Source organism: Melospiza georgiana, chromosome 8, assembly GCF_028018845.1.
Source record: "Melospiza georgiana isolate bMelGeo1 chromosome 8, bMelGeo1.pri, whole genome shotgun sequence".
NCBI classification, from domain to species: domain Eukaryota; kingdom Metazoa; phylum Chordata; class Aves; order Passeriformes; family Passerellidae; genus Melospiza; species Melospiza georgiana.
This window is the reverse complement of record NC_080437.1, coordinates 24,406,298-24,476,387: the sequence shown is the minus strand read 5'-3', so window position 1 is coordinate 24,476,387 and position 70,090 is coordinate 24,406,298. Positions and strand designations below refer to the sequence as shown.

Sequence of the window (70,090 nt, the reverse complement as noted above, 5' to 3'; positions counted from 1 at the left end):
GAGATAATCCTTGGCGCTCCCTATCCCCGGGCATCGCTCTCGGGGCGGAACTCGCTCAGCGTTTTACCCGCTGGGAGCAGGTGGTGCCACGAGGGGAGACTTGGGGTTCGGAAACCCCCATGATTTCCTATTTCTAGATCACTTCCCCGATTTTGTGCCGCGGCTAATACCTGCGCTGCAAATGACAAGCGCTGCGGCAAGTTTTTAAGTGCCCTGACAGAATTTGAATTTGTTCTTAAACGTCAGCAATGAGTACGGGTGCAAAAATTAGTTAAATGGTGAGCAGGGTAGTCCTTTGCTAGGAGACTTTCCTCTGTCAACTGTTAATTCCAAAAATCACGTTTCAAAATGTCATAAAATAAAAGCTATAAAAACTTCACAAATGCTAACTTCGATTACATACACTATGTACATGTCAAGAAAAAATTCTTAGGTCAAAAATAACTATAAATCATAATTGATGGTGTTGGAGTTTGTCGGTACTTTCCTTAGGTACAATAATATTTTCTATTTATTTACAGACTAGATATTTCAGCCCATATACGAATCACTTGTAAAAAGGCGAGTGTAAATAAGGAAAAGCGCCTGAACCCATCGGAGTCTCTTGACTTCGGGGACAGAAGGGACTCGCGGGCAGGGCAAGGACTCGCCCCGCAGCCACCCACCTGTACTGAGCTGCCTGCGGGAATGGGGCAGCCCCCTGCCCGGCCCTCCTCTCCGAAGGCTAATGCAAACAGCAGCAAATTAGATTTAAGTTTACCCATTGGTTCTATCATAATTTGTATTTGCTTTTTGCGTACTAATTGACCTCGGGGAGGGGAAAAGAGGGAGGAAATAAACAAACAAACGCGAGGATTTACCGAGGAAGGTTTGGAGGTTTTTAGAGCTAAGCCCGTAACAATGTTTGCAATAATTAAGACCATTATTATCGGATCTTCTCATTCATTAGTGAAAGCTGCTCTGTTAGCGGAGCCGGCAGGGCGGGCCGCTTCCCGCCCGCCCGGCGTTGGGAGCTGCCTGCGCCCCTGCCCCCGAGGGCGGCTTTTAGGATGGGGGGGCGGGGAGGGGAGAGACACAAATCTGTTGGCAAAACAGGACTTTGTCTGATGGGGAAAAGGCCTAAGGCTCGGGGCGGGGGGAGACAAAGAGGCCGCCGCTTCCCCGGCGGGCGAGCAAACGGGGCAGCTGCCGGCAGCCGGGGCCGGGGGCGGTGAGCAGCCCCCGGGGGTGAGGGGCAACCGCAGGACCGGGCCGTGTCCCCATTGCCCTCCTCCGTGTCGCGAAGGGCCTGGCTGTCGCCGGGTCAGAGCTCCTCGGAGTGGGGGAGACCCAGGGGGAGGCGGCGGAGGGATGCGGGTGACCAGCCCGTATCTGCTCCCTTGCTGCCGCCGAGAGTGTAATTAAACTGTGAGTTAATAACGGGGCAGAGCCCCCGGTGTCCCCCACTGCCGTCGATGCCCTCGGGGGTGGCGGCCAGACGCCGTTCATTACGGAGGGACTGGTGCGGGGCGGGTGGCCAAGGGGACGGGGCTAATGGGATTACACGCATTTCTGCACGGTGGAGAGAGGGGCTGGTGCCGCAGGACCAATAATTTATTGGCAGATGCTCCTCCGGCAACCGGCGGCACTGAATATTCATGGGGCGCCGCCGGGCACGGCGGGTCCCACCGGCCACCACCCCATTTCCATTACCCCCGTCTGGGGAGGATCCGCAAGGACGAGAGACCCCGGCCTGTTGCGTGGAGCTGGTCAGTGCCAGGGCAGCGAGAGGCGGGAGGCAGAGGGACGGTGCGGGTCCCTTCCGCTTGCGCCCGCAGGCGCGATGAGTCGTGACCCTGCACATCCCCTGCTGAACCCGTTCTCTCCAAGAAGCCAGGGGCTACAGGAGGGTGAAGGAGCAGTTTGCGGACTGCTCTGAGTACTTATTTTTGGTAGATAACTGCTGCCTCGGGAGATGCCGTTGACTGAGCGGGGAGCCGGCCCCGCCGCTCCTTCCCCGCCGTGTTAACTCGCAGCCCCTCGGTCGTTTGTAACCATAAAGGGGAGAAATATCGTTGCGGGCGAAGTTCGTGCGATGCTGCGGCTCCCGCTGCGCCGGGCACTTTGTACTCATTAAGTGCAGCGGCGCTAAGTCATTACTGTAATAAGGAGTTATGCTGAATGCACGGGACCACGTTTCCAAAGCCATAAATTACAACTGTCAGTGCGTATTCGGGGGATCAACAGAGCTGGGAGTAATTATTTACAGCGTGCTTTATAGAGCAATTAAAAATTCCCCAAATGGTGTTAATTGCTTTTAACGCTCAGGAAGCGCAGGCCGCCCTTCCTGCGGACCGTGAGCCCGGGAAAAGGCGCCGCCGTCCGTGCGGGCTCGGGCTCGGTGGGAGCTGCGGAAAACGAGATTTCCCGTTGGGATGCCCACGGCCCTGCGGGAACCCGGCCGGTCGGTGCGGGAGCCGTCCTGCTTCGCTATCGGCTTTTGTCGAGGCACCTGCGGTATAACTTAGTGCGGGGGCAGTGCTGAGGGACAGAGCCCCGACGGCAGCGGACACCGCGCCTTCCGCTCCAGGGAGAGGCGAGGGAACCCCGATGGGACAGTCTCGGTCCCGGAGCTCTCCCGCCAGCCCCCGTGCGCTGCCCGAGCCCGCAGCGGCGCCTCCGCCGCAATGGATTTCACGGGGGCCGCGGCGGGAGAGAGAAAGGGCTGCGGGCGGTGATGGACGTGCCGAAAGCTGGATAATACCCGAGCTGGGGTGCCCCGGAGCAGGAAAGCAAGGCAGGGATGGAGTCGGGGTGCACCCTTCTGCTGAGGGGTGTCTCTCGCCACACACCTGCCCGCGGCCGGGCTGCTCACTCTCCTTTCGGCGATATAGAGGGTATTACAGGTTCTGGAAAGCACTGCTCGAAATGCAGTTTTCGGACCGAGCCAGATGGGCTTTGCTGGGATCTTGCCAAGGTCCCAGACACGTCACTTTTATCCCCGGTCCCCTCAGGAGGGCTTGTATTTCGCAGCGGTGTCCCGGCCAGCAGCTGAGAGGCAGAGAGGCAGCTTGCGATGCCAAACCCCCGGGAGCCCCGAGCTGCAAAGGAGCTCAGGGGCCAAGAGGAGCCCCGGCAAGCCAGCAAAGCCGGAGAAAAGGGGAGTGGAGAGTGGAGGTCAGGCCCTGGCAGGGCTGCTCCTCTCCGCTAGCAGGAGGCAGATGCACACGATCAATGACAGAACCTGAGAAAGGATCCCTGGGCACTTCGTGGGGAGGGAGAGCCTTATGCGTTAGGAAGAACCCTCATCTTCATTGTTATTTCCTAGCATGGATAAACTGGGCCCTCAACCCTCATCTGGGGCAGGATTAAAACACCATTTTAGAAATTAAATTGTCCCAGCAGCTGTTTGGGGTAGGTGAAGGGGGACAAAAGTTTCAAGGCTTGCAGGAATATATATAGTGGCTGTGGATACCTGAAGGAGGTGAGATACTCTGGAGAAGTGGAGGCCAAGGACACTGGGCTTCCTTAATGTATGAATTTTGCAGTAACTTAGTGCACGTGTCAGCTCCTGCATTGGAGGCTTTTGTCTGCCTCCAAGGAGGTCTGACCCGCCTTGTTGGTGTTTCCCACAAAACAGGATTTCTCTGTGCAGGAGAACTAAGAACTAAAGCAGCACTTTGGGGAATCATCGGGGAATGTCTGTCTCCCTGGGCTCTGCCTGGAGTGTGATATCTGAATTATTTTTTGCAGGGCCTGGCATTTAGAGTCCTAGCAAAGTGTGACAAATCCAGCCCTCAGCAAATAGAAGCATGCTGAATGCACATCCAGGCAGAGGCAGCTGGGCTGGGGTGCCTCGGGCTCCCACCCCAGGGATCCATTTGTAGGCTCACTGGATTCATCTCCAAGTGGGTGCTGGTCCTTGTAGGCTCTCCCGTTGGGATGGGAACCTGAAAGCACCAAGACTGACCCTGACATATCTCAGTGTGTGAGCTTGCAGCACTGCCTCTTTAGCCTCAGAATTAGGGAGGCAAAACCCGTATATCAATTGACAGGACATTTCCAGAGCCTTGTGCTCTACAGTACTGCTCAAGCCACAGCCCTGGAGAGCCTAAGGGGAAACTGGGGCCAGGAGCAATTTGAACTGGAACATCTCAACTGGGTGTTGTCTTGGAGCTTAGATGGTGCAGTGTCCAAACTTCCATTGCCAGGAGCTGTATGGCTTTCTCAAGGATGCAAGTGAAGTCTGGCTTGTGCAGGGAATAAATCCTAGGGCTCTGCATCATCCCCAAACTCGTCAATAATTCTCATTGATTTCCAGAAATTTTGAATCCCTGTCAGGACCTAGTCCCGCCTGCTCTTCTCCTTTGTCCTTCCTGGGTGCTGGCCAGAAGGAATTCAGACTTACCTGTAATCTGTCTCCTGACAAGTTTTACTGCCCCAAAGCCTCTACCTTGGGCTCAGCGCCTGGGGGCTGTGACCCTCACCAACCAGACTGGATCACTGGTGATGACCTTCTGATTTCTGGAGGCCAGTCCCTCTGGGCCTTCAGCATCTGCTCAGCCTGGAGGATCCCTGGCACAGGGGAGGCCAAGGCTTTTCCTGGCATCAGCTGGGGCCTTTGGGATGTGCAAGGGGCACCAGGCAGCTGTGTTATTTACTGGAGAGAGGCATCTCCTGGGTCTCAGGACTTGGCAGCAGATCTGCCTCCCTCAGGGTGTCAGAGCTCACTGGCAGGGGACTTTGTGGCACTGTGCAGGACTGGCATGGCATTTTTATTGCTTCCTTGTGGAGACAACCTGACATGCTCAGGGCAGGTAAACAGACTGCCCCACATCTCCTGTGTGACAAGGGGCAGGAGAAGAAGCTCAGGCATATCCTGAGGAAGGGCAAAGGCAGCTGCAGTCCTGTGGGACAAGAAGGGCCCCTGCCCGAGGGCAGCCCCCCGGCCCCGGCTGGCCCCAGCCGTCACTCCCTCCCTCCTCTCCCAGCTCCTCCTAACCACAAGGACTTTGGTTGATGGAGCTGGCGCCAGCGAGTTCCCTGAAGAGTTCAGAAGTCAAGAACTGAGGCAGGTACTGGGAGGGGGGAAATCCGACCCCAGCGGGCAGGCAGGGCTGGGTGGTGGCGGGGGCAGGCTGCTGGGCACCACCGGCCGGGCACGGGGCCGAGGGGCGCCCGTGGTTGCTGCTGCCGCCCACTGTCTCCACAGCCTTCCCGTGAGGGGCTGCGGTGGTGGCTGTGGTGACAGCGACGGGTCCTGGGTATCACAGCGGGGCTGTGGCTTGGGTGAGGGTGGCAGGAACCCACAAGCATTGATGTGTCAGTGTGTGAGAGTCTGGGGGTGTCCGAATGCACGGGAACTGGGGTGTGTTACTGGGGTGTGTTGTGGGAGTGACTGTGGGTGTGAATACAAACAGCTGTGAAGGCGTGAATGGGAACGTGTGTCAGAACTCGTGTGTGCAGGGGGTTGTAACTGTCTGTGAGTGCGTGGGGTGTTTGAATAACTGCACAAATGTATGTGTGTGTGCAAGAAAATGTGTGGGACTGTGAGCATGGGTGTTTGTGAGCTCATGAGTGTGCAACACTGGGAGTGTGAGGATGAGGATGGGATGATGTAGCTGGTGATGAGTGTTGAGGTGTACCTGAGTGCACAGGCATGACTTTCCATGCCAGTGGAGTTTGTTTTGTGTGGGGGATGCCCCAGAGCAGGCTGTCCTGTGGGGTCCCCACGGTCTCTTGTGGGCACTAAACCCCGGGCACGCTGAAGACGTGAATGGCAGCCTTGGCCCCAGCCAGGGAGGAGCAGGCCTGGAGGGCCGGTCCCAGCCCGTAGCGGGGAGGATGAGGCGGGCAGAGCACAAACTCCCTGGCAGATCCCTGCTGCCGCGGCCGGGAGCGCTGGGTCGCACCGGGCAGCGCCGTCGGCAGCAGCGGGAGGCCGGATCCAAGGGAACGGCAGTGCCCGGTCCCATCGGCGGCGCTGCCCCCGGCCCGGCTGTGCAGAGCAGCCACCGACGGGCCAGGGCCGCAGCAAGTTTTATAGAAATTGCAATAGCCGCTTTCATTTTCACGTTGTTTTAAACTTTAAAAATAATTTTGTATTTTTTTTTTTAACGGGAGCACTCATCTCCCCGCGGGCAGGAGCGGGAGGGGACGGCGGCAGCAGGCGGTAGGGACAGCAGGCCGTGGGTGCCCTGTCAGCGGGGTCCGCTGCCCCGCGGGGCGCAGCTGGGGCCTGCCATCGTCCTCATCAGGGACATGAGCCCCGCCCCGGCTCCCCGGGGAAAGTGCGCTCCAGGAGCCCCTCGTCTCCTCCCATCCCACCCCTTCCATGGGTCCGGGCACTTGTGGGTGCCCTTCTCAACGTCCCCCCTTCCCTGCTCTGGGGTCTGGTGGTGGGAGAGCCGCCTCCTCCGCGGCTTTTTGGAAGGCGCTGACTTTTGAAATTCAGAGCACCCTTCCGGAACAAAGGGGCACGGCCGGTCTGGGACCCCACCAGAAGGGGATCCTCCGGCTTCAGCCCTCGCTCGGGATCAGCGGCAGCCCTTGGGGATCGCAGCCTGGGCTTGATTCTCCTGCGGGGCCTGGCAGCCAAGATCCCCCTTCCCAGCAGTCCGCAGCCACAAACTCCGGGACCAAACGACCCCGCTCTGCCGTCCGGTATCAGCCACTGTTTCAACCCCCAGTGCCTTGCACTCACCCAGCGCTCACTTTATAAGGCCGAGAAGGGCGGTGATTTTTTTTTCCTTTTTTTTTTTTTATTTTTTTTTTTAATTTTTTTATTTTGAGAGGGGGTGTGCAAGAGGGGGCTGGGGAAGAAGAAACTCCTCTTGTGTGCTCTTCTCTGCTGTCATTCACTGGGCTGCTCTCAGCATCCAACCAATGGAGAGTGAGGGCCTGCAGCAGTAGGCCCTGGGTAGGGTGATTGATGGGCAAGCGGGGCGGCGGGCGATCGCACTCACAATCCGCCGCGCTCCGCTCCGCGGGGCTCCCGGCTCCCCACCGCCCGCCGCGGCAAGGGGTCCCCGGGGCACCCCTGTGTGTGTGTGTGTCCGTGCGTACGTCTGTCTGTCCTGGGTGAGAGGCTCCTGGCGTGTCTTGGTACCTGGGGGTGCTGGGTCTCGTCGGAGCGGGGCCGGTGTGCGTGGCTGGGGTGTCGGTCTCCGCTCCTGGAAGCTGTCGGGTGTGCGTGGCGCGGTTGTGTCTCCAGTGTCTGTGTCCTGAGCCGCGCTGGGCACGGCTGTGGCGTCCCGGGCTGCGGGGCTGTTTCACTCTTGTACCTGGGCTGCGCATGGCTGTGCTGCTGTGTCTTCGTGCTGAGCGTGTGGCTGCCGTGTCCCGGCCTTGCGTGGCTCTGCTGGCGTTTCTTGGGGTGCTCTGCCGTCGTGCTATGGGACTGAGCGCGTAGCCGGCGTTCCTGGGCTCTGTGCGGCCCCGTTGCCGGTTTCGGGGCGGTGCGGGGCTGCGCTGCCCTGCCCGGGGCGGAGGTCCGGCCCCGGTGCCCGAGCGGCGGCATGGAGCACCTCGGGGCTCACCACCTGCACCAAGGGCAAGCCGAGCCCATCAGCTTCGGCATCGACCAGATCCTCAACACGTCGGAGCCGGGCAGCTGCATGGTGTCGCACCCGCGGCTGCAGGACTCGGCGGACTACGGGCTGGGCTGCATCGTGGGCAGCGCCTATAACACGGTCACGGGTGGCTACGGGGCGAGCGGCGGCGCGGCCGGCGCCTACACCGGCACCTCCTGCAGCATGGGCGGCCTGCCCGGCTCCTACAACGTGAACATGGCGGTGAGCATGAACGGCAACACCTTGAGCTCGGCCGGCGGCGTGATCCGCGTCCCGGCCCATCGCCCCGTGGCCGGCGGAGTCCACCAGCCCCTCTCCGCCGCCGTGCCGGCGGTGAACGGCATGAACAGCCTCACGGGGCTCACCTTCCCCTGGATGGAGAGCAACAGGCGGTACACAAAAGACAGGTTCACAGGTGAGTTGCGCCACCGGGACCCCCTTTCTCTCTCTGCTCCCGCCGCCCCGCTTCGCCCCCGCCGCCCGGCCTCGGCGCGACAACCGGTGCCCACACGGATCCAGCCGGGGATCTCTCCGGCCGGGTGGAGAAAGCAGCCGGGATGGTCCTGGGAAGCTGGTCCCGAAGGAGGCCAAAAGCAAGACGGGGTGGGAAATGAGGCGTATCCAGTCCCCTCTAAATGAGTTGTGTTTCCTTTTGTTTGTTTGTTTTGATATTTTGGTTGGTCTGATTGTTTGTATATGTGGGGTTTTATGTTGTTGTTGTTTTAGTTCCTTTTAATTTATTTATTTATTAGTTTGGTGTAGGATTTTACATTTTTTTTTTCCCGCGATACGGGTCGGTAAAGGCGGGCAAGGAGGAAAAGGGATGGTAAACTCCGTACACGACCTCCCGCGAGTCCCGGGCACGGCTGCCCAATCCCTGCCGCCCGAGCCAGACCCGGCGAAACTTTCCTTCAAAACCGAGAGTTGTTTGGGAAGCACGGCCCGGCCGGCGGGAAGGCAGACCCGCGGCCCCGGCCCTGGCCTGCCCGGGAAGGCCGTCCCGTTGCCTTCCTTAACCGGGCTGGCTTTCCCCGGTTGCGGGTTTCGGCTCAGCCTTTTTCCCCACCAAAAGGGACCTTTTGCAGGCCCGAGCAGAGCGGGGCTCGGGCTAGAGCCTCTTCTCGGCCTCGCCACGGTTTCCAGGTGGAGCTGGGCTCGTCTTTCGGCACTAACAAAGCAAAAACTCGAACGAAAAGAAATAAATAAAAAAGACGCAAACAAACGAACAAAAGGAACGAAATTACAACGGGGAAAAATCAGCGCGGCTTCCCGAGGGCGGAAACCGAGGCCTGATTTTTGAAAGTTCCCGTTTAATTTCGACCCGATGGCGCTGGGCTCGGGCACGGCCGCGGGTGGACGAACGCCCTGTTGCCTTGGCAAGCACCTGACTGAATTTCACTCAATTTGTTCCTGGCTTAGACACAATGTCACTTTTCACTAATTTCTTTTTTTTTTTTTTTTTTTTTTTGGTGGGGTTGGGAAAAAAAAAATCAAATCAACAAATCCAAACAAAACCATATATATTTAAAACAAAACAAAAAAAGGAACAAACAAACAGAACAACAAATTTCAACTCCAGTTTCCAGTCCGGGACTGTACTTTTCTGTACGAGGCACTGGGGCCGGGGACGATGGGGTTACCGCCGCGCCTGAACGAAATTATCCCGAACCCGCTTGGCACGGGGCGCGGAGCCCGGCCCGGCGCCAGGACCGGCTGCCGCTGCTGAGCCCCCGTTCCCCGGCGGGCGCTTGGCCGGGCAAGCGGCCACCTTCCCCTCCGCCGGAGCCGAGCGGTGCCCGGCGGGCGCCCGCAGCGCCCAGGAAAGGCGGCCGGGCCTTCCCGGTCCGCGGGGCCGCCGCCGCCGCCGAGTTCCTGCAGCTCGTGCGCGGGTGCAGGCGGGGAAGCCGCGGCTTCGGAGCGGTGGGGGGGGGTCCCCAGCCCAGCGGCCGGGAGCCGGAGCCCCTCTGCTGATGTGTCGCTGCTTGCTTCTTTGCCTCTCATCCCCCCTCCTCCCGTGTCCCCCCCAGTGGCCCTCTCACCCTTCACTGTAACACGCCGTATAGGTCACCCCTACCAGAACCGCACGCCCCCCAAGAAGAAGAAGCCGCGCACCTCCTTCACCCGGCTGCAGATTTGCGAGCTGGAGAAGCGCTTCCACCGGCAGAAATACCTGGCCTCGGCCGAGCGCGCTGCCCTGGCCAAGGCCCTCAAGATGACGGACGCCCAGGTGAAGACCTGGTTCCAAAACCGGCGCACCAAGTGGAGGTGAGGGACCGGGGTCTCGGTGGACCGGGGTGGGGCAGTCCGGGGGCACAGACCTTGCTGCCAGCAGCTCTGCCGGGAGCCCTGATGGCAGCGCAGAGGCGTGCAAGCCCCGTGTGTGTGTGTGAATGTGACTGTGTGTGTACACGTGCGTGTGCATGCACAGCGGTGTGTGTGTGTGCGTGTGGTGTGTGCACACCTGCGGGCGTGTGTGCAAGCGAGTGTAACTGCACGGTCAGTGCGAGGTGTGTGTGTGTGTGTGTGTGTGTGAGCGTGCACAGGGGTGTGAGTGCACAGCACAGCCCGGCGAGTGCGAGGTGCTGCGGGCCGTGTGGGCACACCGGGTCTGCGTGCAAAAACGCGTGCGGGTATGCCACGGGGATGAGCGTGTGTGAGCACACACGTGTGCAGTGGGTGCAGTCAGGGGCACCAGAGGGTGCAGGGGCTCCCCCGCCTCTGTCCGCGGCAGCGGCGAGTGGCAGCCCCCGGCCCGGGGCTGTCCGGGTACCGCGCTTTGCACAGCGCGGAGATTTTCGTCCCCGCGGGGTTCGCGGCGCCTCCTTGCCCAAACGCTTTCTTTTTGTTCTGCTGCCGGGCGTGCCGGTAAAGCCGGAGAGGAAGAGAAGGCTGGGCTCACACGGAGCCTCCAGGGCTCCGTCGCAGTGACCCTGCCCCTCCCAAGCTGCACGTTCCCGGGATATTCCCGAGGGAGACACCCAATTCCTGAGTACACCTCCTGCCATGGGCTGGCTGCTGGGTGCTGGAGGCAGGCAGCTTCTTCACAATGTGGGGAAAGGACTTCCCCAGAGTCTTCTCAAAGGTTAACAGGACGGTGATTGCCTGAGTATGCTGAGGTTGGGTAAGAAATGGGGGTCAAGGAATTTGAAACCAAGAGGGGGTGAGAATCCTCAACCCCAGTGTTCTTCTTCTAGTTCTTCCCTAGAGAACCTATGGTAGTGCAATTCCCCAACTGTTAAGAAGTCTCTAGCTGGAGTGATCTCTGTTGGCCAGAAAAAGAATCCTGGAGGAGGAACAGTCCTGCTGTGGCCTGCAAAATGGGGTCAGCTGTGTCTTCTAACCAGGTTTCCTAAGGAAGTGAGGCAAATCCATCTGTCAATACTCTTTACGTCTGTTTGCTAAATTCAGCCTCTTTTGGCAGAGGTGCAGAGGATACAAACCTATTCACGTGTTTTACAAAAAATAGCTGGGTAAAGAGAAACAAAATCCTGCTTCTGCCTAAGGGACAGGCTGCAGCCAGAGCTCAGCTGTAATATTAGACATGGGAGAATCTCTGGCCTCAGCCAGAGGGACACAGGCATGTAAGTTCTTCTAGTATGCATCTGTGCCTGCTGAGATGGAGATGTGGGTGCCCCTGGCTGATAGCACACCCAGCTTCATGCCTCAGGGCCCTGCACTGGGCAGGGGTCTCTGAGTGGTTCCTGGGACACTGGGAGCTGGAAGGAGCTGCTGCAGGCTCAGCCTGAATGAGGCAGTTCAAGTGTCCAAGAAAATAGAGTTGCTATAAGCTCTCTGAGCAGTTAAACTGCTTGAATGCAGATTGGGGGGAAGAGTCTTGCCCTGCCCCTTGCCTGGTTGTCTCCGTTGCAGGGAGGTGGCTGTGTGATCCCCTCCTCAGATTTGGGTTCTTGCTTTAGACACAGCTCTTTCCAGGCAGGTATGAACCTGGAAATCCCATTCTCATGTGAATCCATGACTAGACCAGCTGCTTGCAACAGGGAAACACTTGGGAGCAAGGTGCTCACAGCCATGGTACTCCTGATCACCCTGGATTTGGGGCTCCCTCCCTCCTCCTGGAGCATCTCCTCGTTGTTCAGGGAGTCATTAAATATTCATTGAGGCAGAGACTGAGCTGCTCCCCAGGCAGGTGCAGCTCTGAGCCTGCTCTTCCCGGGATGTCTGATGTGAGATGTTGACACAGTGATTAGAACAGGGGCTGAGCCCTGAACTACCTGCTCCCAGGAGGGAACCCTGGCCACGTGTCTGGAGGCTTGGGTGCCCAGAGGCCCATTGCTGGCATCCAGGTGCCAGCCTGCTTCCCCACTGGGAGCCAGGGACCCCTGCCCTGTGCTCTGAGATACCACTGTGGAGATCAGAGCTGCCACTTCCAATTCCCATGGCCAAAGGGGATGAGACATCTCACATCCCCCCCGAGCTGCTAAATTAAAAAGCTGCCATTTCCTGTGTCACTGGTCCACTGAAGCTGCTGAGGATGTCAGCTGAGCCTGGGGATGTGAGGGAGGGAGGGGATGCTTTGGAAGTCATCCTAGGACCAGCACTGTGAGTTGCTCCCAGGTTTTCCCAGCAGCATCAATAGAGGTGCCAGCTGAAGTAGGGGTGAGTGCAAGCTGCAGACTTTAGACTGATCTGCCATCCAAGCAAGCAGGACTGGCATTTCCATTTTGGATACAAGAGGATTCAGGCTATTTCTACCTATCCCATTCTCTGCTCCTGGCCAGCCCAGAGCCAGGGCCCAACCAACACTGGAAAGAGCCTCCTCTGACCCCCTAGCACCCACTCCTTGGGGATCACCTCTGCTGATGTCATACCAGGCAGACACATGTCCAAACTGTTCTGAAAAGCACTGTCATTCACCCTTTCCAGACAGTATATTCTGTGCTTTGATTTTTGTTACTGCTAAAAAATGTGTTTCTAGTGTTTAGCTGAAATTTTGCTGCCTGCTATGGAAATGTTTTTGCCTTTATCCAAGCTCTCAACAGCTGGTCACCACAGCATGGCAGACAAGGCGGCAAACCTGGATGCTGAAATGGGATGTCCAGAGTAACATTACCCATCTCCCAGCTGTGTGGCACTGCCAGTCACTGCCTCACCCCACCCTGCTTCATGCTTCTTCCTGGGGCTTTGCATGCTCGGCTCTTGCTGTTAGACCACGGCATGGTTTCAGGGGATCACAACTTTTGCAATGCTGTTCTGCGACACTTTGGGTGTTTTGTCCCTGCTTGTTTTATTTTCCTGTGGGCAGAAAGTAATCCAGAGCTGTGGGCTGTTCCCAACTCTCCTTGATCGGAGCACTGTTTTTGCAGAGGCCAGTAAAACAGACAGACCCAGTCTATGGGATTTACTGGGATTTACTGGCCATTTGTATAGGGGATGTGGGACCATGCCATGGCAAGACACCGTCTTTTCCTACCCCTGCCCTCCCACATCATGAGCGCCCAGCACAAGTTAATCTCTCTGGGGACACCCTTCCCTTGCTCCCCCAGGCCCCCCTAATGGCTCCCTCTCTCCTAGGAGGCAGACAGCAGAGGAGCGGGAGGCTGAGCGGCAGCAAGCAAACCGCATCCTCATGCAGCTGCAGCAGGAAGCCTTCCAAAAAACCATCAACCAGCCCATCCAAGCCGACCCCATCTGTGTCCACAACTCCTCTCTCTTCGCCCTTCAGAATCTCCAGCCTTGGTCTGATGACTCCACCAAGATCACCAGTGTCACTACTGTCGCCTCTGCTTGTGAATAAGTCTGGCACCCACTGGTGGCACCTACACCTTGGACTGGCGGGGCTGTCCCCAGGGGGACACGAGGCATCCTTGCTGGGACATGTAGCAACTCTGTTTCTCCCCAAGGAGGGCTGAAACCCCCTAATCCTCTGGCCACAAGCATCCTATGTATCCAGCTGGGGAAGCCCTCCACAAGGAACAAAAAGAAGGGAAGACACCCCAAAAACTCTCCCTAGCCATGGAGTTGCTGGAGCAGCAATGCTGTCTCACCTCCCCCCAACCCTTTTGTTCTCCTGAAAGTCTCCAGTGTCGACCCTGAACTTGCTGACGTGCTGTCAGACAAAAGCCCAGCCCTGACAGACACAGCCGCTGGTGATCATCCAGCTGGGGGAGAGGAAAACTTCCTTAGGATTCTACTGGCGGCAGTGCAGAGTCTATGTATAACCATATATATATGTATATCTATATAGAGATATATATAGATATATGCTTTGAACTGTTGGCTTGAAAGAGAAAGAGAAGGCTCTCTGGGAAGCACTGTCTCTACTGTGAGCCTTCTTGAGTTGTCCGCACCAGAGACATTCGGGGATGCAACAAATGGAGAAAACAGCAGCAATTTCTGCTTGTGCCAGATGGGAACCCTTCAGATCTCACCTCGCTGTCTCTCCTCCCCTTTTTCATTAATTTTTTCTTGCGAGGGGGGAACAAGAGAAGGATCTGACAGACTCCTGAGGACGGTAAATATGATATCTCAATTGTATGAAGAGCCCAAACAGTCCCTGGCTGCCACGGACTCTGTGCCCATCAGCGAGTATTTTAATAACGAGAAGATCTGGGTGGCAGTTTGTGGGGGTAATGCAGTTTCTTTCCATGGAATATTTCCATATAATTTGCAAAATGTTGTCCAATGTTTTATTTTATCATTTTCCAGTTAGAAAGGCAGTTCCTGACAACAAAAAATTGATTTCACTCTCAGCTGTTTAACTTAGTTATTCTTTTAATTGTACCAAGAGAATGAGACAAAATTAAACAAAGCACTTCTAGCAAATGCCAGGAATATATAGCTATATATATATATAAACAATATATATTTTTCAGTTACTTATAATCTAAAACAGCACTGCCAATTTAAGCAGTTAGTACAAACAAGCAACCAGAAAACCTATTTTCAGTGAGATTTTTAAAGGCATTCGTTTGTTTGCTTTCTTTTGTTGTTTTGTTTTTTTTTTTTTAAGTTATGCACTTACAAGGTGTTTTATGTGTATTCATTTTATAAAGTGCTTGTGTAATTTATGTGGAAATGAAAAAGAAAATAAAAAATCTCCAGGGTACTGAATAAATCATTCAAAGCCTTGCTGTTCCCTGTCTATTAGTTCCCCAAGAGGAGACAGCATATCAGAACTACTGCTGAAGCCTGTGCTATTTTTTTTTTTTAAATAAAAATAGAGTTAGCATTTCCATTTGACTTTGCTCAGGTCCACTTGGCTTTAGAAGCTCCAGATGTAATATGCTGTGTTTTAATCCCTGGTCCTATAAACATTTCCAGGCTTCAACCCAGCAGTGCATTTAGCGCTTGCTTAAATCGAAGCCTTTCTGGGGGGCTTGCTGGGGGTGGCAGGGACTGTGCAGGGGCTTAGCCTTAAACTCATGTGAAATAATTTATAGAATAAGACCTTGGAATGAGGTCTCACCTGGGCTGAGGCAGATCTACAGATATCTGTGTCTGAAACTGAATACAAAAAGGGGAATTTGAATAGAAAGAAATGTGCAAGAGTACATTTTAGAGACAATCTTACAGGGGATTATTGTGGGGACACTGTTTTCCATTTGTACTCAGCCTTGCTGCAGGACATTGTCCCCAGCCTGGCAAGCCCTTCTCAGAGGAAAATCAAACGGGTGGGAAAACTCTCATCAGCTTCCTTGGGGGAGACTCCCAGCCCCGTGGCTGGCTTCAGCCTGCTGCTTCCTTCCAGCACGGGGAGTTACTGAGCAAAGGATGTTGGAGGATACGGCTGAAAAGGGCAGGCAGCCACGAGCAGCGGCAGGACCCCCTGACATGGTCCTGGGGTCCAGGCTGCTTGTGGGACACCTGCAACCACACACCCCAAGCTCTGATAGCTGGTGGGGGACAGTGCTCCTCGAGGCTGGCTCCTCTGGGTGCAGCGTTGCTGGGGAGTTTGTTAAGGGAGAATATGAATAGCCTGCTGCATCCAAAATCTGCTACTCTAGGACTGGGCTGAGAATTTGTGATGCTGCAGGATTTTCCCATTCTGCAGTCCAATGTGCATGAGAACACAGAGAAACATCTGCAACAATGGAGAGAAAATAAGCCAGAAAAAGGAAAGAAGGAAAAAAAATGGGAAAATATGGAACCTGGAGAACATGCATTTTTGGAAATATCTTTAAAAGATTATCACGGCCAGAAGAATGCTAAAATAAAATAATACATATTTTTCTAATGTAAATTTCAGGCAAGTCTTTTGTTTCAATTCTGTTTCATACTACAGTCAGATTTTTTTATTCTGAATGAGCTTATTATTTAACATTTACACAACTTTGTCTACAAAGTTAAACTCCTTCAGAAGGCATTGCTGTGTAGAAACCTTTAATGGTTCACAGTTTGTTGCAGTGTGTACTTTTCTTTTCAAGGTTTCTGCATAGGAAAAATAAACCACAAAATATAGTAATAGTAATAGTAATAGTAATAGTAATAGTAATAGTAATAATCCTCACTGTTGATATTTAAACTGTTTTCTATTTTCTTATTATGACACATAAATATTATGAACTTTAATTCTAAGACAACCATTTTATAATATTCACTTTATTCACTTAATAATCTAAAATATTCCCCAGTGAAGTTGAAGAGATGATAATGCACATTTGAGGGAATATGTTTAGATAGAATATTTAGCTATACCTTGTTTTCAAAACTGGCAACTTCCCCCTTTTCTGAACAATCTTTCCTGTAAAAAACACCCAACAAACCAAAAGTAAAAAAGGAATCTCAATATGAAATGAGAATATATGTTACATTGGAATCAGAAAAACCATTGCCTGGCCTTTCTTTTCCCTGGAAAATTGATTCTGGAGGAGTTTTCTCTTAAAATATTTCTTTTGGACTCATTTTAAAAATTGGTTTAGTGGCAGAAGGTGTTTTGATATCTGCATATGTGCTTCCAGTTATTAATATGATGATTTGTACCTAGACAATAAAAGTTGTCTGAAATATGATGGAATTAAATCAATAAGTAATGACATGAAGTAATGACACGTAATGTTATGTTTTGTAGACTGACATCACCTCAGCTTTATCCTGGGGCCATCCATATCACATTGAAGGCTGATTTAATTTTTTGTATTATACTTATTTGGGAGCAGGAATGAAATTGCATTAAGATGCCTTGAAAGTCATTTCCCCCTTCCTTCGCTCTCAAAATAAAGCAAGTCCCAAACATGAAATGGGAGTCAGGGAGAAATGTTTTTCTATGTTTGCCTGTATCTAGGAAATGCAGACCAAGGCAGAGTGACTTTGGTCTGCGTCCTGCCTGGAGCTGAAGGCACAGGGAGTCACAGGGGACGGTGCTGTGGTTGTGCTCATCTCTCTCACCCACAGTGCTGCCAGGGATCCACAGCTATCATTCATTTGGGTTGGATGTGCTGAGCTTTTGAAGGTGAAATCTGGAGGGGGGAAATACCATCTTTGCATGAGGAACTGGAGTATTAAACATCTGTGTGGAGCTGGAGGAGACGAAGCCCTGTGGGATCGGTTGTGGTTGTCTGCGTTTGGTCCCAGCTCATCAAACTATGAAGGCAAGAGGGAACCAGAGGTCTGGCCCCCATTTAGTCAATTAGCTGAGCACATGAGTCATCCAAACAAGGATCAGTTGGCTTATCTCTGCTGGGGGATGGCCCAGAAAAAGGCTGAAGGGTGTTTGCTGGAGCCTTCCACCCTGAGCAGAGCCTGCAGTTGTGGTCAGCACAGGCCAGACCATTTGATCCCTGCAGTACATGCACACCCAGCTCCTACCTGAGTACCACATGCAGCTTTTCTTGGGCTGCATTACCCCATCTACGGGGCATTTGTTAAATCTTCTAAGTTATTTCTGCTGCAGCAGCAGCATCAGTGGGAGCCACGTGTATTTGCTGGAGAAAGACTGAGGCGAGTGTACATGTCCTCTAATATAGTTTGTATAACTGATAATGAAAGGAGGCACTGACCCCACAAACACCCGCATGCAGGATCATTTTCATTATCTCACTGACTGTTGAGTGGTGTTTTTGAGTGTGCTCCTGATTAACCAACACACCAAAAAGAAGCTTATACCCGGTGCTGCTGCCTCAGCACGGCGGCAGCAGGAGCCCATCCCCGCAGAGGCAGCCCCTCCTCGCCGCCAAGGCTGGCTTACAGCACTCGGGGCTACATGGGGCAAAAAACCCCAACCAATTCACCAACAAAACTCAAAACGGCTCTGCTGAAAACTGTTTGGGTTACAGTAAAAAGCCATTCCTCTCTGGGGTTCTGAGACAGCTGGAACTTTTTGAATTAACCTTGTTTTTCCATTGCCAGAAGCAGACTAGCTGAGTGACACTGATTTCTTTGTGCAGTGGTCAGCTTTGATGGCCACTTGTTTAAAAATTGTTTGTGAAATACCATTTGGAGTTATCAACTTATCCTGGTTGAAAATTTTCTAAATGAAAAGGTCTAAAATTTGGGGGGAAAAGGTAGTTTTTTTAAAAAAAATATTACGGGAAAAAAACCCCCACACAAAGCTATAGCTTAGCAGAAGAAAGTTTTGTTGGAGTCACAGCAGATTGGTTTTTTTCTCTTCAGATCTTTTGTTTGCGCAGCTAATTGTGATTTTGATATTCCTTAAATGATTGTTATTGTCTCTGTTACAGTAGGAAATTTGTTTGATGGGTCAGCACTTATCCAAGATTAGGACCAGAAGTCTTTCCCCCTATTCCTTTCCATTAATCAGAAACTCTTTGTAACTGATTGTTTTAAATTAATTTTATACATTTATTCAATTCACACATAAAACTGCATTCAAAGAATTATGTTAGGGTTTTTTTCTAACACTGCCAGAATAATCTTGATTTTCTCAAGAGTAGAAAATAATTTTTGCCTTCCTTCTGTTTTTGTTCGGGTTTGCTTTAAAAAAAATTAATTAGATTTTATTTTATTTTATTTTGGATGCAGCTAGTTGTGGTAAGCACAGTGCTGGCCTGAGCAGCTTTCAGCTCTAAAAGTCCTGGTCACACACCAAACCTCTGTGTGCTGAAGATGTGCAATCCCCTGTTGCAGAGGGCTGGAATTCCCTGCCCTCTGCTTCCCTGGGGCTGGAAGTTCAGTACTTACCCTCAGCTCAGCTGTTCTTTGCCTCTCTGCTTTTGAGACAAAAGTAAAATGAACAGAAATGAGGAGCCCATGCTTTGGTTTTCGAGCAGGAGGGAGCAAAGCTTAAGAAAACTCACTGTCTCTCTGCCTGTAAAGAATGTGAATCCGCTGGTCTGACGCTGCAGTTAACTGTCTGTCTTTCCTAGACTGCAACTGTCTCAAAATAACAAAGCAGCGATTAAAACATATCAATCAATATGTACTTTTAAAAACTACAGTTAGGAAGTGGTACTAAGACAGGAATAGATGAAAACATGGAGAAAAACAGCTTTGTTTCCCAGGGTCTTCCCTGTCTCAGCCAGAGGAAATTTTTGGAAAGTCATTATGCTTAGCAATTTAGAAACTTTTTAGAAAGTCATTTAGTTTAGAAAACCTCACCACCTGCTGTTGTGAGATTTTAGGCACATGTAAGGGCTCACCAGACTCTTGCTCTCTAGGCATCCATGTAGAATGTGTCTAGTTTGCGATTCCAGTGCTCAGGGGGGTTAGGAGGAACCTGGGCTATCGGGTGTGTGGGACACAAATATGCTGAAAGGCAGCGCTTAACCCCAGATCTCCCCATGTAAGGTGGCAAAGGGGAAGAAAGAGGTACAGGTGGGGATGGGGCTTGCTCAGGCTCATGGTGAGGAGGTGATCAAGTGCACTGAGTTGTGGCCAGCCCTCTGTGTGTTCTCCCTCTCCCACTGGATCTGGCTGCTTCCACAGGAGAGCCTGGGGCAGATGTGGGGGTGTTCTGTGAGGTCAGGTGGGGGAGGAGAGGATAAAGGCCAGCAGGTCCTGGGGAGCCATGGTGAATCACAAGGGTTCACTTTTGAGAACTGCAGAGAAAAGGCACCAAGTCTGCAGGGCAGGGGGGTTTGACAGTGGGCAGTGAGGGGCACCCTGAGGAGCTGGAGCCTGGCTTGGGCAGAGGAGGGCTGTTCTCCCATAGGGGCTACACCCAGCTTGCCTGGCTCTGCACCAGTGGCATGCACTGGAGGGCCTGGCAGGGCCTGGACATGTCACAGCATGGAGTTGCTGCTGAAATGGCAGTCCTCTGGCATCCCACAGTGACACAGTTGTGGTGCATGGTGGTAACTGCTGGGCTGTATCCAGAGGATTTCCTTCCAGGATTAGGCTTCAGGAAGTTTTATATGCATTTACAGCATTGCTGGGCTGTGCTCCACTGCCCTTGGAGGGACACCTGCAGCCACAGAGGGACATGTCCCAGGCTCCCTGTCCCCTGACTTTACCACTTGCAGGGGCAAGTGAGGGAGCTGTGGCAGGGGCAGTTCCCACTCACTCCTATTCACACAGAAATGCTTGAAAAGGTCTGGCTTTCACTTTGGGATGGAGTGAAAACAAATGTTGTAACCTTATCAGTTGTTATGACAGATCTGAAACCTGCCTTTGCTGTGGCTTATACCACCACATCCAGAGGCAGGAGGTGGGATGTAGGGCAGAGTATGCTCTCTCTGTGGAGCAAGGCATCAGACATCTCTTGGTGTGCCCACCATGATGCACTCTCCCTTCAGACTTGGTCCTTTGAAGATCTGAGGATCTGAGCAGAGCCATCTCACACACCACAGGCAGAAGCCAGACCAGTAGCAGGCAGGAGAGGGGATGCAGATCCCCTGCTGGGACCCCAGGGTGCACATGTGTGTCAGTCCCTGGGGAAACACACCACAGCCCTGGCAGGGAAAGCACAGAGACAGGCAGAGACACACCTGTAATGTCATCCAGAGGAAAGGACTTCCTAAGGGACCTTGTGGCTACAGGCACTGTCAAAAGAAGTGAGGAGTGAGGAATTGTGTCCTGTTGCTGAACATCTGTGTCTCAGGAGCTGGCTTCTCTCCCTTCCCTGCTGGGATTGCAGGAGGTTACTCCAGCCTCACTCCCCTTCCTGAATGAAACCCTGACTGTTGCTGATGGCTTGGCCCAAACTGGATCTGGTGGGCTAAGAGTGGAGATCCCCTCACACAGGAGATGTGAGGGGTGGGGGGATGAGGTATTTCTTGGCACTTCTAGAGATGCTGCCTTGCATGGAACTCATCCCACTCTCCTTTTTTCCTTCCTTGTGTCCTGTCCCTCCCTTCAGTTCCAAATTAAGGAACCTCCCTTAATTTGCCATTATTTTAAAGCCCTAGGGGTGTTTCCCGCATGGGAGCCAGAGAATCTCAAACCTTCTTGCAGTAGACAGAGAGGGACACTTGGCTGTCTGTTTTCCCCCACAGTATGGGGTCTAGGGCAAGATAACCCCTATCACAAGTGCTCTGATGCACATAGGGGTCAAAGCTATGGGTGTTTCTCCCAAAATGCATAGCACTACTCCTTCACAGGTGACCCTGCTGGATGGTGACCCACAGAGGGAGCCAGAACAGCACGACGTGAAACACCGTCCTGGTGACAACCTCTCAGGCCAGGGGTCAGCACCCATGGGGAGTGAGACAAGCAGGACCGGGTTCACACCCTGCCCCTCTCCTCGGCCCTGTGCCGTGCGGGGGGAGCTGCCGGGGAGGTCCCTGCCCGCCCCGGGGCCGCCCGGGAGCGATCGGCGGGCACCGAGCTCCATCTAGGGGTCAGGGAGCGCCTGGCGAGCGCTCGGCTCGTCCCCGCCGGCCCCGCCCAGGGCACAGGGTGCGGGTGAGCACGGCAGCCGAGCCCCAGGCACTCCAGCCAATGGGTCAGACTGGGAGCACTGGGTGCCCAGGATGAAGGGCAGCCAAACCCAGCCCCGAGCGCGCCCTTGGAGACACAGCCTGGCCCTGGAGCAGACATAGGGTCAGAAATATTTAGGTAGGAAAAGACCTCACAGATCATGGAGTCCATCCTTAACCTAACAGTGCCAGGTCCATCCCTAAACCATGTCCCTAAGGACTACAGCTGCATACTTTTTTCTTGAAAAAAGCCAGCCCTGAGAAATTCAAGCAATGGACTGCCCTCTATTTAGTATTCCCCACTGGAATTAGGAAACAAGACTTTCCATAGGATATCCCACGTGCTGGGTAAGATGCAGGATGTTTGGGTGCCAGGATGCCAGGATGGGGAGTGTGATGTGGGCAGGGTCGCTGAGGGGGGTTGCAGCCACAATGAGAGGCCCTTGACTCTCTGAGCTCCAGCAAGGCAAGGAGAAAGGGGTCTGGCTCCATCCCTCTCCTGGCTACACACCCCTGGCTCATGGAGTGCAGTAAATACTGAGGACAAGCAGCTGGGGTTTTTAAGCAGAGGGATGAGCTTTGATCAAAACAGGTGGCTGCAACAGCTCTCTAGGACAGCCAAGAGGCTGCTTGCATTCATGAAAAGAAAAAATAAAAAACCTGTTAATCACTCAAGCACATAAATAATGAAGCAATGATTTTTGTCTTTGTGATAAACAAAGTCAATAAAGCTCAAGGAAACCACCTGTATTTTATTATCACATATTCATATGTTTAATGCTATTAAAACAAGAGTCTGGGGTGAGCTGCAGGAACTCAAAGCACTTAATGGTGCAGACACAAACCTTCTCTCCTCCCTCCCCAAAGGTGATTTGAACCAGTTTGAGCAAATGTCTTTGTCTCTTAAAATAATTATGTGATTTAGAGGCACTTTTTCCTGGCTTGCATCAAATGACTTTAATGGGGTCTGCTTGTGTGTGTCTGTGTGTGTCAGTTTAACAAGTTATTGCTTTTTAAAGCTGCATTTATAGCCCAGTATTCACCAGAAAAGTAATTCTTTATGAGAAGGGATTATTTGTGTTTCACCATCACTTGGCATCTATTCCACAGAACATTTACTAGTGAAATTGTGCCCAGAGGGCAGAGGCCAAAATGATCTAAAAAGATATGTTGAAATTTGAGATAAGCATTCTCTGGATGTTCTACACCCTGTGAACTTTCTCTTCTTTGCCCAATAGGTTTTGTCCTCTTTGGTGCAGTCTTGACCACTCTCTTGGCCCTCCTCAAGGTCAGGCTGACCTCTGTCCTCCCAGCCTGTGTTCTCCTCATAGCCCCAAATGGGATTTCCCTGGGGCAGAGAAGAGCTGACAGCAGCCCAGCCAGACTGGGATAGATCTGAAGGAGGGTTTCACACTGGCCAACATTTGAGTGATGAATGTCCTGGATGGGTCCTCACAAGTGACCCTTCTCTCTTTGTCCCACCAAGACCTGTCAGCGCTGGGGAGAAAAGGGCTGTGTTGGGATCTGTGTTGGGGGCTGTTTGGGGGCTAGGTGAGCATGCAGGGAGCCAGACTCCATTTCCACCCCCTACCCTAGCCATAGCTGGGCCAGACATTTGGGGTGATGCTGAGACTGCTCGCTGATGAAAATGGAAAATAGAAAAGCTGTGAAGAGTCAGAAAGAGTTTGAGTTTGGTAGGAAAGAGGGAATGTGGATGCACAGCCAACCTGCTGTAGTGCCTTGTTTCCTGCAATGAGGAGAAAGCATCAACACTGTGGGACAAAGCCCTGATGAATCCTGCTTGGCACGGTCGTCAGTTCTGGCGGGGTTGCAGGGGAGCAGAGCACTGAGCCATGCTCCTTGGGGAGGACACTTGCTGAGTGAGCTGCCTCATTTAGTTCTTGTCCTGGAGGCACTGGGAATCTCCTAAGCAACTGAGCTGTGCCACTGAAGCAGCTAATTTCTCCTCACAGCTAATTTCTCCTCATAGGTGTCTTTGGCTGCTTCAGGTAAAGGTAAAATGTAGTCTCACATGAATTATCAGTGCAGTTGGAGAACAGTGGCAGCTCAGCAGCAGCCAGCCTCATTTCTTGGAGAAAAATGCCACCAGTACATACACCAAGAAGTGCAAGAGAGAGGGATTCTTGAGAATCAGTTAAAGGTTGTTCATGGCACAAAACAGGCTAAAGACATGGTCTTTATCAGGGGAGATCAGCCCCTCTGGCAGATACAAGGGAAGAGATGGACACTACCGAGTGAGAAGCAGGAGGATGAGTGAGATGGTGCTGCCTGTAGGGTGCCTTTGTCTAGCTACATCCTGCACCAGGCCGTGGGATCACGGAGCTGAGCTGGCTCCCACAGCAGCAGCAGGACAACCTCCTCCACAGAATATTGGTGCAAAGGCCAGGGGCTCTCTGGTGCTCTGCTGGCTGCTGCAGCTCATGGGAGACCCCTCACGTCCCTGCAAAAGAAGCCCAGGGAACATTACCCCTGCACTAGGATCAAGTCACTCCACCAAAGCAGGCAGCAACATTGCAAGGAAATGTTCAGGGCTACAATCAAGAAAGTCTGGGTTCTTTATCTATGCTAGGGCACTGGCTTTGGTATGCCATCTGGTCTCATCTTCCAGAACCACATGGTCCGCCCAGGTGGGGAAGTCATCCAGAAATGGAAGGAATATGAAATGCTCCAGTGACTCATATGGGTGAGAGATTTATATGTTTTGTGGTCACAGCAGATCATTCTAACAGTTCATCTGACTTACTGGATCTCCCAGGTACAATATGTTTGACCCTTATTTTGAGCTTCAGACTCCTCCTTGACTTGTTGCAAATGTTCTACAGGGATATTGATATTTGGCTAAAGGGGCCCTGTGATGGACAACCTACCCACAAATCCCAGCCCTACAAGGCTTCTAGCATGTTAGAAGTTGCAACTTTAACCCCAAATTGGTTTGTGTCAAATCCTGAACTCATTGAATTTTTTGTGTCTTTTCAAGGTTAAAGCAACAGCTTTCAGTGAAAGTAGGTTTTCTTACCATGTACCTTAAATTTTTTCTGGAGGAAGAAATCAGATCAATTCTCACATCCTTTGTGTCTGTAATAGCTGTGATTGCAAACATCTGCAGTATGTCCTGGTCACCAAGAAGGATTATTGTATTCTGTTGACCTTTCATCTCTTTACAAAATCAGAGGAAACAATTCCAGCTCCTTGTAAATGGTCTCTCCTGCTCCTGGCCTGTTTCTTGCTCATCCAATGCTCTGACAGGACCGTGTCTTTGCCCTTAGGTTGTTATGAGGGAGCTGAACATGTGGGTTTCCCAGGGGAAGACAAGACTCAGCTCCTTTGCATTAATCTGTTGCTGGGGTTATTAATTGACACTGGACTAGCAAACTGAATTTTTGGAAATCATGGGTAGTCCAGGTCTGCAACAGTACAGAGATGGAAATGTAAGTATAATGGATGCATTAAGGCATCTGTACTGCAATGGGCACCCCGAGACACATAGCTGCAAACTGGTTGCTGCAGGAAAGTGTGTTAGCAGACTGGGTCTATCCCATCTCATCTCCCATTAAGGAGTTTGTTCTGAGGCCCTGATGTTATCTGCCTGAAAGGCATAAGTGGCTGCAGATCTGAGACCTCTTTGCAAGAGAGATGACATGCTGTGGGATATACAGGTGGGGAAGCAACACTGGGACAGCAACAACCCCAAATCTGTTGAGCAATACCCAAGTTTACAGCAGAAAATTCCTCTCTCCCCACATTACATGGTGGCCTGCAAGCTGCTCGTCATGAAGATTTCCCAGGACAGTTCTGCTGCAGCTTTTCAGAGAACTGGGTGATGAGAATCTGGTGGTAACAGCCAAGGTTCTCCCCATGCTCCAACCTGAGGAATGCCCCAGCAGAGAGGGTCTGACCCTGTCCTTGGAATGCTAGCCTTGTCCCCTGCTCCTTCTTTTCCCTCTTATAACACATCTTTTCAGCAAAGTGGTGAGTTATCTTAATTCTGCAGACAGCAGCACTCAGGGATAAAGTAACTAATTTGGGAAATTATCCTGGCTGTCAATTCCCTGAGTGATTGGTGGGAGAGGCTTTGAAGCCCCACGCATGCTCCCTGCCATTCACTTGGACTTGAATTACCCTTTTATTTTACTTCCTCCTTGTTCTCATTGCCACACCACTCAAACTAAAATTATTCGCCTACAACCACAAACGCAGGGATATATCACCGGGAGTGCTGTAGGACTGTCGCCATATATAATTCTCTGAGCTCAATATTTATAGGGCTACACAGGGCACAAATCATAGCCAGAAAGCCCATCGAGCTGGAGAGCTAGGTATAAACTCCAGAAATATCGCAAGCCATCGCTCACAGGAGACTGCCCGGCAGGCCCGCTGGCTGTACATCAAGCTGTAATGCCATCTGAGTCTGTGCTTGGTGCTGGAGTGGATCAGAGGTCACTTCCAAGCTTTTCTTCCATAAATCCTGGGTGCTGGCTCTCAGCAAGGTTAGGGGCTGGGGGAACCCTGCTCGGAGTGCTCCCTCCTTCTGCTTGCTGCTGCTGACACTGAGCTGGCCCAGCACTCTGTGTGGGTTTTTATCTTTGGGGTCTTGTCCTCCCTTCTGCTCCTCTGCTATAGAAAACAGAGATTAGAGGAAGGAGGGGTGTGCTGGATCTTACAGCTCCACTGTACAAGCTATGGGAGCTCCTCTGAAATGACCTTTTGCTGGGCTTTGGGGAAGTCTGAGGCCCTCCTTCTCACCCCTCAGGGTCACATTCTCCCTCATGCCCCAGTCCTGTGCAGGGCTGTGAATTTTCTCTAAATGCTCAGGTCGTTACAGGCATGCAGCATACTGCCTGCCCACATAACCAACCCACGGCCATCAGTCCTAGGATAGTTCAGCTCCCTCTGTCACGGTCTTCTCTCCTCTTTTCCACCTTTTCAAAGCTTCCCTTTGTCTTGGGTGGAGCTGATGCCTCACTGGGGATGAGGGAGTGGCTCCTGACCAGGGCGGGTCCCAATGCAGTTTGGGAGTTTTGCATTTCATTTAAAGCCAATCCAAAGAGCAAAGAGCAGGTGAAATGAGTGCTCTGCAGATGCAGACTAATCCTTCCCCAGCTCTTCTCACCCTGGCAGCTTCTACCCTCAGGTACTGGTGATCCAAAGGGTACTGCAACCGGTGGAGAAGATCCAGATGAGGCCCGATGCAATGAGCAGGTGAAGCCTCTCTGAAGCAGGGCGGCAGTGCTTTCCTGATGTGGTGCTTTCTGAACAAAGAAGTGCTGGGGTTTTGCCTGAGAAATCACCAGCCAGACAATTAATTTTATTTCTAAGCTGCATATGATGGACTTGAGCTAACCAGTCTCTGGTTCTTCCCTTTCCCCCAGCAGCATCGCAGACAGACTCTGACATTTAAGCAAAATAAAATCCAACCCTAAGCATTAAGTAAAACTCCCAGCGTGATGGGTTCGTGGCTTGCAGCAACATCTCAGCAGGGGCGTGTTAAAGCTGGTCTTCAGCAAGAGGAAGAATGAAGCTTTGCAAAACCCTGACGAGGCAAAGCTCCTAAAATAACAATTGAATTAAACTTAATTCATTTTCACTTAATATCCTTATAGTGCCTTTAGCAAATGAGGCTGTTATTATTTTGAGGAGGAAAATGGGGAGGTGCAGTCTGGATGGAACTCACATCTCCTTACTGAAAGAAAGAAAACTTTGGTGGAAATGAAAAAAAGCCACGGGAAGAAATGCAGACAGTTAAAATTCTCCATTTTGGATTAAACACTCCCAAACCCATCCAGTCTCATGTTCTTCAAGATATGCCCCACACTCAAGAGTGTGCCAACCCACTATTTTTTTCTGCCAGATGCTGGAGGTTTGCTGGCTTTGCCAGAGTTACATACTTGGTCACATGCAGCAACTGTGAGTGATTGGCCAGGTCCTTCCTTCCCTCCTCTTCTTCTGCAGTTTTTGAGTTTTTCTGCAATATTTGAACCCCAAATGCCCTCTTCCTTCCCCCCTCTTTTCTTGCAGTTTTTGAGCTTTTCTGCAACATTTGAACCCCAAATGGCCCCTGCTTGCCCTCCCCCTCACTAGCCTAATCTGCAGTGTTTAAAGCACTGTTCTTACTTTTGTTTCCATGATGTGTCAGTGTGAGCCTTTTCCTGGTTAAGGGTGAGTTAACCTCATGACTCTGTGGGGCAGACAAGCACAAGCTCAGGGTAGCAGCCCTGGACACTCCTTATTCAGGACAGCCTTTGTCCACATGCCTGATTTCCAGCCATATCTCCTGTTTGCTTGTGCCCACCCTTATTTCTACTATGGGCGGGATTTGGAAAGCCCCGAGCCACCAAGATTGTCTTTCTCTGTTGGAGTTGCAGAATATCATCCTAGAAAGGACATCCTGCAGCTCTTCCCCTTGGACATTCTAGCAAAGAGGGAATATCTCATGATCCCACACTCCAGAGAGGGATGGTCAACTGAAGCAAGGAGCAAATGAACCCAAGGAGCCATCCCAACCTTGCCCCACAAAATTCCTTGCTCTCAAACTTCAGGCTCTGCTAACCAGAGGGAGCAAAGGCTTCTCTGAAATGGCCATGCAGGAACTGAACTACACTTCCCAGTAGGCCACAGAGCAAGGGCCCTTCTGGTATGAAAAAGCCTCCATTTGACTCGCTCATGCTCCCTGGGGCTGGGGACAGCTGGAGGATTTTAGGATTTCAAGGCTAGACAGCCGTTGTTCATTGCTGTGTAAGCAGCAGCAACAGCAGGCATTACAGCAAAATTAATTTCCATTCTGAATGCAGCTCTCCTGTGTCACAACTGCCATTACAGTCTTCTTCCCAGAGCTCGAGAAAATGGCCCAGACAGGCTTTGCAAGGTCGCCTCGCCCTCTGTCTTGCTCGGGGGCAGGCTCTGCTCTAACTAATCCTCTTCTGACACACCTTTTTGTCTCTCTTACTCATAGAAACCTTTCTTCACCTGCCTTGGTTAGGGCAGCAGCTCATTAATTCTAAGAAAAAGGAGAATAAACTTTCTTAATAAGACACAGCTTTTCAAACTCTCTGTTCTTCCCATCAATTAGAACTTGATAATTTTAGGCTTATGCAAAGAAAATGGAATGAGAAGATCCCTGGGACAGTGAGCACCCATCCCTCATGGCTGCATGCCCTCTGCTGCCAACAGATGTTGCTTCTGCTCTCTCATGCTGCCAGGCAAGGACAAGCAATATTCAGAGCCTGTGTCTGCAGCAGGGACAAGATGGCTTCACTGGGATATTTTCCAATAATCTGAGAAGTTAGCACATACCCATCATCTATTTCTCTGCACCTTCCTGCTGCTGGCAAGCCACACCTCTCGACCCTGAAAGATTTTCAGAGCTTTTCCAACAAAATCCAGCCTTACTTTCAAAAGCAAGGATTAATGGGAAAACAATTAGCGGTCATGGTGGAGTACTTCATCAAAATCAGATCATCAGGGTTTTGTTTTTTTGAGCATTGCAGATGAAGAAGAATATGAGATGAACTCCACCATTTCTGGGGCTGGTATGAGCTATTTGCCTTCTGTATCACTTGCTAAGAAATGGATTTTTTTTCAGCACTATTCCTTCGAAGGGAGATTCCTGACTTGGTTGAGAGCCAAAGCCTGGGAAAAAATGAAGATCTAGGTAGACATCTGCCAGAGCTTGTGAATGGACTCCTGTGCCCAGTGTATGCCAGACCCACACCCATCCACAAACTGCGTGGAAAGCCCCAGGTCCTGTCCTGGCAGGGTGAGCACCCGAGGGCAGCTCAGGCACAGAGCTCACAGTGCAGCTGTGCTGAGCAGGGCTCCTTCTGCCCGAGTCCTGGGGGCTCTCAGGGCCAGCCAAAGACACCGAGAGGGCCTCACAAGCAGCCTCTGCCAGGACACTGAGCACATTTTAGGAAGTATTGCTGAGCTCTTGTACCTTGCTTTGGGGACACCAGCTAAGAGAGGAGCAAGGCTCGGTCTGTGCTGTGCACACAGGTACCTGTGCTTGCAGGTAGGGGAATACCTGCCCTGTTTCCTCCTAAAAAATCTCCTGTCCAAACCCTTTCTTTCCAGCCATGTCTCTGGAACATTAATCTCATCCTCCCTGCTGTAAAGGGGAGCCTAGAGAAAGCACCAAAATCAAGGCTCCAACACAGTAGAAAGAGGGTAGAAAGGCTGGGAAGTTTCCCCTGGAGACCTTACCACTCCTTCAAATTTCTTACCGCCAAACCCACTGCAAGAGGATTTTGAGGGGAGACTTGTCACCACTCCAAAGTGAGGCATCTCAGAGCCCAGCCCTACATCTCTCACCCAGGCATCAGTTAAATGAAACAGGAGGTCCTGGTGGGAGAACCAAGATATCAGTTGATTATTATTTCTTCTCACTTTGGGGTGATCCTGTCTGTGTCTTTATATCTTGCAGTCCTAATTATTCTTTGGCTTTCCCTGGGAGCATTCATGGATCAAATAGGGCAGATTGCCTCCCCTCTTGGCTGAGGTTTCTGCACCCTGGGCTGGACAGGGCACAAAGAATGAGGGCAGAAGTTGTTTTGCAACCTTGCTCATGGGTATTGTGGCTGATTCCTCCTACAGGGCAGAAAAAAAGACACAGGGAAGAGAAATTAAAGTTATTAATATCAAACAGTTAAGGGTTGTGGTTGAATTAGGTGAAAAGTAAATGAGTCTAATTGGGAAAAGCATTAGCAGATCATAAAATAATAGCTTTTTAAGAAACAAGAAATAGAAGCTAATTACAAGCTGTGTGACATTGGCTTTATGTTGGTACTTCTGCTGATGGACTTGGAAGTTGCTTGACTATTCCAGTTCATTTTGGTGTGCAGGAAAGCACTGATGGATGAGGGGGATGCAGGAGTAGCAGTCAAGGATTTTTTGCTTCATCATTGAATAATAATATAATTCACATTGGAAGTGATTTCAGGAAGTCTTTGATTGAGCCCTCTCTCTTAGGAGCAGGGCTCACTGCTGCTAGGGCAGGTTTCTCAGTTCAGTAACCCTTTGAATATTGACATGGTTAGTGACTTCAAAGTTGGATCTCTAGTCTAGTATCATGGAATCCTTCATGTAGAAAGTTTCTTTCTCTTATAAGTAATCACAGTTGTCTTTGATGCAACTTGTCTGTCACTCCTTGTGTCTATTGGCCTTTTGTCTTTCCCAATACTCCAAAAAGAATCTGACTCCATCCTCTCTAACACTCCACCAAGCATGCCTGACGTGGATAAGGGTGTCTGTGCAAAGGATGTGCAAGGACAGAACACCGGGGGGAGCTGTCAGCATGAGCATAAAGGAACGTGACTTGTGATACGCTCTACTCTCCAGGCATAAATAAACAAACCACAAAACCAAAAACAAACAAACAAGCAACCTGCTGTGAAGCATTATATTTTCCTTCAAATTATTAGTTTTCTGAAAATACTCATGGGAAGTAAAAGATTTGTAATACTCATTTGTGTGCTCTAGAGGCAGGGCTAATACTTGGAGAATGATTGCTGCCCATGAAAGTGAGAGCAAAAAATAACCAGGGGAGTGTCCACCAGTACATATGCAGCACTTCATGCTGCCAGCTCTGCCAGCCTCAGAGCTGGGCACAGAACATCCTTGAGCAGTGAAGGGGGGGACACTGTCTCAAGCAGCTGGCAAGTTGGGACAGGACACATACTTCATACTTCATACTTCATACTTCATACTTCATACTTCATACTTCATTCCAGGTGTGAAGTCCTGTCAGTTGACAAGCAGTGACCCAGGGACTCTGCAACCCTCTCGGTTCTGGGGGTGAAGCAGGAGGCAGGAGAGTTTCCACCAGAGGTGACCCTGGGTATAAAGGAGCTCTATGCACACAGCAGAGAGTGCTCCAAAGATCAGTTTCTGACGGCAGCAGGATTTGAAACATCCAAGGACTGAATTTACTTGTCATGTCCCTAGTCCTGTTTTGGCTGAAATTCAATTAGATGTTTAAATTTGGGAGGACAGGGACTCAGGGGCATTCACTGGATCAACTAGGAAGACCTGCTTGCTTTTGTGTCACCCCACTGTTTCTGAGATGCATCAGATCACATTTGACCCTGTGTCTGGTTTTCACCTTCCATCTTCCCCCCCGACATCTGTGGCATTGGTGTCACTTTGTTTTAAGTGCCAATCCACTCCAAAATGACTGTGAACCAGGGAATGGGTTTCACCCTTCAGACTGCTTTGCTGTGGCAGCATCCTTCTTCCTCAGGTCCTGATACCGGGGGACAATATGCTTCTTCACACGGTGACATTAGTAATGCCACAAGCCCTGGAAAGCATGACTTGATTTCTCTGTGGGATGTGAAGTGGCTGCTCACCTCACAGAAAAACGAATGCCACGGGGGGTTTTGCACACACAACCCTTCCTCTTTTCACGTTTCGTCTTTCAGAAGGGCTTTCCCCCCTTTTTAAAACCGCTTGGCAGGAGGCAGCACGCCCTGCTCAGTCCCACACGGGGGATGCCAGCCGCGTTTCGGGGGTCGGGTGGCGGTGCCGCCTGCAGAGGTCCCCCTCGCCTAAGCTTTGAGCGCCGGGCGGGAAAGCGGCTCCGGCGGCTCCGGCGGGAAACGGCTCCCCCTCACAGCCCTCACAGCCCTCACAGCCCTCACATCCCTCACACCCCTCACAGCCCTCACAGCCCTCACAGCCCTCACAGCCCTCACAGCCCTCACAGCCCTCACACCCTCACATCCTTCACATCCCTCACAGCCCTCACAGCCCTCACAGCCCTCATATCCTTCACATCCCTCACACCCCTCACACCCCTCACAGCCCTCACAGCCCTCACATCCTTCACATCCCTCACACCCCTCACAGCCCTCACAGCACTCATATCCTTCACATCCCTTACAGCCCTCACAGCCCTTACACCCCTTACATCCCTCACACCCCTCACATCCCTCACAGCCCTCGTCCCAGCTCCCTCCTCTGCCATTCTAGGCAAAGCAGCATTGGGATGCCCTCAGGTGTGTTGTAAGCATGTGGTGAGGTGAGCTTGGAGAAGTGGTGGCCTTGAAGTGGGACCCCTGGAAGGCAGGACAATTAACAGACCGGGCTAACACACCGTAATTGCGGGCAGCCAGAACTGGGGGTCCTTCGACTCACCTTGCCCTGCCGAGGAGGCACCTAGTGCAGGACAGAGACACTTTGAGCCTTGCCCACAGCAGAGAGGCCTACAGGCTTGACATCACTGAGGCGAGAGGCAATGGGACAGGGCAGCCCATCATCCCGCCTCTCCAACTGCTTCTGGATCCAGTTTTTGCTCCAGGCTTTGTGACGGATTTGGAACTGTCAATATCCATGTCAATACCATGGCGACTTCATCTTTGACAGTGTGTGGGATTTTGGGAAGCAATGAGTGACCCCAGCTGCATGAAAAGGTAATAATTACTGCATTCACACCAGAGGAAACAAAAGGGTGGTGCTCCTTCCTGTGCCCAGTGTAATCTACAAGCAGGGGTGCTGCACCCAGCTGGAAGGGACCCCACACCTGGCCAAGGGTACATGCTGCATCCCCTGGCCTTGCTGCAAAATCAGATCAGGCAAGGCAGGGGTGTGCAGGATGCCCTGGATCCCTACCACAGCTTTTCTGGTTATGGTCACAGGTGTCCTCTCACCCTCAGTGCACGGGACATGGTTAACCCTGCCCTGACTGGGTGCTGGAGCACTTGGGTTTGATGTTGAGGTTTGGGAATGGGGGTGGTGTTGCTCATTCACTAATCCACTGCTTTAAAATAGTAGTAGTAGTAGTAGTAGTAGTAGTAGTAGTAGTAGTAGTAGTAGTAGTAGTAATAATAGTAGTAGTAATAATAATAATAGTAGTAGTAATAATAATAAATAGTAGTTGTGGTAGTAGTTGTAGGGGATGAGACCATCCATTCACGTGGCAGTACTGAAATTTTTCCTGTGGGGAGTAGGACATGAGCTGCCAACACCCATAAACTCCTGTGTGTGGGCCAGCATTTACAGATAACTGGCCTCTCCACAGCAAGCAAGACTTGGACTTACAGTCGCATGACTTTTCCATCAAATACCATGTTCCTGTTCCCAAATAAAGGAACTTTCTTTTTTTTAAGCGAGGGGAGAATAGCAGCCAGCTACTAATGTAAAGAGCAGAAAATTGTGGAAGGGTCCTCTGAAGGAGTTGGCACAGGCTCCAGATTTCTGTGGTGACATGTTCTGTGCTTTCCTGTTCTCCCTGCTCTGATCTCTGAGCAAGGTGTGAGTCCCTTCCAAGGGAAAGGTTATTCCCATAATAAATGGACTGGGGAAAGCTGAGAGGAATATTGACTTTGTCAGGAAAGGACAGATCAGAAGTGATATATTGGAATAATTTCAGCATCCCGGAAAACTCCAGTTTGGCTATAATATTAATGTTTTTGAAGATAAGGAACATTTGTGCAATAAACTTGTGGCAGTTCAGTGTGGCCTTGGCATTGCCTTGGGCTGTGAAGCCATTATGGACCCTATGCCCTGAACTCCCTGAATGTCCGTGCTTGACTGAGCGTTTTTCCAGCTTGGGTTGGTGGGTCTGTGAGGACAGAGAAGCAGGGCTGGTGTTGGTGAGGCCGGGCCTGCCGGGGGTGGCATGGAGGGGGCAGCTGGCTCCTTGGCAGGGGATGTGTTTGCAGGTTGGGGCACCATTCACAGCACTTCTGATCCTGGGGGTTATGGCCCCGGTGGAGCGAGCCCTCCCCTTTGCCACGGCTGCTCTGTGTGCTCCCTTCCCAGGCCAGGCAGCGCAGGGCACGTGGGATTCGCCAGCAGCCGGGGCAAGTGTGAGCCCTGGGGGCTTTGCTGCGGCCTGGGAGGTTCCTGCCTCCCTCTGAGGGACCCCCACCAAATCGGGGGAAGTTCCCCCCACCATCCATGGGCCCGCTGAACCTGGGGAGGGCCTGGGGGGCTTCAGGGGCTCCCCCAGACCCCGGAGTGCTCACGGGTGGGATCCCTGCTCCCTTCCTTGACGTGACCACTCGGTTGCCCCTGCCCCATTCGTGTTTGTGCCTGCGGAGCCATCCCCGGGAGGGAGAGGGAGGCAGTAGGGGAGCACTGTCTTGTTCGGGAAATGGGAGACAGGGGTTTGGAAGGAGGGAGAAAGGCTTTTGCCAGAGGAAATCGATATCCCGTGAAAAGTAATTATTGAAGCATAAATTTATCATAAGGGTGATCACCAATAAAACATCTCTTGGCGACGTTTTAATTTAAAATCAAATTCGAAAAGGCCCCCCTCCCCCTTCAAAAAAAAAATCCTTAACAAGCAGAAAAATAACTGCAGCCCTTGGAACACTTCATTATACGTTCAAAGAGAGCTCCATCATCTTCGCACCGACGCCGGGCTCTGCTCTTCTGATGGATCCAATGCAGCTGATTTATGGAAATGACTTGCAAATCCATAAATGTAGTTTGCAGTGACAGCCGTGCATATCACTAGTAATTCCTTTAAACTATGCAAAGAAAAATGATTCATATCTGGTTGGACCCTGCCTTTTCCAAGGGTCGCCACTCCTGAGTCTTGATGTGTTTGTCTGTATTGGTTTCCCTCTCGATTTTTTTTTTTTAAACTCCGTGATGGATGAGGCTGAGATCTTAACACTGAAACCCGGGACCCCGAGACCGCCAGCAGGGGAAGAGTTAAGCCTGTGGGAAGGTGGTTTTGCCCTCCTTCCCCGCGGACACGCGTGGGTCGGACGTGACACACATTGCCTCACTCGGTGTCGTGTCCCCGCGGCTTTTCTCTGCACCCCCCGGGTTTCAGCCCCGGGTTCCGAAAGCTTAATTGTGTTAATTAATTAGTCCTCCATGTGTGGTTGCTGGGTGACTCCGGGCGGATGCAGAGGGATCGGAGAGGTGCAGCCCGGAGGGATGCGTGCCCGTGCCTCAGTTTCCCCAGCTGCAAGAGGGGCGTGACGGGGGCAGCGGCCCGGGCGATGCGGCTGCAGCCCCGCTCTGAGGACGCCCCCGAGTGCCCCCTCCCTGGGGCTCCCGGTTCTCTCCTCCTTGCAAGCCCCGGCACACAGGGCTGGGCCCGCACACGTCGGGCAAGGATGGAGCAAAATCAGCGGTTCTCGGGATCTGCTCATGGTTTTCCGCAGTTATCCCAGGAATCACCCTACCTCCTTCCCCATTTGTATCCCCAAAGATCATCCTCCAGCAGTATCTCTGATAATGTATTTATTAGGCTTCATGATGCAATAACCACAAGCAGCCAGAAAATGTAGCATTTTTCCACATTATCATCCAATTTCCCTTCCCGGGTATTTAGTTCAACTCTTTAACACCAGCCACATAATTAGAATTTGGATTTCCATTAATTTTCCTTGAGCCTGCAACCATTTTAAGATCACAGTGGTAATTAACGTGATACATCACTAATTTCACCAAGCACAATCGAAGTAGGCGCTCCCCCTCCTTCTCGGGGGCAGGGCCGGGGGGTGCTGAGGGGGCCGCCGGGGGTCGGGGCGGCCCGGGCCCCTGCCGGGCTGGCTCTGGCCCCGCCTGGCCCCGCCGAGGAGCGGAGCGTGTCGTGTCGCAGCCCGGCCCCGCCGCATCCTCCGCGTTCGCTACGGAAAAATACACTTTTCTTTCCAGTAAATTTAACAATTAAAAATATTTATCGGTAGCAGATTTACGTTGTTGTGTCTCCAGTCTTGGGGCATATTGGTAGACTATTAAGACTAATTAGCATCCTTTCTGCATGCAGATTTACTAAGCTGATTGCGGTATAACTCATCCCTAAAAGCCCCTATCCCTTCACATTTGCAGAATGTAGCTGAAGGCAAGGCCCTTTCGTCTCTCTCCGAGCTTGCAAGCAGCTCACGTTAGCCGGGCCTTTTGCTAAGTAAACTTTAAAAATGTGAAGCAATAACAATTTGAGTTAGAATCTTGCGGAGTACTAAAATGGAAATATTACCTCGGGAGCTTCCACAGGAAGGATCTGGGAGGAAACAAGAGGCTTAAATGTATAGAAGCACGCAGCAGATACAGGCTGTATATTCTCAGCATTAAACCCAGGGCTGTTATTTTCTTAAATATATTTGGAAATAAACAAAGGGATTTCGTACGTGCCTGGGGTGGTTGTGTGTTCCTGAAGCCAAACAACACCGAGGAGAGGAGAGAAAGAGGGAGGGAGGGAAAGAGAGAGAAAACGAAGAGTTACAGAAAGTTTGCAAGATGCAGTTGCAGGGAACAGTTGTTCGTTTTTTCCTTCCTTCTCTGCATTTTGGGTCTGTTTAAAAGGCGCGGAATCAGCAGAGTGCTTTGCTGCGCAGCCCCTCAAATACAACGGGAGGGGAGATTCGTAGCATCCTTTGAACCTCACTTTGCATTTAAAATATTTAAAGCGTCCCAGAAGGCTCTGTGAGGCTCTTTCAAGGTGTGGAAAGTATCGGCTCTTATGCTTTTAAAAAGCGTACACTGCTGGTTTATTATTAACACACTGGGAAGTACATAAGCCCCACAACTTTATTCTCTTTAATGAGCCTGGAAAAGCACGTTGGCCCTGAAGGGTTTTGTTCATTAAAGATGTAGGCTGTAGGAATATTGTCTCATTAATTATCTGGTTTTAATTACACTGTTACCCTTTGAATCCATATATTTGTGGGGGGGTGGAAAAGTTGCTATAACCAGAACCCCACAATCCGCAGCGAGGGCGTGTCGAGGTTTAAGGAAGAAGCAGCAGAGACTCGGACAGGGAGTGCGGGAGTTGCGGGGATGCTCCTGCAGGAAGGATGGACGGATGGACGCAGGGGTGGGGAGGAAGCGGAGGTGGGAGGAAGAGGGGTGTCCGCGCGTGTAGAGCTGCGTGCATACCAGGAAATATTTATTTCCCCGTGTCTCGGCTGCCGGCCGGCTTCCGAGCTGGGCCGGTACCGGGTGGGATGCGCCCTGGGGAAACCGGAGAGCTGGGTCGGGCAGGCTCAGGGCGCGTCCCCCTCCGTGAGATGTAACCCTCCGGACACCTCCCCAGTTCCCACATCATTATCTTTCCTCGGCGCATAGCGAGCCGGAGCCTCTCCAATTAATTTTATTTTCCTGTTAATTTGCTCGCCATTTAGGAAGAGCAGCTCTATGGCCCGCTCCCTTACACCGAGCAAGAAATACAACATTTCTCACCCCGTCGAGGCTGGGCGACGGCAGCCGTGGATGCTCCTCCCGGACTGGGCATCGCCCGGAGGGGCTGAGGCCGTCGGTGCCATCGTAACTGCCGGGGCGCTTTGTCATTAATTACCCGGCGCTAAATTGTGCCGTTTTCCCTTTAAATCCCAGACATGTTGACAGGACACATTAAAGTGCAGCCTTCTCAGGCTGAGAACATCATAAAAACCGGACAGGCAATTTCTGTTTTCACCAAATAGCCAGGGTAGCGCGTTCTGCATCTTTGATTTTAATGCACTAACTGGCAGCTAAGCAGTGAGGGGAGCACAGAGGTGGGGAGAGAGGGGACTCGAGATGGAAAACCTGGGGAGGAAGCAGAGGTTAGCGATATTTTTTTTCTTCTCTTTCCTGCAAGTCCTGCCCTGGCTCGGCCCCCTCCCATCTCCAAATCCATCGCACCAACTGAATTATCAACTAGAATTTGATTAATATGCAAATCTGAGGCAAACAGCTCCATATAATTCTTTCAGTGGAGAGTAATTAATCAACAGTTAAAGCAAATTAATACATATATCAATTTTGTCAGGAACATGCTTAGTTCAATAGCCCGTAAAATTGAAGTTTGAAGTATTAAGGGGCTCTACAGAAACGTTATGACTAAAACTTTCAAATTGATCCTATTTAGTAATCAATCAGGCTCTCCCCTCGGGTTAATCTGTCTAATTTTTCATCTCAAATCATACACTTTAGTGACATGCCATCTAGCAAACAGTCGATAAAAAGTTAACAAAAATGATAACGACTTCAGCACACGATGGTTCCTGCGTGTGAGCCGGTGAACGCGGGTGGGTGTGCGGCCCCACGGCGGCCCCGCCACCCGGACTGCCGCCGGTGCCATCCCGGCAAAAACACCTTTTGCCGAGCAGCTCGTTAAATATGCAACTATTTTCTCTCCTCTCCCCGTTTGCTTCTCCCTCCCTCAGCCCAAGCGGGCTGATTTAACACACCGGCCAGGCACGCCGGTGCGCGGCTCCGCGGGGTCCGCTCCGAGCCGTGTGGGGATGCGGCTCCGCCTTGGGCACCGGGAGCTGAGCCCCGCTCCGGATGCCTCAGCTCTTCCCGCGCCCAGCGGGCAGCGCTCGGACTCTTCCTCCCCCAGACGGACGTGGGGAATAAAAATTCGAAGTGCGGTGAAGATGTGCAGTTTGCAGCCGCGGGGGTGGGCGTGTGGACACGGCCTCACACGTGTTACCACCACCGGCTCTACACGTGTTTACACCCCCTCGCACCCCTGGGCCGGCTCCGCGTAGCGTAGCGATGCGTTCGGCCAGCAGAGCTGCGGGGGGGGGGGGGGGGGGCACGGCGAGATGGGAGAGGGGCGAGCAGACGCCGGGGAAGGGACTGAGGACCAGAGCGTTGCCGGCCGAGGAATCCCGGCAGCGGAGAGTCCCCGGCCATCTCTCTCTCCCCCGCATCCGTCGCCCCTCTCTGTTATGATATCAAGCGACCGGTTCCGGGAGGGCCTTCTCTGCTCGGAGCTGAGGCATCCCCCTCGAGGGCTCTGCTCCGACGGCCGCTTGCCTTCGGTGGGACGGGTGATGAAGTCACTGTGAGCCCCGATGACGTCATACCTTCTGCTGCCGCCTCCATGCATGACCTGCACAACCGGACAGCGCACAATTCCCTTGGGGCCTCAGTCCCTTCCTCCAGCACTGGCGATGTTCCCTTCGGGAAACCAGGCCTGGGATAGGGACACATGGAGGAAACCTCCCCCTGGGACAGGCTCGCCTGGCCGGACAGCTTGAGGGAAGATTTCGCGCTCTGTTCTCCCCCCTGCCCGGGGCTCACCTGGACGGGGAGGGCGAAGGGCCCGGCCCCTCGGTGCGCACGTCGGTAGTACCGCCCCTCGTTGCAGAAGAGACACCCAGAGCCCATGGATACCCCGGGGGTGCCAGCCCAGCCCTTCGGGGTGGACGGACCCTCAAGATCCCGCGGGACAGCAGGGAGCCTGGCAGGGGGTGGGGACAGGAGTGGTCCGGCGGGGCCTCCCCGCTTTGGCCCGCAGGAGAGACCGGAGTTGGAGAAGGCTGAAAGGTGTCCGCGGCCGAGCGGCTCGGAGGAGGATGCTCACGGCCGTGGGGCTGAATGCGGCGAGCGCGGCCCCACCGATATCACGGCGCCGGGAGTTTTCCATTTCCAAGCGGCTCCGGCCCTGCCCGGGCTGCCCCAGGATGCCCAGGATCCCCGCCTCCTCTCTCGGGCACAGGAAGGGGTCCGGTGTCCCCAGCGCCGCCCAGAGTGCCGCAGAGCCGAGGGAGCAAATCCGGGCCTTGCCCCGGGGCCGAAGGCCGCGGGGAGGGTGTGGGGAGCGGGTGTGGGCATGGCAGGCGGGCAAAGGGCTGGCACCCCACCGGAGCCTCTGCCGAAGGTACGGAACAGAGGGAGGCCAAGAGCTGCTGGGGGGACCAGCGGCGCTGCCCGACAGCCTTTCCACATGTCGCGATACTAGGGAGCGGTCGCGATACGGCCGTGAATGTTCAGTGCTTACTGCGGGAGGCGGGCGGGCAAGGCGGTGTGACACGTGGAGGAGAGCCCTGTGTCACCTCAGCCTGCCGGTCCCCGGTGTGCCCCGGGCTGGGGGCGGGGGGCAGCGGCCCTTTCCGGGCCTTTCCGGGGAGCGGAGGAGACAGGCTGCGATTCCTGCCCCAACCCCAGAATCGGGAAGAAAAAGCCTTTCCTTTCAGCAGAGACTCATGCATCAAACTTCAATTTTCCGGACGATTGAATTAGTGATTTTTTTTCTCCTGAACTAAAATACACTTAAGTCTTTGGGATTAATTACCACGTTCTGGTCCCTCAGACTGTAGTATTAGTTATCGTTGCCATATTCGACATCAGCTCTGACACCTCATAAAATAAGGAACTGAATTTCACTGACTCAACCTGCTTCAACCCTGTTGGATAATTCAGAAGGGGGCTTTATTCTCCGTCTGGGAGCCCTGTGTGAAGTGAACAAGATCAAATATGGATCTTCTCCACCCCCCTCAGGAAAAAAAAAAACAGCTTAACTCCCCCCCGCAAACACTAAACAGTGCCTTTTCCGAGCAGACAACACCCCCCCACCTCCTCCTCCCCTCCCGCTCCCTTCACACCTCCGAACGAAATCTAAGGCAGTGTCAAGTTTGGGGATGAAGGATGGGTATGGCAGGGGCGGGAGGATGGGCGGGAGCAGGGCGACAGGCAGGAGGGCATGTCCGGCTCCCGCGTTTGAGAAATGGGGTTTCTGCCGGGAAGGGAACAGCGGTGGTCGAGGTGCGGGCTGGACCCAACCCTCGGGGGTCCCCACGCCCGCGCTGCCCCTGCCCGCACCTGCCCGCTCCCGGTGCCCGCTCCCGGTGCCCGCTCCCGCCCCGGCGCGGGGGACACGGGACAGCGCAGCCCCCGACGGGGCGGGTGATGAGCGACCTCCGGGCCCCCAGCTCGCTCCCGCAAGGCCCTTCCATGTTCCCGCACACGCTGTTGCCAGTTGTTAATTTTCACCTCTCCGGGCCAGGACCTGGGGTGTTTAAGCGGATTAACGCCTTTATTCTCCTTGTCGGGAAAGGCTCGTGTCTCCCCCTACCCCGTGCCCGTCTTTTCCCAGGCCGAACCGCGGTGAGCCAGTGCCCAGGGCACGGAGCATCGGGCTGGCGGCGAGCAGCTCCGAAACGCTGCGGGTTTGCCGGGAGCGGCCACGGGACGGATGTGCCCCCTCTGTGAATCCGTGCAGGAAGTGCTGCGGGCAGGTTGAAGGCCAGACAAGGGGAACGCCGTCCCAGGTGTCCCCGGCCATGAAGTTCCAGCCGGGGGTCTCGGCCCAGCGCCCTCCTTCTCCGGGATAGCGCTGGACACGGACGGGAGCGGCCGGCGGCCCCTGGCTCGGCGAGACAGATCCCGAGATCCCTAATTTGGGGTAAATCTGGGAGTCTGGGGGGGCAGGAGGGGTTCCATGCCGCGTCCGTGGCTGCAGCTCTCCGAGTGGGCCGGGAAGGGCTGCGGCTGGGTCAGCCCAGAGGACACGATTTTGAGCTGCCACCGCGTCCCTATTGCTGCTGCGGGGAATAAAACCCAAACCACCCGGCAAACAGCAGTCTCACTCCCACACCCACCCACCCACTCCCGTCCCCCGAAAAAAAGAACAGAAACAAGAAAAAAAACCCGAAAAAACATAGCACTGAAAAGGAAAAATCAAACAAACAAACAAAAACCCGTATTGTGTCTAAAATTCGAGGAAAAGCGAACCCTGAGCAATAGATCTCCTCATGTAGGTGATCCTAGGGAACGGCGCATTTCAAACTGGATGACAAACGACGCGCACAATCCAGAGCTTCATTTTTAAGCTAAAAAAAAAAAAATCTTTTGTTTGTCAAAACACAGATTAAACAGCCAAAATCCCAGTTATCTGGAAATACGGGGCTAGCCAAATTAACAGGCTACAAATCTTCAGGAGGAGGCTTTATTTACTAACCCGCCCCAGCCACGTGTGGTAAACTTCTGCGGGTGCAAGGCGGCCCGGCATCTCTTCTCTTTGCACTCAGAAGTCAATAGATCAGAAACCCAAATTAACTCCCAGCCTATTTTCCATACACCCAGCCACTTTCTTTTTTTTTTTTTTTATTTCTTGGTTATAGTGAATTGTACTCTTTGCAGCCTCATTAAATCCATTCCAAGACAAAAGAATAAAAGACTGGGGGGAGGGAGGGGACAGGAGAGGAGGGGGAACAGGAGAGGGAATGGGGAAAAAAACAGATAAAGAAAACAAATAAAGCCCTTTAACTAGATCTTCACATAAATGTCACAGTTTCTCAGCATTTACGATTTCCCTGCTTAGCATAAAAACACTTAAGGACAAGATTGAAGGCTTTCCGAGAGATCTGGACAGAAGTCAAAGCTATCATTCGGAGGTTAAAAAAAAAAAACAAGAATAAAAAGAAAAAGGAAAAAAGAGGGGATGGCGAAGTGGGGGCGGGAGGTGGCGGAAAACAAGTGCTCTTCCAAATAATACTAAAGAAAAGTGAATTTCATTGTAATTCATAGGCTTGTTCCAAATACCAAGAGAGAAAGAAAAAAGAATAGAAGCGCACAGATGCCCCGACGAAGGGAGAACAGCTCTGCTCCCATTGTTGTGGAGTTAAACAGTGGAAGGGAGGGTTAACCTAATCCATCAAATTGTCTGGAAATTGTGAAGAAAATTCAAAAACCATATGGTCTCCAAGCGCTCGCCTTCTCTCTGCTGCGGAGGGGCACGCTTGTTTCAGCATGGCGAACCGCAGGAGGCTGTATATGCTCCATTGTCGCTTGTCACTTCAGAGAAGAGGGCTCATTTGTCCCCAGTTTTCATGCTTTACGCTAAAAATTACAACCCCATCCATTCTCAAAGAGGAGAAAGATTTATTTAGCCTCGGAGAAACTGGACCAAAAAAAAAAAAAAATCCAACCCACAAACCAGCCCTGTCTTATCTGGACACTTCTCTGCCGACTCCACCACTGTACACCAGATTTGCCTTTCTCACATAAATTTTACAAAGAATAGGGAGAAACACACGTTGCTCGACTCCAAAGGCAGGTCACGCTGCCAAGAGAGAATACATTCACCAGAGCTTTAATTTTGGTGGAAAAAAAAAAAAAAGAAAAATAAATGAAAAAAAAAAACCAAAAAAAAAAAAAAAAAAAAAAGAGGGAGGAAATGAAAAAGAAAAAGAACTAAAGGTAGGAAACGAAACATTTTACATCCCCGTGTCCCCGTGGCAGCTTTTGCCCAGACGCGGGAGGCCTGGCCAGCCGGGCGGAGGGCAGCTCCCCCCGCAGCACACCCCGCTCCTTTTGTCCAAATCGCTGATAACTCCTTGTTGCCGCTCGGATTTGCTTTTTCTTTCAATTATTTTTTTTCCTGCCTTTCTTTTTCCCCTGCAATTTCAGGCTGGAAATGCCCCGCTGACCGCGGGAGGGTCCCGGGGTCCCGGTGGTTCCGCCCGCCCCTCCGCGCTCCCGCCGCCGCCGCCGCGCATCCCCCGCGCCCGGGAAGCGCTGCCCGCACCTCCGGCCTCATCCATGCTCCGCGTTCTTCCTCTGCTAAACTCTGCCTCGCATTAGACTTAGGAAAAAACCCTAAATAATAATATTGGTCTAGCTCGTATGCTCCTTTGCCTTCATTTTTTCTCACAGGTACTGCTCTCAGAGTAACTTTAAATGCAAACGGGATGGGAGATTCCTGCGGGGGAAAAGTCCGGTGTAGCCTCGGACCGGCGGGGTGCTTTTTCGGTCACAAATGAAGGACGTTAAAAAGTATATTAAAATGGTAAGGATTTTATTGTATCGGAAAAAAAGAGCTATCTGTACAATTCTAAGAGACAGTAAATAAAGCGACATTGTCCCTATCGGAACTTAAATAGCAGGCCTTTTAAAATTTGTACAATTCAAACAAAACCAGGTCTTAAATCTGTACAATTTTTTAAATTTATAGTGTAATATTTAAATGTATTGATTTTGGGATTTGTACTTTTTTATTTCCATAGCATGCAAAAAATTCTAAAAAGAGTAAAAAATAATTCTAGGATTTTTTTTTATTTTTCCTTTTTTTTTTTTTGTTACCACCTTCATATCAAAAATACGAAAGGCAGCTTTTTAATAAAAGCACAACAATAGCAGAAAATGGTAAAAATAGCTTTTAATTGTTAAAATGAGGCAGAAATTGCATTGGAGACAAATCTCTATGCTCTAGGAAAAAAAGAAAGTATATATTTTTCAACTTGCATTATCACCCAGCCCCAAGTTCCCAAGATTGCGAAAGAAAAAAATATTTTAAGGGGAAAAAAATTAGTTCGTGCACATCTGAAACATGCAAGGAAAGGAAAGCAGCTAATTTTTTGCTGTTGCCGTTTTAAGCCTAACTTAAATCTTCTTTTAAATTGTTTGTTTCGGAAGTCTTTGAAAACAACTGCTTTCCCAAACATCTGTTGGAAGCCAGGTTTATTCCAAGGTTACGCGTCTCCCTTATAGATAAAATAATCATCACTGATAGCTATTAGAAAAAAAATAATAATCAAAACCTCAAAAAGAAGGGGGAAGGAAAAAAAATTCCAATATATAAGTTTAAATATTTATACAGAAGCCGTCCGTAATTGCACCGTTCCGAAGATGTGGCAGGCGGAGGGATATCGACTCTACCCTAAATTAACCGGGGGTGTGTGTCTGTGGCGGGGTTCTATTGCTTATTGCTCCGGCCGGGGGGAGCGGCCGCCCCGCCGCGCTGCCGGGGCCGGCCTGGGGGGCCGAGGGTGCCGGTTTGGAGCTCTCGGGATGGGGGGGGAGGGACATGGGGGGGCACGCCGGCCGCCCCTCAGTCATCCACGTCGATCTCCACGTCCTCCTCCTCCTCTTCCTCCTCCTCCTCGCTGTCCCGGCGGCTGCGGGGCCGCTCCGTGGGGGGCGAGGCGGGGCGGGGCGGCGGCGGAGCGCCGGGCTCCCGGGCGGCGGCGGGGGGCGGCGGCGGGGACCCGGGCCGCGCCTTGCCCCGTCCCTCGGCGCTGGGCTCCAGCTCGGCCAAGGCCACGATGTCCACGGCGGGGTTGGGGCCCAGCTTTTTGGCCGATTCCACGTCGGCCTTCATCTCCTCCAGGTCTCTCTTGAGCTTGGCGCGGCGGTTCTGAAACCAGGTGATGACCTGGGCGTTGGTGAGCCCCAGCTGCTGGGCGATCTGGTCCCGGTCCGCCGGCGACAGGTATTTTTGGTAGAGGAACCGCTTCTCCAGCTCGTAGATCTGGTGGTTGGTGAAGGCCGTCCGCGACTTCCGACGCTTCTTCGGCGTTTGCCGCTGCCCGAAGATGGTCATCCCGTCCCGGCCTGCCGACGAGCCGCCAGATTGTCCCCGCTTTCCCGTGTCCACCCCGACCCGAGCCCCCGGACCCCCCTGCCCCGTGGGTATCTGGAGGGAGCGGGACAGAGCCCCCTCTCCCGCACCCCGAGGGCCACGGGGGAGGATGCTCCGGATACCGGCCGGGTACGGGCCGCGCAGGGACCCCCATCCCACCCCGTGCGACACCCTGGGACATGGCGGGGGACGAGGAGAGGAGGAAAACCAGGCCCTGGGGAGGAGCTGGGTATCCACCCGTTGGAGGACCCCCTGCTCTGAGAGGGGCTTACCTTCGGCCGCCTGCAGCACGCTGACTTCCAGCCCCTTGAAGGTCTTGCTGGCCAGCTCTTCCAGGGCGCAGAGGGGCGAGGTCTGGGAGAGCAGCGCCCGGCCGGAGAGGGGCAGCCCGGCCGGGGGGTGCTTCTCGGCGGCGGAGAGGAGGTGGGCCGTTCCGCAGAGGGTGTAACTCCTCCGCACCGAGGGCTTGTTGAGGATGTCCTCGATGCTGAAGGGGGTGAGGGGCTTGTTGGAGTTGGCCGGCGGTGGGAGGTGATCCAAAGGGCTCCGCCGCCGTTCTTCCCCCGAAGAGGGCTTGGGTTCTTCTTTGGAAGTCATGGTGGGGCCGGGCTGCACGGGGCTGCCTTCCCCACCCGCGACGGGGATGCGCTGCCGCGGGGAGAAGCCCCCGGCGGGACCGCGGGGTGACGGCGGCGAAGACAGCGAGCAAAAGTTGAAGCCCACCTCCAACTCCGGCGGAGGAGCCCCGGGTCCTCCCGGGGAGAGCCACGTCGGGCGGCGGGCCGGGCGGGCAGGGCGGCGGGCGGGCGCGGAGCGGAGCAGAGCTGCCGTCGGTCCCTCGCCGAGAGGTGGTCCTGCCGTACCTCTTGTCCCAGGGTTTTGGGTCGGAGATTTCCCCCCCTCCTGTCTGTCTCCTCTCTCTCCCTCTCTCTCTCTCTCTCTCTCTCTCTCTCTCTCTCTCCCCCTGTCTCTCCTCTTTCTTTCTCTTTCTAGCTGCTATTTTAAGAAACACCCCAAATCGCAGCACTTTCCCTGCCCCCCCACCTCAAGCTAATACCCACCCCAAAATAATTTTTAAAAATAATTAAAAAAAAAAAAAAGAAAAAGAAAAAGCAGACTTCGTCGAGGGGAAGAGCAGCCCTCGTACCGAGACCTCGGACCAGGGGGAAAGAAGCGAGAAGAGATGGGGTAATTGACTATTGCTAACAAGTTATTGTTGATTGGGAGGTAATCAATTATCTTCAATGACACTTTTCGCCCTCTCTCTCTCTCTCTCTCTTTCTCTCTCTCTCTCTCTCTGTCCAATGCAGGCTTTTGCAAGTTCGGAGACCCATTAATTAGGAGGCGGTATGGAGGTGGAGCCCAGTTGAATTATAATGCTGAATGCACTTGTCATATTCTGGCCCTGCTATTTGTTTGGACATATATATTTTTAAATTACATTACAAACCAGCCTTTATTGCATCAGGATAATACAGTGTAGTGAAAAATAATAATAAGCGAAAACAAAACAAACCGAAAAATATCCGGCTGTATCTTTTTTTTCTTCCCCCCGAGATTTTTTTTTGTTTGTTTTCTTTCTATTCTCCCTCCTGCTAATTTCTGCTACCAGGTTATTCAAAATGTCTCTCTCCAGCTCTACCCAGAGCCCTTTGATTTTTTTTTTTTTTTTTTTTTTTAATGAGGGGAAGAAGGGGAGAGCCTGGTTCCAGGTAAGGCAGACCTTTCCTTTCCAATAAAACCCGAAGGTTTCCGCCGAATTTGTCGTGCTCCTCTTTCCCAGCGCCCTGTGTCGGAGCGTGCTGCGGGGCCCGGGGCGGGAGCGGGGCCCCCCGGTGCCGGGAGACCCCACGGAGGGGCTGCATGGCGGGCTGCGGGCCGGGAGCGCTCCGGGGGTGGCGGCGGCTTCTGGGGCTCCGGTGGTGCCGGGTGGTCCTGGCCGGGAGCAGCGCGGGGGGAAAGAGTCGGGGAGGGCCGGTTTCTAGCCCGAGTCCTTTTGCTGCGAGCCCGCGGGAGGCTCTGGAGAGGGGCAGGGCTGGCGGGGGTTGCTGTGTCCCCCACTCTCGGGGAACCCGGCCCGGCCCGGCTCTCCCCGGGGCCAGACCCGCTCCTTAGAATTTCAGCGCGGATCACCATCCCGCTTCTGTCTCGCCGCTCCGCAGGGACGGAGACAAAGCCCAGAGCCAGGGTGAACAGCTTGGCCCCCACTGCGGGCGTGAACGCTCCCCCACGGTCCCCGCGGGGACCTCGGCCGGGACACGAGCCGCGGCCCGGGCTGGGGCTGGACGGGACGGGAGGTGGTGGGAGAGGCGGTGGGGCAGGAAGAGAGATAGGGGCTTGGACTGGGCCCCAACTTTCCCTCCTCACCTTGAGGGCCAAGGGGAGGACGGCTGGCAGCTCCCAGGCCGCTAGGTACCAAACAAGCACAAAAGAAGCAAATGGCTCCTCTCCTTAAAGCGCCCTCTTCCCATTTTTTATAGCTCTCTGGGAGTCTCTTTATGCAGTGACCTATTTTTAAAGGCCTATATTGGGTTATTCATCATATCAAATACTGCGAGGAGATAGGGGGGAGCCGGTCGGGGGGGAGCGAATTACACTGATTCTAAATCGCCCGGCTTCTTTGCTTTGCTAGGTGGATTATTTGCTTCGCTTTGCTCGGGTTTTATGAAGTGATTTAAACATATTTTAACCAATTAGAGACTTTCCTCCTCTCCCTTGTGTCCCCTCGCATTGTTTTCCAGCGTGTCGTTTTATGTCAGGATCCAGGTTTTATTGAGAACTCAGCCGGGGTGCTGGTGTTATAATTACAGAAATAAGGTTTAAAAAAAAAATAAAAAGGAGGGGAAAAAAACGAAAGAAAAATAGCCTCGTTCCTGAGTGCGAGTTTGGGCGGGCTGGCGGGCGTATGGGATGCTCTGAGGCACAGCCGGTTCCCGGCTGCAGCCTTTCCCGCAGAGTGGAGTGCGGACACGGGAGGAACTTACTCCCCCCATCTCGAGCACAGCCCGTTTCGTTCAGGGCACGAGCAAAAGTGATTCAGACACAGCGAAATCCTACAAATCGTTTGGGATCCTCCGTTGTCCCCTCAGCCTGCGTCTCCTCTCTCTTCCTGAGCGGGAGGACAGGGCTTTCAAAGCACCCTGCGTGTTTTTTTGTTTTTTTTTCTTTTTTGCTCCCTAATAGGGGCAGAGCCCGGGGGAGGACGGACAGCAGCCTCAGTACAGACTTCCCGACACAGAGGGACCCTTCCTCGTTTGCCTCGGCCGCTGTCTGGTAGGGGATAGACGGGTTCTTGTTTTGCATGAACAGCTCAGCCCGATGGCTCCAGGCCTGTCGCCCGCCCTTGCGCCCAGCGTCCCTCCCCAGATAGCACCTCACTGAAAAAAGGGTGGTTGAGAGGGAAGGGGGCAGATCCCGGCCGCCTTCCCCGAGTCCCCCGGCTCTCGGTGGTTGTCCCGGCGGGCTTCCGCTGTGCTCTCGCTGTGCTCTCGGCTGCCCGGTGCTGCCTTTGGCGGATTTGGGTTCGTTTGTCCTGTGCTTACTTTTCCTTTGCAACCGCTGCATCTCCCTCCCTCGGAGTTTAATGATTTTAATTTTCTTTCTTGGCAGCCCGTTTGACACCCAACCCCGAATTAGGGACTCTCAGTGCCCTCCGGCGTGTCCCATTGCATCTCACTGTCCTCGGAGGGCTCCAGAGAGCAAGGGAGCTCCGGGGGCAGCCGGGGGCCTGCTCCTGCCACCGCCACGGAACTTCGCATCCCGCCGGGCTCTTCTGCCCGTCCCGCCGGGACTCAGCTGCTAGTCGTGTGTCCCAGCTTTGAGGTCGTTTGGGGAAGAACACCCTCATCCAATGCGCTCCAACACCCTCCCTCCCCCCTGCTTCTGCCTGCAGCAGCCCCTCTGAGCGGGACCTGGAACTGACCTACTCCTGGGGCAGGCAGAACTTTGAGTCGGGTTCCCCATCGAGAGACGGGGACAAGCAGGGCTGGGGGGCACGGCTGCCCTTGGATGTCCCCGGGGATGGATGAGGGCTTCCTCCCAAACCTTTGGGAAGTGTCGGTCTAGGTCCCTGCCTTCCAACGTGGAAGAAAAGCGAGTGAAGCTGCGGCGTTTCCTCCTCACAGAGGAGAAAACTGCAGATGAAACCAAAACTCCTCGTGAGTGGGGACACACAACAACAACAACAACAAAATCTCAGGCTAGGAGTAGCATCTTTGGAAGCCTTTCCTCTTGCCGTCTCCAGAACCGTATTTCGGGGTGTGGGCATAGCTGCCCTCCCGGGAACAGTCCCGGGCCCGGCGGGCAGCAGCAGGACGCTCCCGGGGCTGCCCGGCTCTGGCTGTGTGCGGTCCGCTCCTGTCCAGGAAAATGTCACAGGAATATAATTAAAGCAGGCGGCATATATCATTCAAGTGTTGATCACCAAAGTAACTGCGTACAAATGACACCTCCTTTCCCGGCATAGCTGAGCCGTGCATGGCTCCCAGCTATGTCTGCCTAGTTTAAGTGGTCTAAACACGTTACCACTCCCTGTTAGCAGTGGGGAGAGGAGCAAAACTCCTGCCCTCGAGCTAGTAGCTAGTCTTGGCACAGCATCTCTCAAAGGCCGGGAGGGCGAGCCGGGAACCTAAGAAATAACTGTTTTAGTCTTCAAGCATCCCTCCAAGTTTGGGGCTGCGAGTGCCGAGGGGCGGAGAGGCCCCGGTGTGACCCGCGGTGAACGGAGAGCCAAGGCAGGGTCTGTGGTCCTGTCCCAGTCCACTCCTGAGAAACGTCCAGTAACGGGTACCTAGAGGTATCCCCTGATGCCGCCGCCGCCGGGCACTGCCCGGCGTTGCTCTCTTCGGAAAACAACGCTCCCGAGCAGGGCGTCCGTCTCCTGCCAGCTATGATGGGGAGGGGGCACCGGGGTACCGGGGAACGCTGTAGGGTTAGGGAGAAGCTCCCCAGCAGAGCCCATTTCTGGAGCTCGTTGTACAGCTATCGGGCGATCCTTCCTTCCCTCGCAACCACCTCCTTACGGGGGAAAAAACTTTTCTGCACCAAAAATAAATGTGACTCGAGTACTCGCATCCGGCCTGGGAGCTGGGGTCAGGGGCACCGCGCCCGGCCGGCCCCGGCCGGGACACACCGGCCCCGGGAAGCCCCGAATTTTCCCCGGCAGAGAAAGATGGAGAAGTCGCCGTTCCCTCGGAGGTCTTCGGCCGCGGGGCCGGGACCTGAACGGGGCCGACCAGGGACGAAAGCCGCGGGTCCAGAAACCCAGCCAGGAGCGGGATGCGAGGAGCAGCCCCCCTCGGGCGGACGGGAGGTACGGTGCCCGGCTCCCCGACTTCACCTGGGGATTTTCGCTTGTAAACCAGCTCTCGGGGCCGCTCAGCGCCGCCGAGATCAGCCGAGCTCCAGGGTCCGTGCACTTTCTGCCTACCCTGGGACGGATTTGTTTCCCTCCCGCAAAGCCCCCGCACAGTGGTGCTGGCACGGCAGTGTTTGCACTGCACTCGCCGTCCCGCTGTGGGGCCGGATGAGGAGGCGGGGGAGAGTCCCAATTTGGGCAAGTGCCTGGCCTGGTGTAAGCAGGCACGCTCTCGGGCTGGTGTAAAGGAAATAGGGGAGCCCGTCTCCCCCACAAGCCGTTTTAGAGAACAAATGAAAAGGAGCGACCAGCGTGGATCAACACCTCCAGCTACCTAATCAACCTGCGTGGGGTCCCGGGGAGCATTTACCACAGCGGGGGAGAAACGCAGGGGTGACCCCATCCCTAATGTCCAGAACCACTACGTTGTTGCTCCTCTTAGCACAGCCTGGGACCCTCTCGTCCCACAGCTCCTGGTGGATTTTAGGGATTCCCTGGGGTTTGTGGGGGCTGGAGAGCCAGTCTGCGCTGATGGCTCCCCAGCCAGACCCCTGGGTTTTCCCCTGGGAACAGAGGCTCCAGTAGCCGTTCCAGGAGTTCCCTGGAGTGCGAGTAGGGCCAACAGGAGCGTATGAACGTATTTAATTTTTTACATTCTTGTATTTTATTTTCTAGTCCAAGAAATCCAGTAGGACTCAAGCTTCCTGGCAAAAACGGTCGGGACGTGCCTGTCCCAGCTCCAGGCAAGGCAAGAACTTGATTTTTATCAATTCATAGTTTTAAAACCCCGTAGATACTCCGATACATGCCATCTGCACAACGCCCCTGGAAGGCAGGGAGGTGGGACCGAGACTGTCGAGGACATTTCAGGCCTCCTGGCCGTGTCAGGGTCTGTGTATGACAGAGATTTAGCAGCTTTCGGACCCTCCCTGCCCCGTCCCAGGTCTTGGAGAGGCAAGGCCGGGCTGCAGGGCAAGCGAGATAGACCCTTCAGAGGGAATCAGCGCAACCCCGGCCTCTTCAGAGCCTGCCTGTCCCCTGGGCCACTTTCGTTTTGGGAAAAACGAAAGGCGAAAACGCCTTCTGTCCAGTCCCCCTGGGTTCCAGGGAAGAGGATGGAAGGGGACGGGATGGCCGCGGAGCTGACCGTGGGACGGCGGGCCGGGTGCTGGGGAGGCGGGGGCAGACGGTGCCCGGCCCGCGCAGCTGCGCCCGGAGGCTGCTGGAAATAGCGCACAGCGCTGGGTTCTCCTGTCACCTCTGCGCCCCGTGGGGCTGGAATGGGAGTGTCGGCACCCCAGGTGATGCCCATCTCACCCCGGTGCCAGGTATCCCTCTCTTCCCCCGGGAGAGAAGCCGCGGAGGGTCTGCCGCAAGACTTCTTCCTGCCCCGCAACTGCGCTCCGGTCTCAGAGCTCCACAAAACTTTGGTTGGTTGGGCGGCGGGGGGGACAAACGACACAGGCACCCAGGACTGTGACAGCCGAGCCGCGCTGGCTCCTCCGAGACCTGTAATATCTCTGCCGCTCCCGGCACGCGTGAATAATTCACCAGGCTGCCAAATGCAAGTAACGTTTGTGCCAGCTACGAAAGAGCTGGGGAGGCGAAGGCTTATTTTTGGGGGGCAGGAGGAGGTGTGGGGAATCAATTGAAACTTAATAAAGGGAGTGGGGGGGGACAATGGTGGAAATAAGGCAGGCAACTTCTTCTAATAACAACTTGGTGTTAATAATTCAGGAGCAGTCATTGGATTATAGCGCAATATCCGAAGTACACGTTGCCGGCACTGTGCGGGTGGATAATGTAATCGGAGCTCATTTTGCCTTCCAATAAATTACAGCAGCAAAAGTTTCCTGTTAAAGCAGATATTTGTATTTCTTTTTTGAAGGTGATTCCCCTTCCAACTACTGCAGTAAGATAATTAATTAAAAACTAATATATCCATCCATTGCAAGAGCAGCACCAAGAAGCAAAGCCACAGTTTGACTGTGATCTCTTCCAACTTTCTGTGCTGCGAGGCTGTTTCTCCTTCTCACCTCTTTCTTTCAGTCTCCCTGTTTTTTCATCCCTCCTTTTTTTTTCATCCTACTACATCTGGCCTCACAGGAGCCCTCCAAGCTCAGAGAAGTGCTGCTGAAAACTCTCCCTACAATACATCTCTTCATGTTAGACTTGCCATGTTTGTTCCTCTTGTCCGTCTCTGGTCCTGTCATGAATGGGATAGAGATAGGGTCAAACAGCAGTCCACTTGTCTTTCAACTCACACATGAGGTGAGTTTGCAAGGCCGCAGATGACTCTCCTTTTTATTCCAAACTGCAGCAGCATTTAGCAGCTGACACATCCCCCAGACCCAGCCAGGCTATTGCAACTTTTCTCTTCTCTATTCCCCTGTTCCTCTCACCAAAGGCTGGGCTATACCTTTGCCTTCTTGTGGTGTTCATCTCCAGCTGGGATTCAAAAGATGATTCTCAAACCTCTCCCAGCCTCTCCCGCTGGACACATGGATCCACTGCACTGCTCTCCAGTGTCAAGCTGCTCTCTGCATCCTGAGACCTGCTTCATAAAGGAATCTTACCCCAAGAGTTTGTCCATGAGCTGCAGACATCTCTGATGAGAGGCTTTACACATATGTTTGTTTTATTCTGCTTTCTGTTTCAGGAACCTTAAACGCATTTCTCAGCTGGTCATGTTTCAGGCAGGGCTCTTGCTGTGGGTACTTTTAGCATCCTGTAATGGTGACTGGCATTCCCATCCTGCATAATAGCTGCTGTCAGCTTACAGTGTTTCTGTACCGATCGCTGTCAGATCAGGCTGTCTCCCTGTCTCCAGTGCTGCATGGAGGTACGATGGGGAAAGAGAGAAAAGAGCTTCCTGGAGGAGGCTGGAGTGAAAAGAATCTCTCTTGTAGGGCACTTTCCTGATTCCCACTCTTCCGATTCAGATTCTGAACTCTGAGGTTTAATATCACAACAAAAATCTCTCTTATGATTCCACCTCTGAGCATCCTGGAGTCATATCCACTTCCCTTCTCTCTTTTGTTCAATTTGTGACAAAACTCTCTTGGCATGAAATTCTCACCTCCTCTGGCTTGGCACCCAGGACTCTTTTTGAGCTGATGCACAATCCCTTGTGACTTGTGGAACTTTACAGCCTGGATTTTTTTCTCTTGGGCACTTAGTAAAGCCTGTGTAGTGAACAGCCTCAAGATTTACCCCATTTTTTCTGCTTGAAATCTCCGTGGGGTCTGCTTAGCTCAGTTGTTTTTTACAGGTGTGCAAAGCAGGTCTTCACTAATGCCAAATGCACAGGAACAGTGGGTCTGGATTCTGCTTGCCCATGGAAAAACCCATCAGGTTCTCAGGTTCAATGATGGCACTTGCCTTCGTTGGTGTTACAATTTAACAAGGACCTGCCAGCACTCCTCAGTAAGAGCTAAGAGAGTGAGCAAGTGAGGTATTAAGGCTGCACACAGCACAAATAACCTGGTCTGGGTAGGCAAAGGGGCTGGCTGGCTGTTGTGGGCATCCCTCATCCTCACTAGAGAGTGGAATTGGTGGGGCCTGAGGGGTCACTGGCTGGGGAGCTGCCACTAGAGGTAGTGGGCAGCCTTGGAGGGGCTAGCTTGATCTGTCTGAGAGCACAGGCTAACTTCCCAGAAGCAGCCCCTCTCCCTCACTTTAAATCTTGGGATTTTCTGCTTGGAAAGCTGCGTACCTGCTCCTGCTGCCTTTCGCAGTCTCAGTGAAGCAATGGGTGTTGAAAATCTCCTGTGCCCTGTGAACTTATTGCCAAACTCCAGAAGGACCCTTATTTACAGTGAAAGGAGTGTTTGTGAATCTTGGAGTACATGGACTCCAAGGACAGGAGAGAAAAACGATTTTAATTTCCCAATGCTAAATAAACACTTGTTGACTGGTAATGCAATGTAAAATTTATAGAAAATATGATTTTTTTACTGAGATGTGTAAGATCCCTAAATGGTGACCTCATACGTACAAGGAGTGTAGGCAGTGGGTAGGGGGTGTGAAGTCCAGCAGTGGATCCCCTGTGCCCCCCACGGCTGTGGGGCAGTTGCAATGTGGGTGCACCAGGGCCTCTCTTCTCTTTGGTCTTTGTCCTTTTGCCCTGTACATGTGTGCAGTCTGCAATCTCACCAGCTCAGCCTAGTGGAGCTGGGCATGCTGTGCTGCAAGAACATGACCTTTTGCTCTGAAGATGGCAACAGCCTTGTGCTGGCAGCAAAACAACATACCCAGTACAAATAGAATCATTCTGATAATAAATCACCATCCATAATAAGAAGACATCGTTAATAATAAGTCATCCAGGGGCCTCTTGAGAGCAGAGTACAACTTACTGTAAAAATAGATAGGAAACATGGTGTGATCATTACAAGCAAGATAACAAATAAAACAGAAAATGACTTTTATAGGCATTTAGCTCTTCTTTCCTTCCCCCAGCTTCCAACTAGTTCTGTTTTCAGTCAGGATGGCTATGATTTAAGTTTGGTCACAAACACAGACTGGATTTTTGCAGATGCAGAGCCCTGGGTTTACTACACCTGTGAGCTGGCTGGCCAGATCACTATCTGCAAAGGAGCTGTCAGGCAAAAATCCCTCTTTTTTTTCCTTTCTACTCACAGTGTGATCCTTTAGTTATCCTGATTTCTCCAAAGGTGATGGATGAAGGCTCCCTGGCTATGATATACAGAAGACAACTGGGGCCTTGCCCACAGATATCAGCTCTCTGTATCCCCTCAGTTGGCAGGATTTGTTGCCCATCTCCCACGGCTTTGTTTTGGCTCAGCTGATGAGGTAACTTCAGAAACCAGAGGATAGGAAGGGGCAAACACATGGTAAAATGTGAGCTTTGAAAGGAATGAATGTTTGCATTGAGAACTCACCAGACCCAGGAATATTTTCACACATAAACTGTCTGGCAGCAAAAGACTCGTGAAAATTGCTTCATGCACAGAAGCGAAGGGAATCTCACACATTTGTTTAAGGACAAATTTGCAAGTCGCCCTTGTACTGTTCTGTCAGCTCTAATCTGCTTGGGATATCAGTGCTGCTTCCTTGCAGCAGAGGGGAAAGAGGCTGGAGCTGTTCAAATCTTTCTTGGTTTTTCTCCTTGTTTGCATTTGCCAGGCAAACAATAGCAGATGTTATATAGTCAGTTCGGTTTGCTACTAGTCCCATTATGCTCTATTTATGTTTCACTTTATTGGCTTTTTTTTTTTATTTTCCTATTATTGTTTCACTCTGGGGGAGGCAGAGGATATAATATATTCATCTTTATTATACAAAATCTGTGTGAAGCATTTAATAAAATGCTGTTTCCACACAGCTAGGAATATTACTGTTAGCTGTTTTTAAGTTAATGCTCCTATTAAAAAATGTTTGATGGCTGCAGTGACTGGAACTTGTGTGGACAAAAAGCACACACACCACTAAATAAGGCACTCATAGCAATTCAGAGATTTCCTGATGCCTTGTGGAAAACTTCTGTTTAGCCAGATTTCTGCTTATTTAGCATATTTCCGGCATCGTTCTTCCCTAGTTTTATTATTAGTTGTATTTGAATGGAAAATAAATTTTATCTTTTCTCCTCAAAACTTTCCCCTGAGATTGGAGGGGTCAAATCTGGCCCCCATCCCCAAGTCTCTTTCCCGAGCAGGAGGTTTGGCAGAGTTTGGGCAAAGGCAAGTGGGGAAGGACACTGACAAGAAGACAGTCATGGCTGCTCTCCGAAGCTGCACCTGCTTGTGTCCTGCTCAAGGTGCTTTCCTGTTCCAAAGCTGCAGATTCACACCCAAAAATGTCTGCATGATATAGACTAGGCGTATTCTGCTTTATAAGTTTGTGGCCAGGGCCAGAGGGTCTATGCTTGCTCATGGACATGGAGCAGGGCAGTTTTTGAGACCTCCATGTCATGGTACTTGGTTGTGCCAGGAATGGGGGTGGCTCTCCATGGACCAGGAGCACAGGAGATGGTGCTGTTTCTGGGGGTACTTAGGGAATCATGCAATATAGCAGTGAAAAGTCAGTGTTACTGCATCAGGTGAGAAGAGATGAGCAATGGAAAGGAATCTGCTCCCGAGAAACAGAAGAAAGATCTTTCAGAAAAGTCTTTCCCTAATTGACAACTTTCTAGGAAAGACAGGAAACCACACCCTAGACACACCAAGACTGACTCAGAGACTCTTGTTTTAGACTCAGAGCTCAGTCAAGAACACAGCTTAACACCATGCTTATCCTCAGCACAGGCAGGGGTCTGACATGGAGATGTGGGTCTGTGAATCCTCTCAGAATCAGATGTTTTAGTCCTTGGAAGAGCAGGGAGGCAGTTCAGTGATGTGAGTGTTACATGTTTGCAGGACTGTGAATGGCAGTCCGCCCAGCACTGATCCATACTAGATATGAGAGGCTGAAGAAGGCCATGTAGGGTTTAATGAAATTCTGCCTAGCCTCATATCCCGACTCCATTGCTGCTGCTGCTGACAGTCATCCTGAGAGAGCAAAAGACCCAACTGTATAATATGTTATTCTGTATATTATTATCATACAAACTTTAGTAAGTGTACGTCATGCTTCCTAGAGATACTTTCCCAGCTCTCAGCTGATTGTGGTTCCGAGGCTCCTGAGCCAGAAGTGATACCTTCATGTCTTATGGCCCCAGATAGATTGTTTTTGCATGAACACTTGTTCTACCCATATAATCTTTTGGCATCCATGATATCCCAGGTCAATATGCTTCATGGCTGATCTACCAGCTATGCAGATGAGATCTTCCATTTGTTTGTTATCAATCTGCCACCTGATAACTCCACATCCACTTGCACTTGTTCAGGAAGAGGTGGCACACACTTAATCCCTGCTCACCCACTCCTCAGCCTGTCTGACAGCACAGAAATTCCTTGGTAGAGCCTGTCAGCCTGCATGGAGCTGGCGTGGGAGAGGTGAATCTCCTGTCATTCAGGACTGAGTACTCAATGGAGAAGACCAAGGAAAGTCAAGATGCACCACAGAGGGAGGATGACATTAATGGTGTGGTGGGCAACAGGGCAGCCTCTGGTGTCCCTGGCTGAGCAAACACCCGAGGAAGGTGTTGGACCACCACAATGAATTGGGGGAAGTTTCTTGGCTGATACATGGGGTTGATAGCTGTCAATGTGAAGGGTTGGCTACTGGGGATGCAGTGGTGGAACAGAAACTGTGGGGAGGGAGATCATCCCAATCTGCCAAAATCTCCACAGCTTCCTGAGTAGTCAGGAAAAATCAGACCAGGAGTTTGGGGCTCACATATCCCCTCTTGGAATAAATCTAAGCTGGGCATCACTGCACTGAACAGGGAGCATCCACTGGCAGCACACAGGACAGCACTGTTCGGACAAAAGACTGTCCCTCAGCCTGACCCACCATGGTCTGCAATGCTCTGGGTTTGTTCCTTTGCCCACCCAGGTTTTGGCGCCTTTGTGTACCCCACATTCTTAGGGCTGGGAGGGCTTTGCAGCTGTGAAATTAAACCCAAGGGACTTTTTGGCCCTGCTATGAAATTGTCATGCTTTGGGACGTTACAGCAGAAACACAAGGACAAGTGTGCTCAGCCTTCACAAGGTTTTTCTCTAGACATGGCGCTGTTGGGGAGGGAAAGGAGCTGGGGGAGGACAAACCTGCTGTTAGAGCAGTCATTTCATGACATTGCACTCTCCAGACAAGAGCACCTGCGAGACAAAAAGAGTTTGATAAGCTTGAGAAAGTGGAAGTGTTTTGCAAAAGCACCATAAACATCTGCTGAGAGGTATCTGGGAACGTGACTGTGAGACAGAATGAGGAAACGAAGTGGGGAAGGAAAACAGGTCTTTAAAACAGGTGAAAGCCACCAGCTTGTGGGGGTGATGTGAAAGTCTCAATGGCACTGTGGGGGACACAAACCCTGCCAGGCTGAGGAGGAAGCCCTTGGGGAGACTTCCTGAGGCTTTCGCAATGTGGTAGGAGTAAGGAAAGAGCCAGATTTGCTTGAAATACTTCATTTTGATTGCAGAAGGCTGCCTGCCGTCTCCCTGCTGCCTTGCTGGGATGTGCTTCTGTCTCCATCATACTCATGCAACTTTTGGACTGGTGAATGGTGCCACCGATGGGCAAGGACCAAAATGTCCTTGCTGTAGGTATCTCCTCCTGTTTAGACAGACCTCTAGGACTTAAACCCTGACCAATGCTCTGCTGGGCAGACTCTTGGGTAACCCAGTCTCACTGCTTCACTGGATTTTTGCCAGTTTTTAACATTTCACTCAAAATGTCACTTGGGGACAGTTCAACTTGCACATGTGGGTTTTCTCATCTAAGATTTGTGGTGACAGAAATACCCTTGAAGGTAAGTGAATGTTAAGAACAAACCAGTCAGGGCAAGGGACATGAATAAGCCACCCTTTATTTCATTGGTTTAAGCATTCTCTCATGATTTTGAACCTGCTTCCCAGTTTTTTTGGCTGCTTGTTGTTGACAGCACAGAAACAGAGCATGGGTTTCCTGCCAGGATCCAGAGTTCTAGTGATTTTCCCAAATCCCTCAGTCTCCAGAAGCCATTAAACAAAATAACTTTATTTCCTGCGACCTCCCATTACAATTCCTGATCTGCAGTGTTGTAACACACATCTCCCAAGGCTGCATCCCAAGGGGCACCTTCCAAACCCCATCTGTCTGCTGAGCACCTTGCAAATGAGCTGCGGGTTCAGCTGTACTCGATGTGCTCCTTGTTGATGAAGAGTGAAGTATGAAGAGACCAAATCTAAATGCTCCAGAGGCAAAAATGTGGTGCAGATATTTTACCCCACAATGTAGGTCTGGAAGACCTAGAAGAACCCATGTGCTTATGCAGCCCTTCATCCTATAATGGTAATTAGTCGTATTGAGATTTGTGCAAAATACAGCACTTTTCCCAACAAGTGATCTCCATTGCTTTAGCTGAGGACCCTGAGACACAGAGAGATGATGATACTGGTTTTTCTTTAGTGCTCCTTCTCAGCTCTTGAAGGCTGTTATGCCAAAAACTTCTCCTCACTGTAATCTCCCAGTTCAGTTTCCCATAACCAGCACTGCATAGTCTTTCTCCACCACCTAACTGCTTATACCCCAGATCTGAAACTGCGCTGCTGAAATAGTCCAGCTGAAACAGCTCTACACTACTGTACTCCTTTTCATTAGTTCAAAACCTGCCCAGAAATGAGTGACAAATATCCCTTGTGGGACCTGAGGTAGGAGCTGTCTCAGTCCAATCCATGCTGGTCTCCTGGTGTGGGTTGGCCACCTTCCCACTGCAGGGCTCATCCTTCACCTGGATCCCAAGCTGTGTTGCCCTGGGAGCAGTGCCAGGTGGGATTTGCAGACTTACCTGTCCAATTCTTACTAGTAGCTGAGTTCAGAGGAGGGGTGTTGCCATGGCTGGGGGGCCATGAAGAGCAGGAGTTGTGGCAGTGGGGGACATTCCCTATCCCATGCAGAAACAACTCAAGGGTGTGGAGAGAGATGAGGGTATTGGGCAGAGTGTCAGGGGCAGGCAGAGCATTGCAGGCAGCCACTCACCATGGCATCACTGCATGGGAGCAGATCCCTCCCCATCCCATAAAACTTCTGTCCCCTCTCCAGGAAGGGTCCTTCATTTTCCTCCCCTGTTGGAGGGTTGGGCCGATGTGCATTTGCTGAGCCCTGGCTGCTTGCTGTCTCTGCTGCCATTTGCTCTGGGAACAGCCCACGGCACCGGCACCGTGCTCTGCTGTCTGTCTCGATGTCTCTTTAATCCTGTTTCCCTGGTTTCGCATGGCAGCGGCCCATGTTTGCTTGTGCAAAGCCTTCCTCTGGATTGCTGGCAGCCGTGCCTCCAAACCCAGCTTGCCGTTTTCCCCAGAGTGGTGGGATTGATTGGCTCCAGCCGGAATGGGCATGGCTCTCCGCTGCTTGGACCGAAATGCAACCATCTGTTACACCTCTAGTTAAAAGTACATAAAGTTGAGCATTTGCGTGTAGACAATTCCACCCCTGATACGCTTTCCACCACACATCCCTCTCACACTTTGGCAGGATCTTGCACCACAATGGGCCCAGTACAGGCAAAACCAGCACTTTAGCTCTGCTGGAGCCAAGCAGCATGGAGATGGTGGGGGCATAAATCAGCCTTTCCTTCTTCTGCTGTAGCAGACCACGGTCAATTTTGCAGTGGGTTGTGCCCCAGGTTTACCCCTGGCTGTGGCTGGTCCTGTTACCTGCTCTGCACTGGGAAGGGCTGCCCAGGCTGGGAGCCAGGCTGCCTTGTGCCTGCTGCACCACCAATGCAGGTGGAAAGGGCAGTGCATTGCTGAGCCTCAGTTGAGTGTTCCCATCAAGGAAAGACATTGAAGATGAATAGGCAGCAGACACGTGGGAAGACGGGACCGGCATACGAGATAGCCCAGAGAGTGGGAGGGGAGCATGGCAGATGCAATGTCTGTATAACCCTGCACCTGCAAAGGCCTGGACGGCCCACCTGCCTGCTCGCTGCCCCATGCTGCCAGCCTGGCCTCGTGCTGCCCATTCCCTGTCTACATGGGCCTGGTGCAGCTTTGCCAGAAGGGGAAGGCAGAGAGCGGGCTGGGAACACTGCTGAGTCACTGCTTCCTCCCTGAAAATGCTGGGCACAGTAAGACGCTGCTATGGCTATAAGGAGATTTTCATGGACAGAAGAATTCTGGCTTCTCAGTGTTGCTTGCCAGTTCCCGCCCTTCCACATCTTTGAGGCTTCCCTTCCCTGAAAGCTACAGAGAAATACTGCTGGGGCATAAAGTTGCTTGCCATACTGCGCTCCAGCAGCAGCCACTTTACATCTGCTCACCCAGTCTCCAAGTCCTTGCTGTGGCTTTCCATTCCCACCAGCAAGTCCATGCTCAGACATCCACAAAAGCGTCTAACAGACTCCTGCAGAGGCCTGGGCTCAGTATCCAACCTATGTTGGATGTGGGTGGGCAGGGAGAGCTTTAGCACCTGTAGGGTGGAGGAAAGCCCAAATGTGTGCAGCAACAGCCACAGCTGTTGCCATTGCTGAAGTCCCAGATATCCCAGCCCAAATCATCCCCTGTTCCTGCTTCTCTCCTAGGAAGCTGTGGCTTCATTAATAAGGCAGAGATGCAGACGACAAATAGAGGCACTGGGGTGGGAAATGGTCCTGCCAAGACCAGAGAGCACATCACAGTCAAGGAAAGGAATTAGTTTGCTCCAGCCCATTTATAACACTATATTACTGCACCATTTGCTTGACCCTTTATTTTCACAAAAACACAATGCTGAATTGCTGCAATGGGGCAGCTCCTTTTGGAAAGACTCAGGACATAGAGAGAGAAAATCTCCCAGCCTGCTGAGGCTCACAAGTGGGGAGTAGTCAGTGACAAGAACCCTCAAAATGCAGCAGCATCCCCCATCAGTGTCAGTAACTGTCTTTGGAAATGCTGGTCTCTTGATGCTTTCACCAGAGCCATAGTTCAGATGAAGTGAGAAGAATGTCACCTTTACAACGTTCACATGGCTGATGTCCCAAGGAGCCAATGGATATTGGGTAGCCAAGTCTTCTTTGAGGTCTCTGCAGAATTACAGGTCCCTCCTGGATTATACCAGAGGGACCAGTGGGGATGTTATCAGCCATCCCTGACCTTGCTCATCTTTGTGGGGCAGTGAGGGTGGTAGGAGAAGGGAAAGGCTAAATGCACATCCCAGAAGCCAGGGTGGCTCTGAAAGCTGAGAGGAGAGCTGGGGGCTGGGGGAGAAGAAGAGACATCTGAGCTCAACACAGGGACAGCAGATGGATTGGAAGGAGCATAACCTCGTGGCAATGCATGCTCTGGTCCCTGCAGCTGGCATTAAGGGTCAATTATTTTCAGTGTAGCAACTCATTTCTAACCGAAAAGAGAGTGACCTGATGACACTGATAGAGCCTGCTGACGTCCATCTCCCTGCTGTGGGAGAAAACAGCAGCACAAGTCTTGAGCTTTGCTTGATGTGTGATCACAGACCACTGTGCCTGATTCCCTTCCAGACCTTGTGGTGGGCTGAATTTGGCACTCCTAGACAAAGGAAGTGCTCCTGCACACCGAGTTTTGAGGGGGCAGCAGCGGGATGTGGGTGATGAGCCTGCATTTGACATTCATCCCTTTTAAGAGCTCTGGGAAATGTCATCTCTTTCAATCCATCCATATTGGTTGGGCTTGGATCCTTGGTACTGATCCAGGTCAGAGCCACTTCAGCTGGAGAGGGCTGGGGCAGGACCCTGCATGGGGGGCTGGATGCCAGCCTGGCCTCCAGCCCCAGTCTCTCACCTGTGAGTGTATGCACACCTGGATCCTGCTTCCTGTGGAAGAACTCCTTAAGGCTACAGGGCTTTCCCACTGCAAAGTGCAGCCCAGCAAGGCAGCAGGGTGTGCTTCAGCCCTGCTTAGAGGATACAAGGCAAGGTTGGGGTGCTGTCCTTGCTGTGCAGCATGAGTCACCCGTCTGCAGAAGGCAACTACTGTGTAGGATGCTACAGCATGAGTTGTCCTTTCATGCCAGCACTATTGAATTTAACCCCTGGAGTGATAGAATCTTGATTTTACAGATGCAAACAGCATCAAAGTAACTTTCAGGAAAAGCATCTCCCTCCTGCAAGCTTAACAACCTTCCTGGTGGGAAGATCATCCCCCAAGGGCTATGGTGGAGGACAGCCCTGGCACCCTGACTTTGTCTGTACCACAGTCTGGGGCAAATGACAACCAAGGCACAGTGAGTGCCAGGGTCAGTCATTGCCTTGCTGTGCTTTCCTATGCTGTTCTCATCAGTAGCTAAGCTCAGGAGCTCTGTGCTCCCTGGGAAGGGGTCCAGCCCACTGACATGAGTAAAACCCCCACCAGCTTGTGCCATGCACGTCTGGGAGTTAAGTGATACCCTGCACTGTGCCAGGTCCTTGACCCGGGAGGAATTGTTTGTGCTGTCAGAGTGCTCTGGGCTGCACTGGCCACCCGACTCTGGGGGCAGCCTGTTGTGAAGGGAATCCATGGCACAGCCATGTCTCCTTTGATCATCCCTCTGATCATCTCTCTCTGGTGCAGCCACATGACACTGGTGAGGTTGATATGATTCACCTGCCCCACAGTGTGAGGATGTGAGCACTAATGGGGGAGGATGCTGAAGTAGAGCATGCCCTGAGCTGTCTCCTGCCATGGTGTGACATGGTCCCAGCTTGGTCCCATGGACTGAGACCCATGGTCACCAGCACATCCCACCATGCCAGAGCAGGTAAACGCAGCAGTGGATTGGATGACACCCTAAATCACAGCATGGCTGTTCTGGGGTCCACTCCATCCAGGATGATAGGAAGAGTATACATGGAGGGAGAAAGGGGACAACCAGGAACAGAGAAAAAGACCCAGAAAAGGCACAGGCTGAAAATAACCAACCCAGATAGCAAAGGAAAGGGAGTCAGTCAGACCTTCAGAGGCTGGGTGTAAAGATCTCAAAGGGAGCGGAGACAGGTCCTGTCAGTCCAAGGCCAGACAAAGGAGATGATGACAAGCAGCTATTTTAGCTGATGGCCTGAAGCCATCCTGCCTGGGGTGGTGCACTCAAGTCACCTAAACTAAGCAAAATTCAGCCCGGGATTGGGAGTTGGGTCAGAAAGGTAAGGTGGTGGGATGAAGGGCTGGTACCAGACCAGCATCATGAGGTGCTATGAGACACAGAGCTGTAGGGCACTGCCACCTCTAAGGCGTCACATTTCCAACATGGTGTTTGATGCAGCTTTGTTGCTGGGGACTTCTCTGTCTGTCTTTGCAATAGTGGGAATGTGAGCTTCAGTGTTGTGTCCCAGTGAGGGGATCCCAGCAGACACCTGCAGGGGTTGCTGCATGAGCTGGGGTCCCTCATCTCACTCATCTATGAATGAGACTTATGTGGGACTGCTGCTTTCTGAAGGGGCACTGCTCTCTTTCTATAAAACAAAAAATGAGTCCGGTCCATAGTTTTACTGAGATGCAAAACTTACACCTGCTTACAAGGTGCCTTGGGAACAAGAATGGAGAAAAATGCATTTCATCATATTTAAATTTCCTTTCTTTTTATATTTTTGGTGGTGCAGCAAGGGTTGTATGAGAGTGAGGCACACTGGGGGAGCTGCTGGAATGCCCTGTTCTGTGGCATGGCAGTGAGCTGTTGGGAAAAACAACCAGCAAATACCCAAGTATCTCTCTTAAAGCCTCTCACTGCTGTCTTCAAGGGACCATGGGAAGATGGTGCCTCTGTGAAAAGGATTCAGGACTCAATCCTCAAAACACCTGCTTTACTTAAAGCACAAGCATAAATTCCTTGAAAGCCAGCGAGATTAAAACACATTTGGAGAGAAGCCTGGCTGCCAGCATGCTTGTTGAATCAGAATGGTATCTGTTATATAAGCATAAAATCTGTTTTGCAAGTGTGGCTGCTTTGAATTCATCACCCAAATTCATATGGAGGCACCTTTCTGTATGCTCTGGTAGCCAGAGCAGAGCTGCTGGGTCATGGGAAGCTGCCATTTATAGAAGCCAGACCCTAAGCTGTGCCAGGCAGGCATGGAGCAAACCCAAGAATGTCACACATTATTTGAATTGAGACATCATTGACAGGGAGCAAAAAAACCCCAACAACCCAAAGCTCCTAAATCCACCAAGCCTTAAAATGGCAAGAGGAAACAGCCAAGTGAATTATACCCAGGATGAACTTGGCCCTGCTGCTCCTTCAGCAGTGATTTCTGAGGCGATGTGGAGTCTGGCATTTTTATCTCCTCCGGCATTTTTATCCTATTTCCTTCATTCTATTTATTCCTGATCCTGTTAACTTTATCCTATTGATTCAAATGCGTTTTCATACTCCCTTATGGTCCCCTTTTGCATCACTCTCAGCTTTTAGGCAAACAGGATGGGCTTTTTCTGTCTTGGAAAAAAAAATGTTTCTTTGGGAGCACACTTCTCTAAACTCCCCTCCTAGTTCTGGGAGACTGGAGTTTATTTATCTATCTCAGTTAGACAAATAGCTTCATTTTCACGCAAAATAGGATGCATTTCTGAATGCATGCAGAAAAGGTCAAAGGGTTTTAACCATGCAAAGGGCAAACTCTGAGCCTGTTGAAGTGATGTTGGTGCAGTCCAGAATGTCTCTGTGAATGGAGCCAGCCCTAGAGGCTGCAAGTGAATGTATTGGGAAGTGGAGATTTACACACCTGCCTGCCAGCAGATATATTCAAGCCTTCCACTGCAGAGAGGTCCCGGTGTTACTGCTGTCTTCTGCTTTGTGTTGGCCGCTGATACAGATTTGGAAATCACATTTCCTGGAGATACTCTGTTTTACTGTTGTCTGTTTGTAAGCACACCTTTGGTATTTAGATACATCTGTAGCTGAATGCTGAACATCTTCAAGGCCCAGAGAGAAGATCTGGTGTGGATCTGGGGATATGAACACACTTGTTTTGCTGGTGGTCAAAGACAAAGTGTGGCAGAGGAACATGGGCATCTGAAACAGAGATTTTATGCATTAGATTCCTCAACAGTAGTTTTTTGCTTGGTACTGTGGGAGAGGAGGAATGGAGAAAGCAGGGAATTTGGTGCTTGAAAGAGTCATTATTTTCAAAAATACTTTCTACAGATTTGCCACCTTGACTCTACAAACTATGGACCTTTAACAAGCATATCCCAGTGGATTTAGACCTGGAAGCAGTGCGTGTCTCCCATGTCTTGGACTCATCAGCTTTTATCAACCTACAAGTTTTCCTTTCGAATAAAATTTGTAGGAGCCCAGACTCCCACTGCTTCCAGAGTGTGCCTCTGGTCACACTCTTTGAGATAAAGACCTGTTTTCTGGCACGTACATTTTGTCTGGAAAGAGGAATAAAAGACCTCACCGTAAATAAATACAAACCTCCAAATGGCATGCACGGTGCCTTGTTCAAAGAGCTCGGCCTGTTTGAAATCAGCAGCCCCATAAAATCCAAATGGGTTCAGAAACACTTGGAGTCACGGGATCTCTGCACATGAAGGGCCCGGCTCAGCGGCAGCCCCTCACCGGGGTATCAGGGTTTGTTCCTCGAGCCAGTGAGGCTCCACCGTTCCCCACCTCGCAGCCCGGGGCTGCAGCTCGGGACACGTAAATCAGAGCCTTTGCCCTTCGCCGTGGCTCTGGGCAGTGAGGTCGGGGGTCACGAGCTCACCTCTCAAAATAATCCTGGACAATCAGGAAGTGTTTCTCATTTGATGAATTAGGTATATAAAATCCGTGAAGGGCTCACAAACGGACAGACCTTTTCCTTTCTTCATGGGGATAATATTTCATGATTTGGGGAGGAAAGAGTGCAGAGGGAGGGGGAAATAATTAGTAATTTGTGATTAACTCTTTTCATGGGTATTTTGTTTCTTTGTTCTCTGATGCTGCCTGGAGCCATTTAAAAAATGACTTAACAACAACAACCAAACTAATCGCTCTTTGTAACTAATGGCTATGTCAGAACTTGGAAATCAAACCAAAGAGTCTTGGAGAAGTTGCAAGGGAGATGCTAAGCACAGGAGAAAAGTCCCTCTCTGGTATCCGATGGATGCTTAGAAAGGGCCCTGAGATAACAGCCATAAAGGGAAATACAGGAACCCTCCCTAGAAAGCTCGTGGCTATTCTCACAGATCCAAGTAGATCAGGCTGCCTGTGATGCACCCTTTCCTCTCTACATGGGCAAAAGATTTTTTTTCAGTTGCACTTGGAGACAAAGTTCCTCCAAAATCTTCACTTCAGCTCTGTCTGATGCATTATTTAAGACCATGGAATCATAGAATTATATAGATTGGAAAAGACCCTTGAGATCATTGAGCCCAACCACTAACCCAGCACTGCCAACTCCACCACTAAACCACGTCCTTAAGGGTCACACTTACATCTTTTAAATACCTCTGGTGATGATGATTCAACCACTGTCCTGGGCAGCCTCTTCCAACGCTTGACAACCTTTTCTGTGAAGAAATTTTTCCCAATCTAAACCTTGCCTCACACAGCCTGAGTCTGTTTCCTCTTGTCTTGTCCTTTGCTAAGTGGGAGAAGAGACTGACACCCATGAATAACCCGATCCTATGAGTTTTGGCTTTCAGTTAGCACAGAGATTCCCAACAAGAATGTGCTGTCACTGACTCACCAAGGTGAGTCCATTTTCATAAATGATTTGGAGACCTCTTCCTATGTAGACCCAGTGCATGAATTAAAGACAGAGCAGCACTGCCTGCTTCTGGCTTTCTTGAGTTTGGTTTTTGCTGCAAAGTGAGGTGCCTTTCTGGCTGTCAGAAGGTGAACATCAAGGAGTGCAGGTGCCGAGAAGCAGAAAGGGATCCAGGGTAAGGTCTCCTTCCAGTCTTGAAGGCCACCAACAAGCAGTATGTGTAAATCAGGTTATCAGAAGTGGCTGGGCCCTGAAGCCTTGTGGTCTCTAACTGGGCCATGCATAAAAAAGAGTTTCAGATTGAAGGCCTTTTGGAGCTATGATTTAGAAAGGCAAATCCATTATGATATCTGATTATGATACTGACATTAAAAGCACTGCGAACCTCTAATCGATGAAGGTTAATTTATTTAGACCATAAACCAGGAATTAATTTGAAAGGGGCTGTGGTGGAGCAGCAGCTGAGACTCCAACCATCCCTTGTGTGATGCTGATGGGGTGACAGGGACGTGTTGGCCAAACTGAAGGTGTAGATCACAGTTCTACTGACTGTAGAGCTCTGCCTGTCCTTTATGTTAGCCTTGTGCAGACCAAGGAGATCTTATTACAGAAAGATGAGAAGCTGAGTCTCAGATGAGTGTTATCTTTGATTTGCCCTGCAGTGGAGACTACCCCTCATTAGGCATATCAGGATCACAAATCATGGTGAGATCAGAGTCCTGTTCTCTGAAATGTTGCCCTCTGAGCACACAGTGGTGTGGCTCAGTCCTCCAGCAGGTACTGATGTACATTGTGCCCACACCAGAGACCCCTTGGGTAGATGTGGCCAAAGAGCATCAGGTCTGGAGGGGTCTGGACACAAAGGGTCATAGCAAGTAGCTCTGGTCCAGAGGAGTGATTTACAGCTCCTAGCTCCTACCTAGGGGAGTGCTGAAGTGGAAGAGATTTCCTTAGCCCGTCACTTTTATTTTCCTTGGTTATTGTTTAAAATGCAGAGATTATGGGGTCAAACTTTCCCAGCCAATATTTTTCCTAATGAAAAATGTAGTAGGGTACGAGTCAGTGATTGAATCTATATGGTGAGTGTTCCACACTACAGTGATTTCCACAGACAGAACTTCAATAAATCTTGTTTTCAGAGAAATTATATGAGGCTGATGCTCTTTTTTTTGCCAGTTTAAGATCACTTTACCCCTCTGCTGTGCTCTGTCCAAGTGGAACTTCCCTCTTACAACAACTCAAAGATCCTCATGGCTGCAATGCAAGCAGGGCAGGGCAATGAAGGTGGCCACCAAAGTCCCTTTGGGGCCACCCCATATGGCAATGTAGTTGTGGGGTCCCTTTTCCAAAGGGGACCAAAGATGCTCCTTGGAATGAACAGTAGCACTGTCAATATTCCAATCTTAGTTCTGGCAAACCTGGGCATGTTGCCATTCCTTTGTGGGGAAAATCACAGGCATTGGGTAGTGCTGCTGCTGCCACAGACTGCATGGGACATTCATCACTGACCTGTATTTGGTGAGAGACATGTCTTTGTCCTTCCATGACACACAGTCTTGCCTCTTGTCAGTATTATTTAATGTTGGAGCTGCTGTGGCCTCAGTCAGTGCCCCACCATGCTGTGTGCAATGTGACGGCAGCCCTGTCACCCCGCATGCCTGCAAACATCCCCGAAGTACTGATAGTATTAGTATTGGTTGGATGGATGGGAGAATCCTTCAATATCTTCTCTCCACTCAAGCCTAGGAGCTTTTTCCTGATTTCCATCCCAGTTTAGTGTTGCTTATCGGGCAGGCAGATGAACGGGGGCGGCTTGATCCCCATATTGACTGCCCTGCTGTCAAACGCCTCCACTTGCTCAGTGGATTTGGCGACAGCCCGTGTACAACCATATTTCACAGCCTGCCCATAGGATCAATATGACATTTCCATTCATCATTAAATATGTCTTCTTTACTTTGTGCTGCATAAATCAACCTTTCAAACATGGCTCCTGGAGTAGAGTTGATCTCAGAGACCACTGACCAAAACAGGAGCTTTTCTAGGTGGCTTCAGAGTTATCATGTGATGCTGGTGTAAATGGCACAAACTTTGTGAAGACCCACAGAAATTAGGTGTCCCTTGCAGGAATTGGTGGAGTTTTAAGCA

General features: G+C 51.7%; 2 protein-coding genes across 2 annotated transcripts; one reads left to right on the top strand and one right to left on the bottom strand.

Annotated features, from left to right (window-relative positions):
• The first annotated feature begins 7,496 nt into the window (after nucleotides 1-7,496).
• TLX1 (T cell leukemia homeobox 1) lies at nucleotides 7,497-13,305 on the top strand. The gene is made up of 3 exons (XM_058029521.1): nucleotides 7,497-7,965; nucleotides 9,614-9,815; nucleotides 13,083-13,305. The coding sequence occupies exons 1-3, from the start codon at nucleotides 7,497-7,499 to the stop codon at nucleotides 13,303-13,305; spliced, it is 894 nt and encodes a 297-aa protein (XP_057885504.1).
• A 31,532-nt stretch (nucleotides 13,306-44,837) lies between these two features.
• Nucleotides 44,838-45,965, bottom strand: LBX1 (ladybird homeobox 1). Its single transcript, XM_058029549.1, has 2 exons — nucleotides 45,641-45,965; nucleotides 44,838-45,340 (listed from the first exon to the last, which is right to left on the bottom strand). Exons 1-2 carry the CDS (start codon nucleotides 45,963-45,965, stop codon nucleotides 44,838-44,840), a joined length of 828 nt encoding a protein of 275 aa, XP_057885532.1.
• Between the last annotated feature and the right edge of the window lie 24,125 nt (nucleotides 45,966-70,090).

What these genes read in the sequence shown, in the direction of transcription:
- LBX1 (XM_058029549.1), bottom strand. Translation starts at nt 45,965, where the DNA reads ATGACTTCCAAAGAAGAACCCAAGCCCTCTTCGGGGGAAGAACGGCGG. An exon ending in CGTGCTGCAGGCGGCCGAAG is followed by an intron (nt 45,341 to 45,640) that starts GTAAGCCCCTCT and finishes GCTCGTCGGCAG; the next exon opens with GCCGGGACGGGATGACCATC.
- TLX1 (XM_058029521.1), top strand. Translation starts at nt 7,497, where the DNA reads ATGGAGCACCTCGGGGCTCACCACCTGCACCAAGGGCAAGCCGAGCCC. An exon ending in CACAAAAGACAGGTTCACAG is followed by an intron (nt 7,966 to 9,613) that starts GTGAGTTGCGCC and finishes CACGCCGTATAG; the next exon opens with GTCACCCCTACCAGAACCGC. An exon ending in AACCGGCGCACCAAGTGGAG is followed by an intron (nt 9,816 to 13,082) that starts GTGAGGGACCGG and finishes CCTCTCTCCTAG; the next exon opens with GAGGCAGACAGCAGAGGAGC.